This window comes from Vulpes lagopus, chromosome 15, assembly GCF_018345385.1.
Source record: "Vulpes lagopus strain Blue_001 chromosome 15, ASM1834538v1, whole genome shotgun sequence".
NCBI lineage: Eukaryota > Metazoa > Chordata > Mammalia > Carnivora > Canidae > Vulpes > Vulpes lagopus.
Window position 1 is genome coordinate 20,839,737 of NC_054838.1, and position 72,089 is coordinate 20,911,825.

Consider the following 72,089-nt stretch of genomic DNA (forward strand, 5'->3'; position numbering starts at 1 on the left):
TATACCTTGAAACTGTGAGGCTACTAGAGGAAAAAGCAGGGAAAAATCTCTCTGACATTGGTCTGGGCATGATTTTTTTGGACATGAGACCAAAAGCATAGACAACAAAAGTAAAACATGATGTGGGTTGGGGAAAAGTATTTGCAAACCATGCCTCTAATAAGAAGTTAATACCCAAAATAACATAAGAAAGAGGTTCAAACAACTTAAAAGCCAAAAACCAAAACCAAAAACAAAACAAAACAACCTTGTTTTTTTAATGAGCAAAGGACCTGAATAACTATTTCTCCAAAGCAGACATACAAAGGGCTAAAAGGCTTTTTTAAAAAAGGTGGCTAAGTGTGACAATAAGCACAGAACTAACCAACAGAAAAATTCAAATCAAAACCAAAGTGAGATATCACTTCACACATATTAGAATGACTATTATTAAAAAGACAAAAAAATAAATGTTGATGAAGATGTGGAGAAAAAAGACACTCGCACACTGTTGTGGGAAGATAAAGTGATATATTCACTATGAATAACACTATGGGAGGTTCCTCAAAAAATCACATAGAATTATTATATGATCCAGCAATCTCGCTTCTTGCTATATATCTGAAGGAAATGAAATCTGCATCTTGAAAAGATATCTGCATTCCCCTGTTCATTGCAGCATTATTCACAAGAGCCAAGACATGAAAATAACCCAGTTGTTCATCACCAGATGAATGGATAAACCAAATGTGGTGTACACACACACACACACACACACACACACACAATACACACACAGTGGTATATTATTCAGCTTTAAAAAAAAAGGAATTTCTGCCTTTTGTGACAACATGGATGGACTTAGAGGACATTATGCTAAGTGAAATAAGTCAGACGAAGACAAACACTGCATGCATGATCTCCCTTATCTGTGGCATCTATAACAGTCAAAGTCATAGAACTAGAGTAGAATTGTAGTTACCAGTGGCTAGGAGCTGAGGGAAATGAGGAGATGTTGGCCAAAGGATACAAAATTTTAGTTATGCAGTATAAATAAGTTTTGGAGAGGTAACACAGGGCATGATGACTATAGTTAATAATAGTAGGGGGGTCTGGGTGACTCAGTTGGTTAAGCATCAGACTTTTGGTTTCAGCCCAGACCATGATCTCAAGGTCCTGGGATTGAGGCCTCCACATTCATCCAGATAGTCTGCTTCAGATTTGTTCTCCCTCCCCCTCCCCCTTACCCTTCCACCTACTCATTTGCCTGTTCTTTCAGTTTTTCTTCTCTCTAAAATAAGTAAATAAAATCCTAAAAAATACTGTATTGTATACTTGAAATTTGCTAAGAGAATAAATCTTAAGTATTCTTACCACACACAAAAAGGAAATCTGTGAGGTGACAGGTATATTAATTAGCCTGATTGTGGTCATCATTTCACAATATATACATATATAAAAACATAATTTTGTATACCATAAATATATACAATTTTTGTTTGTCCACTATACCTCAATAAAGAGGAAAAAAATATCTAACTTGAACAACATATTTAAAAAACTGAAGAGAAAAAAAAAGAAAACAGAGTCTCAGTGACTTGTAGGACAAAATAAAAGGAATAATACACATTTAATTGGGATTCCAGAATTAAAAGAAAAAGAAAACAACATATATCTGAAAATGTTCAAAGAGATAATAGCCAAAAAAGTCCTAATTTTATGAAAGACATAATCCTAATTAGAGTAAATACAAAGAAAATCAGGTTCAAGTATTATAGTCAAAGTTTGAGAAAAATTTGACAGCAGCAAGAGGAAGCAGCACAATAAACAGAGTGGGATGATTGTTGGCCTCTATTTAGAGACATCAGAGACCAGAAGGCAGTGGAATGATATCTTTTAAAAATTGAAGGAAAAGGGACAACTGGGTGGCTCAGTAGTTGAGCATCTGCCTTTGGCTCAGGGCATGATCCTGGAGACCTGGGATCAAGTCCCACATCAGGCTCCTTGCATGGAGCCTGCTTCTCCTCTCTCTGCCTGTGTCTCTGCCTTTCTCTCTGTGTCTCTCATGAATAAATAAATAAAATCTTTAAAAAAAATTGAAGGAAAAAATGTATATATATGAGTCTGCAATTCTGTATGCAATGAAAATATTCTTAATAAGGCCAAAATGAAGACATTTTATCAGATAAACAAAAACTACAACTATTTTTGTAGCCCAAATGTTAGGAGATAAAAAATGGAAATGTTTTGTTTAAAAATTTAGTATATTATCCCTAATAAAAGTAGACAGCTATAAAGAGACTAAGATATTTCTGCAAAAGGAAATAAAGCTCTTAGTGAACAGGAAGACCTGGGGACATTGAGAACATCTGTGAGGGCCCAGGTGCCACTTGTAATGTATCATCACTTCATTGTAGTTTTGCTAGACTATATTAAACACCAAAAATGTATACATGTTACACATTAAATATAAATATTGTAAAATTGTATGAGCTTGTTGAAGATGACAACTTGGCATAATGGTATGTTTGATAGAAAGAAAAATAACATTTATCTGCTATGAGGATTTTTCTCTATACCTTGAAGACAATATGGGTTATTGCTTTCCAAAACTCTCAAAAACAACTGAAAATACTCAGAGACTAGGGATGTGCTGGGAGGGTCTTAGTAGGAAAGCACGACTCAGGAAAGAAATAAAACCACACTTACCACCTCAGACAGACTACAGGAGAGAGAGTCACCAGAACAGAGAGGTGGGGTGAGGAGGAAGGGAGGGTGCATAGTCCAAAGAGGCACAGTAGAGGGGGAGGGGCTTAGGCCTTTGAGATTAAAAACAAGTTTGGGGTTGAACAATTTAGAGAAATTAGGAGTCTCGATCAATTAGATTGAACACCAATAAAAAATAAATTTATTATTAAAAAAATTAGATTGTCTAGTATCCTCCTTGAGCAAAGAGGAAATTATTGGAATTCCAAACCCATGGGGGTGGTCTGCGTGTCAGTCTTCCAATAACAACACCTCAGTTCAGCATATTGAGAAATGTCTGATCACTGTCTGGTGATGGTTCTAGGTACCACTGCCTATACATTGTCCATGGGTGATCCTGAGGGTTGAAGGCTCTCTTGAGCCTACCCAGACTTCCCACTGTGGACACCCATCTCATTCATTAGTGTTCCAGCAAAGTCCTAAGGCCCCAGAAATACAAATGGTGTGATTGCCACTCAAAATTCAGACGTGGTGGGAAGGGCAAAGCCCTAGAATGATCACCTGAAGGCTGAGCGTGTCCAGGAGCTCCCGGATGATCTAAAGAGGTCTAAGCAATCAAGCATCAGAATAGCAGATTAAAAACAATAAACCAAAACAAAAGTAACAGTAAAACCTTTAAACATTCACTGCAGTAGCATAAGGAAGAGGCTAAAACAAGAGAAAATGCTATCAGATTTCATAAATAACAGAAGTAAAACCAGTGAATTACTGAAGTAGTTATCAGTAAAAGTTTATTGTGCACACATCAAAAGGATAACTTGCAAACCAGGGGGAGAACCCAAACCAAAACATGGTATGAGGCCTGCGAGTGTATAAAGCAGCTTGTGTTGTAGGAAAAGGTTTGACTGTTTATTCTTCACAGAGATTGGTTATGATTTTAGAATTTCCTGATAAATTACAGGGAATTGGTCAGTGGTTGCCTGATATCAACCTTGGGAAACCATTCAGGTTTTGCTTAGGATTTCCAAAGGCACAAGTTAGAAATGACCCAGGTTAAGGGAGCCAGGCAAAATAAACATAATTAAACTTTACACGACCAAGCTGGTTTTGTCTCCTTAGACAGAGGCTGAGTCTATAATTGATTTTAACAGTGCCAATGTCCTCACCCCTTTTTCCCCTCTGGAGGAGAGCACAAGCTGAGGGGCAGAGCGATCAGCACAGACACGGGGGTTGTCTCGCTGCTAAGGGAATCCTGAATAAAAGTCTCCTGCCATTTTATGAACCCCTGTGCCTAAGGGAGCTTGAAGAGGGAGGACTAGGAGTGAGATAGTGAGACTGGAGTCAATGGAATGCATGGGATGGCTCGGACACATGCAATAAAAGTGTCAACTTATGCAGGATCATGTGAGATCCTCTGATGGGACAAGAGGTTTGCTGTGAGGCAGAATGCTCCACCTGCCAAGAATGTACTCCACCCCTTGCCCTGGGGAATCTGTCCTTGAGCAGTGATGCAGAGTCTGATAGGTAAGATGGGACAAGTTTTTTATACTCTTTTAGCATCTTCTCACAGGGCAGTGTGTGTGTATAGGCCTGACATAAGGTGGAGTCTAGATTTTCAAAGGCCATCCTCACCTGAATTCAAGAAATTGGTCACATACTGTTTGCTCTGGAGTAGCGGACATTGTAGTCTCCACATTTAGTTGACAGTCATGGTCTATTCATCAATTGTTTCCTTGGCCAAGCATGGGGTCCTCTCTGCTGAGAATCCACATGGATCACAAAAACGTAATAGGAACAATGGACTTTTCTCCAAATTCCCCATCTTTATGGGGAGGCTTGTTTTATATGCTAGCCTAAGGTTCTGTAGAGGTCCAATCAAACAGTCAGGCCATTAGCTATAGCCTGTGAATCAAGTATGTTTACAATCTTCCACATGCCCCACCAAAATGTCCCTATAACGGTTTGGGGCAGAGGCTAGCAAAGGTGTGCACAGATGCTTTATCAATACGGAATACTTAATACAATATCAATACTGAAAACAATATCAATACTGAATACAATATGTTCAGCAGTGGGGGCCATCACAATAGAAGGCTGTAGGGGCCCAGAGACACTTGCCTGTTGTTAGGCTTGTACAAAGGCCTGGATGGTGCCAACGATTCTCTCCTTGACCGAACTCACTCAGGCTCCTCTGAACTCTCTCCTCAACTGGGTCCTGACTTTCAGACTTCTGACATTTCTCTCTGGTCCAGAATCCTGCTGAGTTTTCTGGAAATTCCTGCTGCTGATCTGAACACTCTTCAATACCTTATCACCCTGGCCTGCCCTTTGACCAAACTTCTGTCAGTCATTTTTAGCAATATTTACCTCTTTGGGATTTTCCTAGTAATGTTAGTAATTTTCCATCTACTAATGTCTGACCCTGCTCCTTGGCTACCAATTCCCACTTTTTCTTATTATATTCAGTGTATTTGATAAGGGCCGCAAGGCGGCTATATATTCATTACACAAAATTTGATCTGTTTTCAGAGTCCAGCCTTATAACCTCCAATTCTAGCCTTTATCATCTACACTAAAGGGTGGGGATATTTTCTTCATGTCATCTGCAATAGCATGCTGGCCATGAAGAAGCTCAACATAATATTGCCTATGGTCATGACTTACTTCCATCTCATTTAGGCTAGATGGATTGAGCATATAAAATTTCATTTAATGGCATCTAAGTTTTTCCCTAAGATGCACCAGCCTTCCCCTGCAGGTAGAATTTCCTGACTCTCTCTTCTTCCCCACATCCGTGGGAGCCAGGCTGCTGCCTTCTCTGGGGTGTGGTACAGAGGAGGACCACAGAAGCTGGAGTAGCACCCAGCTGGTACTAATCCTGCCTCCCTCGCTCATTAGCCTTTGGTCCATAGGAGAAAATTATAACACTTTATAAACTTTTTTTTTTTTTTAGTTTATAACCTCTTTTAACCTCCTGATATAAATTTCTCCCTCCTAGGATATTTGTGAAGACTAACCAGGATCATGTTAACATATATATACATGTATTTATACAAATGATTACATGTACATATTCCCATATGTATACATATATGTGTGTATTTGTGCATGTGTATAGATAGACATGTAAAGATATATACATAGATCCCATGCCAGACATTTTCATTTTCTTCCAGCATAGCCAAAATACTCCTCTTTATCTAAAGATCTGCAAATCTTGATTCAAATTTTGTATAGTGGCATAGCCTGCCCTAATTTATAATGCATGCTTCTCAAAGAACAAACCATATCTTCACTATCCTGAGTAGTTCTATCCTTTATTTCATATTCTTTAAGAAGAAGGAGAAAGATGGGAAGAAGGGGGAGAGGGAAGAGGAAGAAGGAAGAAAAGGAGAAGAGGGAGAAGAAGAAGGGGGAAAGAGAGAGGAAAGTGCAGAGGGTGGGCAAATGCAGTGACATACTCAGGTGTTTCACCACAAGATAAAGGACTGAGCAGCAGAAGGCTGTCTCTCATAAGTTCAGTTGAGCCTAGACCTGGCCTCTATAGGACACATCATGAAAATTCATAATGTCTGCAGTAGGGTTCTGGGATCTGAGAAATGAGACATGAGACTTCAACAGAGTCAATTATCATTTTATTAAAGCAAAACCAAACCAAACCAAACCAAGCCAAAATTGTACCTCATCGATACAGCTTATATTTTTTCATCAATAACAGATATTTATTCTTACATATAAAACTCTTAGATAAATGTTTCACACCTAATGAAATTTCGTTTCTCATTGTGACCCTAGGAATTGGGTACAATCTTTGACATCAATTTTTACTTTAGGAAAATGAGACCAAGAGGTTCTAAGTAACTTGTTCAGGTTTACACAGCTTGAAAGTAAAGAGACAGGATTTGACCTCAGAAACTCTGAGCACCAACAATCTATTCTTGGTAAATATTTTACTTATGCACTTCAGCTTTAACTCTATGATACATAAAAGGGTGCCGTTGGTAAAGCAACACACTCTGAAGGATTCAACACCTACTGACAGATTTCTATGTAAGGTCCTATGTCCCATGCACATGGAGAGAATTGATGTTTTCCTTTGTTAATTCTATTAAACAGCAGAGGGAATGAGGGAAAGAAATGTCAAAGGAGGTACAGCAATACTGCTCTGTAGAAGGGATTAGATGTGTTCCCTTTGCAAGTAAACATTCTTTCCTAATAATAAGCAAAACTAATAAGGAAAAAAGCATTCTCTGCTAATGAAAACAAAATATTAGGAAGAAAAAGGCTCAAGCTTTCACTGCATAATAGGGGCATGTAAAAGACTATTGACTTGACTTTTATTCCCCCCAAATTCATATGTCACAGTCTCAGCCCCTAATACTTCAGAATGTGACCTTTCAGAGATAGAGTTTTTACAGGGGCAATTAAAATAATGTGATTAGGGTGGTCCTTGCTCCAATCTGACTGCTGTCCTTAGAAAAACGTAGATTTAGACACAGAAATGCACAGTGGGAAGATGATATGAATAGACACAGAAAGAAGTCAACCATCTACAAGGCAAGGAATAGACAGAGCCCTCAGAAAAAAAAAAAAAAAAAAAACTCTCCTGACACCTTGGTCTTAGACTTCCAGGCTTCAGAACTGTGAGACAAGACATTTCTGTTATTTGAGCCACCCATTCTGTGGTACTTTGTTACAGCAGTCCTAGCAGACTGTTCCAAAAATATTCTAAAATGAAAGATGGAAAAAAGAAGGAAGAGGTGTTCATAATGGTGCAGATGAGCTCAGGTTTAGATAAGCCCCAAGACAAAGGGTGCTACACACAAGTGGATGAGGGGCTAAGAAGGTTCAGGAACTCGGTGGGCACAGGGTGATAGGGCATCGACAGTTCCAAGGATTGAAATACGGATAAGCAGTCTGAGAAAACTGACACTCAGAAAACTTGTAGATGAGTGACCCATGGTTTGTGACATTGAAAAATGAGACAATGCGTGCTTCATAGTCTAGGAAAACCCCAACACGACGGGGAGGAACAGGCATGAAAAGAGTCAAAACCTTGGAATCAGAAGTGGAAGACTCCTCAAAGACCTTATACTCAGATTCATTCTGTAGCCCAATAACCCAGTAACCAAGTTGAGGTTTGAATCTGGAGTAAACATCTAGATGATTTACTTTTGGATTGAAAACAAACCCAGAATCCCCTTTTCTCTTGAGGCTTCTTCCTTTACTGTACACCCCTAGGATCCAGGCAATCTTCCCAGACACATCTACTTCCCAGTAGTACTTCCCTGAGGAGAAATGTTGGCAGCCCAAAACATCAAAAGCAGAGAAATCACATGGAGGTATACTTTTAAGTGGGGAGTTGTGCACAACTGTCACTTGTCTTTTATCTGCAGAAATGGTAATGTTCGAAATAGCATTGACTGGCTTCAACATCACGTCCACTGTAAGAAAAAATGACAGGGTCAGGTGACAGACACAGAGTAGATGTGTCTTGAGACACTGTGAGGTGGAATATTGGGGAGTGACTGGGAGAAACTTATGTTGATGGATCAGAGATGAGTAGAACACTCAAGAACTGTTGTATGCATGTGTGTTTGAGAGGAACACTCAAGAACTGTTGTATGCATGTGTGTTTGAGAGGAACACATGTCGGTGCTAAGACCATGGGACCTGATAGTAACCACAATTTCTAAAAAGGAATCAGAACACAGTGATTAGAACAAACTGTAGCTCCTTCTTACCCCAGTAGCATTGGACATCTGTCAGCTCTGAAATGACAAAAGTTTCAATGATGTTGTTAGAAGCAAAGGAGTAAACACTGATACCTGTCTTTTCACTAGAATGGGGATAGGGAGGGCAGCTCTGTGAGGCTATGAACTCATGAACAAGATGATGAAGCAGACACCTTGACTGTTCCCCCTTAGGTCTGATCACACCTTCAGGAGTTCTACCTCTCCTTCTCAAGTCTACATCTTCTCTTTTATCTTCATCCAGAAACAACATCCTCTCCCCTATTTTGCCCTAATACCATAAGAATTCCACACCCAAAACCTTCCCCTTGACTCTTCTTACCTTTATACACTTGCAACATCCCACTCAGATCTGGAATTAGGAATGTACTCTTCAGTTTCTTGGAAACAATGTTTGGCTTTTTCAAGGTCCAGCTCTCACTCCTAGAGAAGACAAAAATTGATCACCTCACTTCTGACCTTGTGTCTCTACAAGACCACTGTTTCCCTCGCTTTTCACCCCACTGATACACTTAAATTCTCTCCACTGAAGAAGGGGGGAAAAGGGGAGAATCCTGGTGCTGCAAACAGAAGAAAAATGCTCATGCCTACTTTTCCATTTACCCTCCATGTGATCTTCGGAAGGTCTTCACTTCAAAGAGCTTCATATTCTTCCTTCTAAAATGGAATTTTTACCTCTTAAAAATAATAAAACTAGGTGAACTCATGGTGCCTTTAAAAGATATTTGATTCCTCTAAAAAAAAAGTATTTAAGGACAGCTGGGTAGCTTAGTTAGTTAAGCATCTATCTTCTGTTCAAGTCATGATCCCAGGGTTCTGGGATCAAACCCCAAGCCAAGATCCTTGCTCAGCAGGAAGCCTACTTCTCTCTCTGTCTTCTGCTCCCCCTGTTTGTGCTCTCTCTCTCTCTTTCTCACACACACACACACACACACACTGACAAATAAAATCTAAAAAAATTAAAATAAAATTAAAAAGCGTCTGATATATGAAGAAGTCATGGTCATCTTAGTGGTTCCACCACTAAAGATGGATTTCCCAAAAAAAAAAAAAAAAAAAAAAAAAGATGGATTTCCCAGGCACGTGGTCAGTAAAGATGCTCCAGACCCTGGTTACTGAGAGATTTAGGTTATCAAGTACATAGCTCCTGTATTAAAAGTTGAAGGATCTCCAAAGCCTGCTATCCCCAGACATATATCTAGATAATAATATTTAAGGTTACATTCCCTGGGGAAATATTACAAACATCTAGAAAAGGAGATATTATGACAATCAAAAGTTTCGTGTGTTTGGAAAGAACTAGATGCTGCCAGGTGGATAGACAACTTTAGACACAAGAAGACTATATTTTCTACGAGATGCTAAAATGTGTAAGCAAGAAGAGATTAATTATTGGCACCAGGATGAAAGCCACTATTCTTAAAGACTGGAGCTTTTTTTTTTTTTTTGGAAGTCCAAATAAAACCACTAGAAAGATCTTGTTTCTTCTAACATACAGAAGAAAAATAAGTGCAAGAGTGTTATCCTTGTGGAAAATTTGGAGGCCTGGCAGATGGAGGATGGGATCTTCTCTGAAATAAGATAGACACCTATGAAATATGAAAGCAAACTGAGGCAGACATTGAGGTTTGAGTGAAATTATGTTCTTATTGGTCCTAACTCTGTGACTTCCTATCACCAAATTCCATTGAAAACCTCAACTGTGATCAAAATTTTGAAATTATATAATTCCCAAATTCTCCAGCTCTGTGATTTTTTTTATCCTGATTGATCCCAAGATAACTTTGTCTTCACATAAAAAAAGGACCATACCTGGTCTCCCACACATACCTTTTCATGACATTAATCATATCCTGGGGAGAAGAAAGAAAACATGAGTCACATATAGCATTGCCATATTTAGAAAATAAAAATGTCTAGTTAAAATTTAATTCTAGATAAATAACAAATATGCTTTAATTTAAGCATGCCTCCTGCAATGTTTATGATACTTTTCTACTAAAAAATTATTTATTCTTTATCTGAAATTCAAATTTAATTATGCATCCTGTATTTTGTCTGGGAACCCCCCAAGGAGCTATAAGCCATCCTACCTTAAAAAGTTTTATTCACCTTAGACCCCTAACACCTCTTGGTATGAATGTGTTAGATGGTCAGAGTCTGATGATCAGAATATGAAGGACAAAATGTAGAGATAAGACTGAGATCAACCATCCCAAGCACTCATGTGAGGATATTAGAAAGATGCTTTCCAATACTGGGAGATGGGACATATTTAAAAAGAAGATAAGAGACTTGACATAAAAAAATTACATTCAGGAGAAGACCTCATTAATTCATTATGTTTCTATTTGTTCTAGAGACAAATAAAGATGAAACCCATATTTGCAGACATTATTCCAGGCTCTGGAGAGTCAAATATGAGTAATTAATAATAGTAGTTCTCAAAAAGTATACTTTCTTTTGCTGCAGGTACAAGTAAACAAGCACTTCAAACAAATGTTTCTCTGGCTTCCCTCTACTCATTCTACATACCTCCTCTACACTATCTATAGGTAATATCCCTAATTTTTAAGCATGAAATAAGCCTCAGAACCTGAGAAAGTCTAAAACATAACTTACTATTTCCCAAGTATTTACACTCCATTGTCCAAAATGATACCAATATCTGCTCAGTCACTGTCTTAGAGACTAGAAATCTTACTCTGAATTCCGATATTGTATTAAGCCAGTCCAGTCCATAGCCTCAAAATCTTTTAGCCAGCTTTTTATTCCCAGTATAGCCATTATTTGCCTTATTTTTTTTTTTTAACAGAAACCTACCAATATATTTGGTTTCCCTCTCTCCAGCCTAACCACTTTTATACCAACAAATACTTGCCCAGAAGTTGGCTCTACATACTCAGATAAAGTTTTATGCTCTGTATTAGGCTTTTTTGTTGTTAATGTATATGACAAAAACCCAACTAAAAATTGTTTAAATTTAAAAGAAAGAAGAGGGATCCCTGGGTGGCGCAGCGGTTTGGCGCCTGCCTTTGGCCCAGGGCGCGATCCTGGAGACCCGGGATCGAATCCCACATCAGGCTCCCGGTGCATGGAGCCTGCTTCTCCCTCCGCCTGTGTCTCTGCCTCTCTCTCTCTCTCTGTGACTATCATAAATAAATAAAAAAAAAAAATTAAAAAAAAAAAAAAAAAAAAAAAAAAAAAAAAAAAGAAAGAAGAATAAATTCAGGGGCAGGTGTAACTTTAGTCATAGCTAGGTTTTTAAGTGAAAAACTTGTCATCAGAATGTGTTCTCAAAATTCTATTTTCTTCCTGCAATATTGACTCTCTTTTCAGACTCTGTATGATATCAAATTGAATCTCCTGGTTTAAATGATAATCCCTGATATATTACTTGCTGAAAAAGAGAATTTCTCTTTTTAGTCATGATAGTAAAATTCTAAGGCATATAAAAAACTATTGACCTAAATTGGGTCAGATGCATATCTTAAAGTAATTATTGCATCATTGGTAAAATGTAGGAATTTGATATTCTGATTTACCTAGAATTGAGAAACATACATCCCTGCTGCTACTGATTTTATCAACCCTAACCAACTACAATGGGGTGAAGGTAAGGATTGCTTCAACAGATAATTCAAAAGGTTGCTACCAAAAAAAAAAAAAAAGTAATTGAATTGAGATCAAATGTCCCGTGCAACCCATCCCTTCACTCTGACTGCCATCCCCTCACCTTCCTTTTTTCACCAAATTATTCCCCCTCAAAAAAGGCTCAATATAATACAATGTTTACAATAATATTAAACATGGACGACTTACATCACACATAAATTATAATTTAAGATCATTTAAAGCTCTAAACTTAAGATCTGAAAGTGTAGGGACACCTGGATGGCTCAGCGGTTGAGCATCTGCCTTTGGCTCAGGTCGTGATCCTGGAGTCCTGGAATCGAGTCCCACATCGTGCTCCCTGCATGGAGCCGGCTTCTCCCTCTGCCTGTGTCTCTGCCTCTCTCTCTCTCTCTCTCTATCTCTCTCTGTCTCTGTCTCTCATGACTAAATAAATAAAATCTTTTTAAAAAAGATATGAAAGTATAAAACTGTTAGAAAATAAAGGTAAAAATCTTCACAATACTGGATTTGGTAATGATTTCTTTCATATGACACAAAAAAAAAAGCACAAGGAATAAAAGAAAAATAGCTAAGTTGGACCACATCAAAGTTAAAATCTTCTGTGCATCAAAGGACACCAGGAAGAGATTGAAGAGATAATGCATGAAAAGGGATAATATATTCACAAATCATATATTTGATAAGGTGTTAGTATAGAGAACATACAACAAACTCTTACAACTCAACAACAAAAAGCAAACAACCCAATTTGAAAAATAGGGAAATAATTTGAATAGATATTTCTCCAAAGAAGAAATGGCCAATAAACCACATGAAAAGATGCTCAGCATTACTGGTCTACACGTAAGAAATGCAAATCAAAATCACAGGTATTGCACAGTGTAGACTCACCAACAACAAGAAAATCAAATATAAACAGAGATTTGTGTTATTTGACTAAATTTAAGTGAAGATAACGAAAGCTTATTTAGAATTTCTCTCCATTTTTTTGCACTTCCTTTTATAAATTACTAATAATGGCAATTTCTCTTGCTGTTCATACTTTGAATTATCCTGATGACCCTTCAGATGTCAGAAAAGGGGTACTGAGAATCCTGAGAGTCTTTGAATGTCACCGTGAGGAAGAAAGTGTGGGGACCCAGCAGAGAAGGAAATTTTGTCTCTGTGCTTCCCCAGAATCTCATCATGTAGGAACTCCAACCCAAGCCTTACCTGCAGTGTGTCTACTGACGACCCCCATATCTGATGCTCAACGTCTGAGATGAGCTCTCTCAAGTATTGCTTCTGCTGAGCAAACTGGTCTCTGGCCACTATCAAGTTATCCAGCACATTCACTTCATCTTCCTCCAGCTTTTGCAGCACCCTCTTCTCCTCACTGTTCAGGATGGCTCTCATTTCATTAAACCCTTTCAGAATCCTTTCTCTCTCGCTCTGCATATGATTCTTTGGGTATGAGAAGAGAAAGAGGCAGTCAGTGTGTCTGGCCAAGGGCCGACATCATCTGGACCTGGGAAGCAAGACAAGAACTATTTTCCTCAGAGAATTCTCAAAGAGATAGGGAACAGGCAATGAGCAACTACCGAGAAAGCCATTTCCCCACTATTGTCTCTTGAGTTTCTCCCAAAGAAATAGATTAAAGTCTACTTTATCAAGACCCCCTCTGAGGCACAAAGTGATAGCTGGATGAAGTTTGGATTGCAGACATCTGTCCTGTATAATCATGCCACACCATATAGCAAGCCCATCTTCCCACACCTCCTACAAAGGGAACACTAAACTTTTCTCAATGTGTTTTCTGGAAGTATTAGTGGCACAAACTTGATGATGGATATGGGACATGGGATTCATGAGTCATTTTTATTGTTTCTTCCATGCCTTCACTTCCCAATATTTGGTTTCACTCATGATATGTCTACTCTCTAGCACCCAATCCCCAACAGTGAAGGAATGAAATGAAGACTAATTAAGAAGCCCTCAAATTCATTAATTCTGAAGTAACGAAGAGGAAGGGGCATCCTTGTGACTGGACCAAGGTGCTGCCCATTTTCTGTCTCAGAACTCCCTCAGGAAATATCTCTTCCTGCCTTCCAGGAAACTCTCTTCTGTCTGATGTCAGCTTCCAACTCCTCCACTTTTGGATACTCCTTCCTCAGCTTCTTCAGAGCTGCCTGGAGTTTCTCCTGTGAGAAAAGAGTCACCAGAATCAATCTATGAGCTTTCTTAGCACCTGGATAGAGGGAAGAAGTTAGACTCATCTCAGAAGAGACTAGGTTACAGAAATGAAATTGGCGATTAGAATCTAGGATATAGACAAAAATCTGAAGAGGTATTCTGTATCACTGGGTGACACAAGCTACCATCCCTTGGTCAAGAGTAACAGGATTATTATTTTTTTTTTCCTAGAAGAGCTGATACTGCACCAAGGAAGTTCCTTTCATCTCATTGACATATTCCTCACATTCAACCAACCGTGTACCCCCAGAAACCCTGTCTTCAAAGGGGCAATCAGAATTTATCTTGGGAAGCATTTCTCCACTCATCTAACTTCTCTTATTTCTGATCAAGTGAAAGAATGCACAAAAAATTGTTTAAATCCCAGAAGCTGAGCAAAGAGTATGGAAAGAGATTACAGAGCTCAATTCTATGATAACCAAGAGAAGAAAGTAATTTTAAAAGGTGAAGGATTCACTTGAGGTACCATTATGCCCCATTTACCTTCACCCTTGGGCCTACCTGATATTCCTTGATGACCTTCTCTATGAAGAATATTTGATGACCATGGTGCTCCGCAGACTGGGCACAGTGCTGGCAAATGGCCTTCCTATCCTCCTCACAGAAGATCAGGAGTTTTTCTCCATGGTGCTCACAGAGCTTTTGTTTCTGTGGGCTCATGTTCTCCCTGACTTTCTTCACTATGTTTGCCAGTGGCTTATTAGGTCGGAGATTCCAAAACTGGTATTTGCACTGGCACACTGGGCAGTTGCTTCCCTCTCCTTGATGGGTTCCTGACTTCTTGTTCTTTGCAGTGATGCAAGCTTGGCAGAAACTGTGGCCACAGTCCAGGCTCAGAGGCATTGTCAGAAGCTCCAGGCAAATGGGGCAGGTCACATCCTGCTGTATGTTTGCCTGTGCTGGAAAATCCATTGCAGTGTTCCCCTGGCTTCTTCCTGTCCTGACAACTGAGGCCTTTCTTGCTCACAGACTCCTGTAGGGGCAGGAATATTGGTAAGAAAGGCAAAAGTAGAAAGGATACTGATTATGTAGAGATTTAGAACAGGGAAAAATATTAATATACAATACAGAAAGGAAAACAGACAAGAGAAGTAAGTTAATAGCAGAATGAAAATGGCTCTTTGTAATATTTCAAACACTTGACTCTAAGTTTATATCGCATGAGAAACTTCACCGCATCAGGGCAAGCTTGCTAGTTTCTCTTCTTCTGCTGGTAGGACAAATTGAAGCCCTTCCCTGTCTTTACTCTCCTACCCCCAAATACATCCTCCATGTTAAATACACTAAACCCACTGTAACACCTGGTCTTTTGCACTGCTCTCCTCCTAAGCGGAGTGATCCTACCCCTAATATTCGCCTGACTCCCTTTTTAAAAAGTTTTATCAAGTTATATGTATATCAAATGCGCTCATTTTAAGAGTATAATACAATGATTCCAGTAAACTTAGGGAACTGTATTACCAACCCCAAGTCCAATTTTAGAACATTTCCATCACTTGAAAACAAACTGAATGTCATTAGCAGTCTCCCCCATTCTGAGCCTGTTTTTACAGATTTGTCTTTTCTGGTCAATTGATACATTGCTGTAAATTTGCTAAATTTCTTTTATTTACTATATAATATATAACATCTTTCTTTAAATGTCTTATTCTTCCTCCTAAAAAGTAATCTAAGGATAGATCAGGCATGGTTTCGTGCACTGACAGATCCTTGGTATCTAGAGAGGAACATCATACACAGGAACACAAAATGTGATGAATTTATAAAGTTAGAACTCCTCATCCTTCTGTAATTGACTAGATCTTTCTCATTAGCTTTTCATTTTTTCTTTCCATTTATTAGCAGTTCTCTAATAGCTGAAAAATTTACCTCCCAACACATCTGTCACACATGGAGTCTTCCCATGCCCTCAAATTCATTCCCCAAACAGGGAGATAGAAACAGCAAGGGCCACAATAGGCAGATAATTGTATCACTAACAATTTTATAACCAGTTGCAGTTTACAAATGACTTTGACCTATTTACCCCTTATATAAAAATCCTTGAGAAATAGGAGTATATCCTTTCCTCAGATGTATAAATAGAATCAAATGATGTACAGATCATTCTATTTACAGAGATCATTATTTTATAAAGGGTAGAGTTGGTGGACATACAATCCACAGGATCCTCTTTCAGAGTTATCTTTGCACTACAAAGATATTAACAAAGACAAACGGGGGTAAAGGTTGTAAGAACTAGATGGGTATTTATATTTTTAGGGAGGAAAAGAACAGATTCATATACTCAGGATCACACACATGACAGATCTCAAGAAACATAAATTCCATTGAGTCCTCTGTCAGTTGTGGGAGAGAAGACTCAATATAGAACAAAGACCATTGATAGAGAGATAAAGTCTGTCCTGTTTCAAACACATTGGGTGCTATTGCAGGTTGAATTATGTTCCACAAAACATATGTCAAAGTCCTAACCTCTAAAATGTGTAAATGTAACTTCACTTGGAAATTGTGTTTCCAATCCAATTCCATAATATGGATCAAGTTAAAATGAAGTCATTATGATGGGCCTTAATTCAATATGACTATGTCCTCATAAAATGAGGCAATTTGGAGACACAGATGGACATACACACATGGAGAAGGCCATGTGAAGACAAAAGCTGAGATCAGGGTGATGCATCTACAAACCAGGGAACACCAAAGATAGCCAGCAAGCTACCAGAAACTAGCAGAAACCCAGAACAGATCCTCCATCACCACCTGCAGAAAGACCAACCCTACCAACATTTTTGATCTTGTACTCTTAGGCTCCAGAATTGAGAGAAAATAAATTTCATTTAAGCCAACGATTTGTGATTTGTGTTTTTATGGCAGTCCCAGAAAACTAATATAAGTGCATCTGTTTCCTCTATTCATTTATTCTTTATTCTATCATTGAAGAAGTGTTTCACCATTGAAACTCCCTCCACCTAAACCAGACAGACAGACACAGAAACAAAATGTAGGCTCACTTTGGAGATGGTACAAATGTAGGACTTTCTATAGTAGGGTAAGGGCCTACTAGATCCTAAGTTTCCTTTTCTCACTATATCCTGATTGTCTGCACAGAGGCTTTCTGTGTCTGCACAGTTTAGACAAGAAAAATGAAAGTGTCTTCACAATAAGGAGAGAAAGTCCTATGAGGGGGTCCGATAATATCTATAATACTTTCCCTATTCCCTGGATTAGGAACCGTCAGTTGGAAAGTAAGGCTTGTTCTTGGCATCCAGAGACCTGGGAACTCAGAAGTGTTACAATTCCTCTGCATTTCTCTACATCCCTCTTCTACCACCCTTTAGAGTACAGGGTTTAATCTTCTCCCACATAAATGACCCTGCCTCCAAGAGCTCAAGCTCTGAAGTCCAGTTGTTTCAAAGCAGTCATTTTGTCACACAAGGCCATGTCCGTAAGTGACAGGAGGTTAATCCTTGTCTGTCTCTTCAAATTAGATCCCATCCAACTGAATCTCTTACCTGGATTCCAGGAATAGGTTCCCCACCAGTCTCCCTGATACTGTCATTCATCTCATACAATCTGCTCTCATCACTGTTCACACCACCAGCAAGAATGATTCTCCTTTTTTTTTTTTTTTTAGAATCAATCAGTCTTGCCATTTCTCTGCTCAAATACATATCATTCAGCTTGAGTCAGTCTTTATGGTGGTTGAGTTAGGTTCACATTATACATCCCCTCCTATTGCCTCATCCCCCTAGCCCAGCTCCAACTCCTCCCCGATTTAGGCTGGCTACCTTATTTGTTCCTTGATCACTCTGGGCAAAAATCCATCTTAAAGCCATCAATTCCATGAAAACTCAGCTCAAAATCACCTTCTCACACTGATACCTACCCTGAAATCTATTTTAAATTGCTAAAGCCCTTTAGCAGGGCACACCATAGACACCAGGCCCTTTGGCAGGCCTTTTTGTCTATTCGTGCTATTGTTTCTTTGTTTTCATCTTTTCTCATATTGAATTATCCTTTTGCTGTTTATTTACTTTCTCTCCACTCACCCAGAATATAATCTTTTATAGATGCTTAGTATTTATTGAATGTTCAGTGTTAATACAATTTTTTTCATCAGAGCTATATACTTTTGCTCTTGTGAATTTAACCTAAAATGTTTAAAAGTTTTTTTAATTCACTTTCTCCCATCCATTGGACCCTGTACTAGCCCCCTGAGTAAACAATTAATATTCACCAGATATAAACCTTGTCTAGATATAAGACACAGACCAATGACTTCTAAAAAGTAAGAGGAAATTACACATCAAAATATTACATAATATGGAGATCAAATTACAAGGTGTTCAGAGAGATTAAGATGGAGTTCTTTCTGAGAAATTACCAACTCCCTTCCTTAGCTCTGTGTAGGGAAAATGTAGTAAAGGGTTGAGCTAGAAAGCAATGAGAAGGTGTGTCTAAGATGATAGAGGACAAGTTCATTATTTTAATGTATATATATTTTTTATCAGAGCTTGATTTGCCAACATATAGTATAACACCCAGTGCTCATCCCATCAAGTGCCCCCCTCAGTGCCCAACACCTAGTCACCGCATCCCCTCGCCCACCTCCCCTTCCACTACCCCTTGTTCATTTCCCAGAGTTAGGAGTCTCTCATGTTTTGTCAACTTCTCTGTTTTTTCCCACTCATTTTCTCTCCTTTCCCCTATAATCCTTTTCACTATTTTTTATATTCCCTGTATGAGTGAAACCATACAATGATTGTCCTTCTTGTAAAGCAGGAGTGAACAACAGACCATTGTGTAGGTGCTGCTGAGATGGCAGTAAGCCATGCACACTCAGAAAAAAAAAAAAAAAAAAAGCAAATACCATGTGGTTGGAGCTCCAGAGAGACAAGTGACCATGGAGGAGCTGCAAAGATGGACAGCCGTCTAATCATCCAGCCTCTCTCATCAGGCTGGCCAAAAGTCTGGTAATTTATCAGAAAGGTCCTAGAAGCTTCCCAGAAGTTATCAGGACAAGAAGATTAAAAGGATGAATTTCAAGAGCTTCTTCTCCCAGGCACAGCCCTTAAGTTCCCTTTCCCTCTCACAAGTCCAGATAAGGACTCTTGTCTGTGCTGGCTTTCTGCAGGAGCTTGGGCTTTTATGAAGAGGGAAAACAGGGCTCCATTCCATGGGCTTTGCTGGAGGAAAAGAGGAAGAGATTTCCTGTTTCTGGGGGGGAAAGTTATTCTGGCTCACCTTGGCAAGGTAGAAAATTCAAAACTACAGGAAGAAAGAAAATGAGAGTAATTCAACTGGGAGAAATAATGATCCCTCCAAGAAACAAATAAGGCTTTTGATGTTGTTAAACCTCCCTTCTTTATCAGTCATGGTGCCCCCAGACTCAATGCACCTCTCTTTTGCAGAAAACCTACCAGCTGGCTCTTTGGTGAATTTAGAGCAGCTTCAGAACCACAAATTAAACTCATCCAAACACATTCAATATGTTCCTTCCAAACTTCCTGTCCTTTGCCCTCCCAAACTGCCCCACACACACCTTTAGGTTGAAGTAGAGAAGTCTTGATTCAGCGGAGATCAGATGCAGGTATAGGCAAGATTCACTCACCAAGCCAGAAAACTGCTCTCCACAAGAGAGTTTCCCTACAGGAACTGAGTGAGAAATGAAACTTAAAATCTGAGAAGGGGAAATGAAAGAAAGGAAGCAGAGAAGAAACTTACAAAACAATAACTGTGGGAGGGCACCATGGATGCCAGGGAAGGATATGTTCTAGAACCTGCACCAGCTAGGCACCCAATCACTGCATTCTTATTCCTACCCTGGCTTACTCCAGCGAGAATATTTGAGCAAGAAAAAAAAAAAAAAAGTGAAGTACAATGATATAGCCTGATTCAATCCTATAATTATTTGTAGAGCTTATCCTATATTCAAGGCCTAAGCAAGTCATGAAGGATAAAATAATGATCCGGAAAGATTAGATCTGAACTCTTGCAATGCAGACTGTGATGGGAAAGATAATCAGTTATAAATCTCTGTAAATACGAGCAGACATAATGACTGTCAGCAGCCGTTATTGTAAATAGTAAAAATAAAATTTAAAAGTTTCTTCAGTGTGAGCCTAGGGAGAAAAATTTTTCCAAAATGTCATTGAATCTTAGGAGTATACCGGGGAATTACCAGTTTCTGTTTCTTATGCAGGCAGGTCAGAAAAGGAAGGCTTCTAGAAATTAATCATAGTAGAACCAAATCAGTGCCTTGTTACCCAACAACCAGGAGGCAGGTGAGAACATGTAAGTTAATACATGATAGTATTCAAGCACAATCTTTTACTGAGTAACACACCTCCATAATTTTTCCACCTTTCCCCACTTCCTTTGGGAAAAATTTGTCCTTCTTTTACTATCAATCAAAAGCAGGAGTGAAACATCTTCTATTTCCTGCACACACTTTAGTGTTGTGTTATCTATCTTGTCCTTGCTCTGATTACATATTGTAGACAGGGCAACTTCATGGTGGTGGCAGCTCTACCAGAGATCTCTGACTGAGGGAATTGCAGAGCATGGCAAACTTCACACATGAACTGATGTGAGATCTGCAGGGCAACTGAGAAGTCGATGTTTGGTGAAGTAAAGCACAGATATTCTGGTATTGTTTGTAACCCACAGACAGTAAGGTAATTGTGGCTTATAAACTTCTCGAATCTCTTATATCTATGAGGCAGGAACCGAAAAATCATATAGGAGTATACTGAAGTAAGTTTTTCCTAACAATGAAGAAAGTTGTGATGCTTTTCACGTGCAATTATAATAATCTCCATTTTGTATAAATTGCATTCTGAGAGGGCAGCCGGGGTGGCCCAGCGGTTTAGCGCCGCCTTTGGCCCAGGGCCTGATCCTGGAGACCCGGGATTGAGTCCCATGTCAGGCTCCCTGCATGGAGCCTGCTTCTCCCTCTGCCTGTGTCTCTGTCTCTGTCTCTGTCTCTTTCTCTCTCTCTCTCATGAATAAATAAATAAAATCTTTAAAAAAAAAACAAATTGCATTCTGAGAGCTAGCATTTTTTATCACCTTTGCTATCATATAATACTATCATCAAGTACTCCTCCCCCTTGCAGCCCTGCACCAAACAACAGTAAGCTTTATGAAGGCCGAAAGGGAAATTTTCTATGTTGTTCCTTCTTGTTTCAGATATATTACAAAGTGTTGTGTACAGGGAATGATATTTAAATAGACACACATTTATATGGCTATAGATACCACTTAAATTGCATTGAACAAACTGATGATAATCATGGTTTGGTTCTACTGTTGCTTTTGCAGTCAACATAAGTGCTGAGGTGTGTGTGAATTTTGGCATAAACATTTATATCAACGCCTTTGAAGAATGTTACCCAACAATTTTTTCATGTCTTGTCTGTTTTGCTCCTAAAGTTTACTCAGATAATTCTCTCAGTGCCTGTTTTTTAATCGTTCTATACCAGCACATTCTAACCACCTTACTTCCTGTGGCTTGTGGTTTTCTCAGACTGAAAACAGTTAAAATTCACCCAAAGGAAAAAAAAAATTTCACCCAAAGTGGGAGATATTTCATGTAGATTCCTCCTCAATAGGAGATGTAGGAAGTGGAGGGAGACACAAAGCCCTAAGGAGGATTTTTTTATTCCCTGGTCTTTTGGAGCATAGTATACTGGCATTTGGATCACCGCAATATGGTTAGCTCCAGAGGTAGACTTTGGGAGGTAGGAGAAAGCATGGTTCATTCAGATTTCCTACCAGCCCATGTTTCCTGGTACCTGACAAGCTCTGATTTCTTCACTGATTTCTCCCACCTTAAAGCTGATGTTTCAGAGGAGGTTCCCAGGACATCAGTGCCATCCCCTTACCTTCCCACCTTCTTACACTCTCTTAGGTCTCTGATTCCCTCCCACATTTTCCAGATGAATTTTTTGTTATCTTTTCCTAGACAAGCTCAAAAACATCAGGTCATCTATGTAACTGTAATTTTCAAATTATAGATTGATCCAAGGCTTTACAGTCTAAAGCTGCCCTATCTCAACTAACTCAGAAATGCATGAGGGGTCCTGGGATTTGAGTTTTGGAAGAAAGGGAGTTCTTGAGGACTAAAGAGAAGGGATCCTGATTAAAAAGTCAGCTTTTACACCCTGTACTTCCAAACATCTCTCTCTTTACATTCCAAAAACTCTTGCCTCATACAAACTTCTCACAGAAAAGTCTGGAGAGAACCCTTAGGTGTCTGGGGCCCAGGATGTCAGGTCAGATGAGAGATTCAAAAGGAGTGAAAGGATGAATATGGGATTTGTGGGAAGCATGAGAAGGGAAGAAGTATTAGGAATTCATCTCCTACAGAACATGAAAGACTCCTAACTGGGAAACGAACTAGGGGTGGTGGAAGAGGAGGTGGGCAGGGGGTGGGGTGACTGGGTGGTGGGCACTGAGGTGGGCACTTGACGGGATAAGCACTGGGTGATATTCTGTATGTTGACAAATTAAACACCAATAAAAAATAAATTTATTTTTTTAAAAAAAGGAATTCATCTCCTTTGGTCCTATCAATTCACTTACCCTGCCCCTATTTAAGCCCCATAAATGCACACACACAGCCCAAGCCCTGTACTCCCCTCTAATTATCAACAATATTTACAGAGCAAAAATAGACTATCCCAAAGTCACATCTACTGTACATCTCTGCCTTTATCACCACACTCCATACCATCCCTATTCTCCTTTCTGACGCGTGATAATGAAAAATGGGACAACCACTTGGAAAAGCATCTGGCAGTTGTTATGATATAAAATATGCATTAACTCTAAAAACCATAAGCCAGTTTACAGTATTCACTCACAAAAGGGATGATCAGTTGGATTTTTGAAGCGTGGACAGGGAGATCTCATCAAGCCCTGCATGAGCAACCACTGAAGAAACAATTCTGGGAGAACCAGCTTTTCTTAATTACTGAGGACTGCCAGGGTCCTCTGTTCACTGGCAAGAATGAGACAAACCAGGAGAAACCAAGTTTGGCCTAGGACATTGTTGAGAAATCCCACAAAGTACTCTGGACTCTTCCATATTACCATGAATAATAATTGAATAAAGCCAGGAAAATAGATATTTCCAATGAAATAGAATTACTGGAGGATATTAACTTTTTATTAGTATATTCAGTTAAAGAGGCTATATAATTATAAAATAAGACTGAGCAACTCTGAAGGCGATAAGAAAAAACTCTTATAATGCTAAAATGTTTATTTTACAATCAGATAAAATAACTTAAAAATCTAAATATTTAAGCAAGTAATTCAATTAATTAAAACAATGCAAAGGCAACAATTTTGAAAGTAAACTAATATTTTTTTAATAATTTATTTCAAGGTCACAGGTAAAGGGAATCAGAAAAATAACAGATATTCTAAATCACTGCTTATGTGTTAAGAAATAGTAGCAATTATTTAAAATACTCTGTTATTTAATTTTCATCATAACTCATCAAGTAATTTTCATTACTTTTTTTAATAAATGAGAAAGTGCATCTCATAAAATATGGTTTATTTGTTAAGGGCCAGCATACGGCATAACAGAATTATAATAAAAGTCCACCTGTGATACAGAAAAAGAAATCTTGCATGTTATTACTTCTATGTGGGATCTACAACAGCTACAGGAAGTAGAAATTAGGATGGTGGTTGTCAGAGGCTGGAGGGAGGAGGAAATGGAGATACATACACACATACACACACACAAGGTAACCATGGAGAAGTGATGCATATGTTTATTAGCTTGATTGTGGTGATCATTTCACAAGGAACAGGTACTCAACCATTAAGTTGTACATCTTAAATATTTACAATTTTTACATGACAATGATATCTCAAGGCTGATAAGAAACTGAAAGCAGATTTGCCTGAGATGTGTGTGGGGGGAGGGGTGTTTATCAAAAGCAGAACTGGAATAGTCTTGTTGGTGGTGGCAAGGATCTGAAAAATGGGGGAAATTGATGAAAGTGTATAAGCATGTCTGTATTATCTCTTACAAATATAAGTGAAGCTACAGTTATCTTTTATTTTTAAAAGTAGTTGACGCTTTGAGAAATTCTTCTCTGAGGTACAAGTTTTTTTTTTTTTTTTTTTTTAATTTTATTTATTTATTTATGATAGTCACAGAGAGAGAGAGAGAGAGAGGCAGAGACATAGGCAGAGGGAGAAGCAGGCTCCATGCACCGGGAGCCCGACGTGGGATTCGATCCCGGGTCTCCAGGATCGCGCCCTGGGCCAAAGGCAGGCGCCAAACCGCTGCGCCACCCAGGGATCCCTCTTTTAGTTTTGTATCCTCAGCTGAGTTTTGCTTCCAGGTGGCAGATGGCCCAGACAGAAGCATGAATATTCAGAAACCTGTTGCTTTTTCCAGAGGACGAGTTGCAGGGCTCAAGAGAGACAAGTGAAGAGATGAGAGGTTGCAGAATTGGGCAGGGGCCCCCTCATCAAGTCTCCTTTACATTGATAAAGAAAGCACTAGGAATTTCTCTGGGGATTACAAATACACTATTATTTTCAAGAAGAATCAAATGGATGAGCTTCCCAAGATCTGCCTGGCTTTAAGATCATGGCATCTCCTTGTTTCCCTTTCTCTCCTGGAGCAGGGCAGACAGAGATATCATCTGCTGCCCCTGATTACAGAAGTGACCCAGAAGCTGGGCTGTCTAAGGGAGCATTGCCTCATATACTTTGGACACTTATAATTTCATAATTTTACAAACCTTCATTAGCATGATCCTACCAAGTTTTCTGCTACTTCTAGAAGACATTTTTACATTCCTCAAATTATTCATTGTAGCAATGGGGTGACAGGAAGGCAGAGGTCAAAGAGAAATTTTAGAAGATCAATTTCCTCCAGTCTCCATGGATGAGTGATGATATATAGGCATGTGTGTGTGATGAGTGATGAGATATAGGCACATTCACCTTGGAATCCCTTGTGTCATCAAAGGTCATCCAAAGATGAGGCAGGTGGGGATTCTGGAGACAGCCAGGAATGAGAGCAGATACTGTTTAACCAGATAGCCCACTTTTTTTCCCTAGCTCTGAACATAAACATGGGATCCCATCAAGCCCGAAATGAAGATACATTGCAGAGATAATTCCGCTCCAATCTCACTAAAGGAGGAGAGAAGGATTTTCCTCTTCCTTCCTGAGAACTTTCAAGTCACTGCAAAAGGACAGGTGACCAAGCAAGCAAAACCCTTAACTACAGCATTGTTAAGAAATCCCACGATTGTACTTCTCTTACTGTATTACTGTGAATAATAACTTTCTAAAGCTGAGCAAACAGCCCAAGTTGAAATTCAACTTCAATTAAATACCATACTGCAGAAAAATGAAAAAAAAAAATGTAAGACTAGGCAGTTATACAAAACATTTATTAGCTAAAATTTAAAGAAAATTATAATTGTTTAATCAAGTTATTTTATTTCTTTCTTTTTTTTTGACTTAATGTGTGGTTTTATTTCATATTACACACTTATTAACTAAGCAGTTAGTAATCAGATGCCAAAGTTATTTTATTTCTTAACACAAAATAAGGATACTAATGTTGAAAGTAAGCTAATGTGTATTCTTAAAATCATTTATTTTAGTCACACTGAGAGGGAGACAAAAAATGAATAGATACCTACCTACTGGATCCCTGTTTATGTGCTAGAAAACATTCTGTTGGTTAATTTTCACAATTCTACATCAGGTATATTTCTTTTCTTTCTTTCTTTCTTTCTTTCTTTCTTTCTTTCTTTCTTTCTTTCTTTCTTCTCTTTCTTTCTTTCTTTCTTTCTTTCTTTCTTTCTTTTCTTCCTTTCTTTCTTCTTTCTTCTTCTTTTCTCTTTTTTTCAAATAAGAAAACTTAATCCCATAGAATTTCATGAGACACTGACACAGCTTATATTTTTTAGGAGCAAATATTTATGAATAAATAGAGGCACTCAGGGGCACCTGGGTGCTCAGTTAGTTAATAACCTGACTCTTGATTTTAACTCAGGTCATGAACTCAGGTTGTAGAACTGGGCAAGCAGCCCAGTTTCAACCCTCCTTTATATAGTGAAGAGAGCAATGGGAATTTCGCCAGAGGATCAGAAACACTATATATTTGCAAGTACAAGAAGCAAACGGATCAGCCCTCCTAGATCCCTGTGGCTTTAAGATCGTAAAGTGATTGTGAAATTGAGCCCCATTTTGGTCTTGGTACTCCGCGGGAAGTCTACTTGGGAATTTCTCTCTCCCTTTCCTTCTGCCTCTATCCCTGCTCAAACTCTTTCTCTCTTTATCTCAAATAAATAGATCTTTTTTAAAAAATGAAAAAAAAATTGAAACACTTAGATGTTAATATTTAATAAATTTATTTTCTCACAATAATCCTAAGTATGGTGCACTTTTTACATCAAGATGATTTTAAGAAAATAAACACAGCATTTATGTACATTATTCAAGGTTACTTTACAGTGTCCAGACACTCTAGACACAAAACTCTTAATTACTATTTTTGATATATTGTCCTGAACGAAGGGTGTTCAAATGGAGAGAAGGAAGGCAGCAAAGAAAAGATGGTGAGAATGGTGCAGGTAAGCTCAGTGCATCAGCTGCACCCAAGGCAAGAGGCACTACAAAGAAATGAGTAGGGATGTAAGAAGGTTCAAGAGCTTGGCGAGCAGAGTCATGATGGGGTCATTCCATTGCATGGGGCTGAAATATGGAAAAGCTTCCTGAGAAAAGGAAAATGAAAAGAACGTATAGATGAGAAACTCATGGTTTGTGACATTGAAAAATAAGACAATGCCAGCCTCATAGTCTAGGAAAACCTATGGAGAATGACAGGCAGGGTCAGGATTAAGATGAGGAGATCAGAGAAGGAGGACTCCTCAAAAGCATTATAAAGTTGATTCATCACTATTTAATGCAGTGGTCATATTTGGTTGAAACCTAGAGTAACTATGTTGATGATTTTAATCATGTCTAACATGAAATTTCATAATGTATTCTGGGCATTTTCCATCTTATACCGCCAGGATCTACCTCCTAGTAATGTTTCCCCAATCCAATGACCAGGGAGCCAAGGACACCATAACTGCTATTATATGCATTATCTAGTTTCCAATGAAACACATATCTCATTTGTCTTCGATCTGTAGAAATAGCATATGTTGTTATTTTTGGCGTTACCTGGAGTCATATGAGCTGCAGAAAAATTAGGGCTGGGTGAGACATGTGACATAGCTTTATTTGTGACACTGTAAAAGGGACATTAGGAATAATTGGAGTGGGAACTGGGAAGAATTCTATTCTGTTCCTGGGGAGAGGTATAACACTGCAGAAGCAAAATATGTATGTATGTGTTGGAAGGGAAAACACAAGTGTGGGAACATGAGACCTACTAAGAATGAAAAATTCTGAAAGGTGATTAGAACAGTTTAGCTTAATTATACTGATTTCTCCTTCCCTCAGTAGTGCTACATGTGTCAGCTCTCAAATAAAAAATAAATAAAAAATAAAAATAAAAAAAAACAACACTCACACAGTCACCCACTTGCTCCAGGGCTCTTCACCTCTAATCTCTTGTATTATCCCTTTCAGATTAGAAACTCAGAACACTTTCTTTCATTCCTTGAGAAAAGTTTTGGTTTCTTCAGCTCAAGTTCTCACTCCTAAGCATGACAAAAATTGAACCTTACACTTTTGACTCTTTGTTCTTCCAAAATGACTGACTTCCTATTCACCCCATTGAAGAGCTTGAATCCTCCTCCCTGGAGATCCCGAGAAAAAAAAGAGAGCAGACTCCTGACCCTGAATCCAGAAGAAATGTGTTCATGTCCACCTTCCCAGTTAGCCTCTGTGTGACCTTAGAAATGTCTTAACCAAAAAAAAAGAAAAAAAGAAAAAAAATAAATGTCTTAACCTTTCAGAGACACATTTCTTTCTTCCAAAATTAAACCATGAACATCTCCCTCTCTATCTCCTAGAAATTATATGAAATAATGGATATAACAAAACAAAACTATAGTACCTTGAAAAAACTTAATGAGTGAAAAAGTCACTGCATGGATGTCGGTTCCCAGGGCGGATAATCAGAAAGTGAGGTTGCAGAACCTGACTTCTGGGTGTTTGAAACATATCAAGTGTGGGAATATTGTCTGGGAAGGACCAAGATCTTTAAAATCTGCTCCCTAGCAGGAAATCCCTCAGAATAACATCTGAGCTTTCAGGTTCTCTGGAAACATTTGCAGACACTTAGAACAGAAGACATGAACATCAAACTAAAGATGACCAGAATTTCATGTGTTAGGAAAAAGCTTGATACTGTCAGGTAGGTGTGCAAATTTAGATGCTACCTTTCCATTCCGGCTTTTCTAAAGTGTGTGACCAAGATGGACCACTGTGTGTACTAGGGTCAAAATATTCCATGAGATATGAGTCTGTTTTTGGAAATCTAAACAGAGCCACATAGAAGTATCTCTTAAATATAAAGGAGCTGTCTCCAATTCCTAAACCTGTGCTTGACAGGTTTAGAAGACATGACCTTCCCACAAAAAGCCAACACCTATGAAATGTGAGAGCCTGAGTTAGATACAGGCATGGAGGGTGAATAAAATTTATGATGTCACAGGTGTCTGCCACCCCTTAACCCCAGTACTGCTATTGACCCAAACTGTGTGACTTTCCACAGTTCTGTCCCACAGAATCTGGTCCATTCCCAATAGTTTCAGAACACTCAAACCATGATTTGTGAGCAGAAATTTAGCATAAAACTATACCCAAATTGTCCTACCCTGAGATGTTTTATTCCAATTGATCACCATAAAACTCTAATGACTTTAAACTTCTTTTCACTGCACAAAAGAATCATCTCTGATGCCCCACACGTACCTTTCTGTAATGTGGTTCACATCCTAGGAAGAAAAGGGAAGACAGGAGTCAAGAGGCTATAGACTCGGGTATCCCTGGGTGGCTCAGTGGTTTGGCACCTGCCTTTGGCCCAGGGCGCGATCCTGGAGTCCCCGGATCGAGTCCCGCGTCGGGCTCCCTGCATGGAGCCTGCTTCTCCCTCTGCCTGTGTCTCTGCCTCTCTCTCTCTCTCTCTCTCTCTCTCTCTCCCTGTCTATCATGAATAAATAAATCTTAAAAAAAAAAAAAGAGGCTATAGACTCTCCTCACTTACAAAGCTTCCCCACCAACTGCCGTAGTAGGAGTAAAGATGGTCCCAATGTGAGAGCAAATAAGTACAAATAAGACCAGGCTAACCATCCCGAAAACTCATGTGAGGTTGTCAGATTTCCTGGAAGGTAGAAACAGCTTTGAGCCTTGTAGAAGTAAAAGCATGAAGCTCCTACTATCTGGAGATGAGGCATATTTACGTGTTGGGAGCCGCGTGCCAGGAAGGGGTTAATGGATTGAGCAAGGGCTCTCTGTTGACTCTTCCAACCACTGCCAGCCGACCTGTCTCACCCTTATGGTTAAAGGCTTGTGGATCAAGGACACTTACCATTGCTATCTAAGGGCGCATACCTTGGCTATCTATTCTAGGGCGCATACTATCACTATATGTTGTAAAAATACATGTTTGAAGAACTAAGCTTAGGACATCCTGATTAATATACAACCCTGGTCTATAAAAGAGTGAGTAACACAAATAAAGTTGGCATTGTGGCTGAATCCGGCCATATGTCCCTCCCGCTCCCACTCTGCTTGTGTCTCTTTTCTCTTCCTCATTCCCTTACCCTCAGCCCTGGACGGTTGTCGCCCCCAGCGCGCACGCCATTTACGAGGAAAACGAGTATCATCATTTTTTCCTAAATGAATGAGATGGTTTGAATAATGCAAAAGTTCTTTCATTTATTCAATAGAAACAAAGTGATATACTATTATCTGCCAAACATCAGGAGAGGATTTGGAGAATCAAAGATGAGTAGATAATCATAATATCCCTCAAGAAATTTACATGGCTTTGCTGAGGATTCAAGAAAATATATTAAAGTAGTTTTTTTTCAAGTCTCTCCTCATTTTGCACACTATCTACAAGTGATCTAGTTCAGTCCCTTAATTTCAACACACATATGTGCATTTGATTTCCAACTCTTCATTTTAACTCAGTTTTGTCTCTTAAATGCAGGCTAATATATTCAGTAGTAGAGAAGCCATAGGCCCTAGTAAGTTAGGATGTCTAATATGTAACTTATCACTTACCAATCAAATCATTTTCTCTCTTATACTCCATTGTTCATAATGTTACCAATACCCACTCAGTCACTATCCCAAAACTATATTTTTTACCTGCACTTTAGTCTCTACCAAGCAATTTAGTCCAATTCATTTTTTGTTATTTTTATTTTTTTAAGTTTTTATTTAAAATTCTAGTTAGTTAACATACAGTATAATATTAGTACAGTTTAGTACACATTCTTAATAGTTCTTAACCATCTGATTTTCTTTATCATCACAGGTATTATTTTGTTATTTGAACAAATATCTACCAATACATTTGATTTCCTTTACGTCAGGCTTACTTCTTTCATGTCACCAAAAACTAGGCCGGCAGGTGGATCTCTAAGGGCAAAAAACAAAACAAAACAAAAAACAAAACAAAAAAAAACCTCACAAGGTCTTGCTGTCTGTATTAGGGCTTTCTGTTGTATATGACAAAAACCAAAACTAGATTAAGTAGAAAAAAGGGTTTAGGGACAGTTATAATTTTAATCAAAGGTTATTTTTGAACTTCAAACACTGCCATCAGGATCTGATCTATGTCCTTCTCCAAAATTCATTTATTTCCACTATATTCACTTTATTCTCAGTTCATGAAGGAAACATGAATCTCTTGATATAAACTCCAGAGGAAAAGAGAATTTCTCTTCCCAGTTAAAACAAAACAAAACAAACAAAACAAAACAGAAAGCAAAAACCAAAGCACTCTTATGCCTGCATGGCGTTGCTATGCATTGGATCAGGTGCCCATATTAAAAGTATTGCTGCATTGTAGCTGGAAGGAGATGAAGCAATGTGGGAAGAAAGTTTCTCTATCTTACTCTAGTTAACTTGGTATTAATCTAAAGTAGACCCTACTAGGGTAAGATGCCTACGGTCATCACTCAAACAACCACTAGGGGGAAAAAAACCCTAAAAAAAAGCAAAACAAACCAACGACAACATAAATAAATAAATAAATAAATAAATAAATAAATAAATAAATAAATAAATAAATAAATAAATATAAATAAATACAGAAATAGGAAAACTTAACACTTTATATTAGAGATATTTGTTTAGGTTGCTGCGCCGCCACCGCCCAAGCCATGGTCCGCGCTGCACTCGGGCTCGCCCCGCCCCGCCCCGCCCCGCCGCTCCCCTTCCCTCCCCTCCTCGCTGAGCCACTTTCCCCCGAGGGCCCGGACCGTCGCCTCCGTCCCGCAGCGGGAGCCGCTGGCCCCGGGCGGCCGCTTGCGCCTGGGCTTTCCGCCCGCGCTGACCTCGGAGCTCTCCCGAGGGCGACCCCGGCCCCGGGCACTGCCCGCCTCCTCCTCCCTCGCCTCCTGGACCCCGCAGCCCCGCGCCCCAGCACCTCGGTCCGAGGCGGCCTGGCCCCGGCGGGAGGCACCTCTCGGGCAGTGCGGGGGTGCGGGGGTGCGGGGGTGCGGGGGTGCGGGCCAGCCCGGGGCAGCTGCCCTGCCCTCCAGCAGCACCAGCAGCCCCGCCCTCCAGCCCCGCCCTCCAGCAGCCCCAGCAGCCCCGCCCTCCAGCCCCGCCCTCCAGCAGCCCCGGCAGCCCCGCCCTCCAGCAGCCCCAGCAGCCCCGCCCTCCAGCAGCCCCGGCAGCCCCGCCCTCCAGCAGCCCCGGCAGCCCCGCCCTCCAGCAGCCCCGGCAGCCCCGCCCTCCAGCAGCCCCGGCAGCCCCGCCCTCCAGCAGCCCCGGCAGCCCCGCCCTCCAGCCCCGCCCTCCAGCAGCCCCGGCAGCCCCGCCCTCCAGCCCCGCCCTCCAGCAGCCCCCGCAGCCCCGGCAGCTCCGGCCCCAGCGCGGCGCGGCGGGTCCCGAACCGGGCGTCCCCCTGGGCCCCGGGTCCCGCGGCCGCAGCCCAACCTGAGTAAACGAGCCCGTTCCCTGGCCAGCTGCCGCCCGGCGCCCCGCCAGCCCTCGTTCAAGAGGTTTTATTTATTTATTTTTATTTTTTTAATAATAAATTTATTTTTTATTGGTGTTCAATTCGCCAACATACAGAATAACACCCAGTGCTCATCCCATCAAGTGCCCCCCTCAGTGCCCGTCACCCAGTCACCCCCACCCCCCGCCCTCCTCCCCTTCCACCACCCCTAGTTCGTTTCCCAGAGTTAGGAGTCTTCATGTTGTCTCCCTTTCTGATATTTCCCACACATTTCTTCTCCCTTCCCCTCTATTCCCTTTGACTATGTTTTATATTCCCCAAATGAATAAGACCATATGTTTGTCCTTCTCCGACTGACTTACTTCACTCAGCATAATACCCTCCAGTTCCATCCACGTTGAAGCAAATGGTGGGTATTTGTCATTTCTAATGGCTGAGTAATATTCTGAATGGAACATCTTGATGATAAATCATGCTTCTAACCTACCATTCTTCCTGTGAACACAGTTGCTGTCACATCATATAATTCAGTTATTCTTCTGGTATCAATAACATATATATGATTCCCCTTTGATAAATTTTTATTGAAGTATAATTAGCATACCTCAAATTAGTTTAGGTGTACAATATAATGATTTAACATTTGTATACATTGTGAAATGTTCATTATAGTAAATCAAGTTACTATCTATCACCATACAAAGTCAAGAAAATCCCCACCCCCAAGAGAACTTTCAAGATTTACTTTTGGAGCAACTTCAAATTTGCAACACAATACTTTTTACATGAAGTCACCATGCTATACATTATATCCCCGTGACTTATTTTATAACTGGAAGGCTTTATTTCTTGACCCCCCTTCACACATTTTGCCTACCCCCAAACTCCTGCCTCTAGCAACCATCAATCTGATCTCTTTATCTATGAGTTTTGCGTTGTTTGCTTGTTTTATTTGTTAGTTTACATGTCTGAGTGAAATGATATGGTGTTTGCATTTCTCTCATTTATTTCACTTAGCATTACACCTTCAAGGTCCATCTATGTTGTTGAATGGCAAGATTTCATTCTTTTTATGGCTATTATTCCATTGTGTGTGTATATATATATATACACTACATCTTTATCCATTTATTCCATTGATAGACTCTTAGGTTGTTTCCACTTTTTGACAAATACTAATCAATCTTTCACTTCTGTCTTATTCCTATGGCTTTCTTGGATTGATTTTTTATCTGTCCCCATCAATACACTTCAACTGTGTCAACTCTTGCTTTACCCTAAGGTTTTCTCAAATGGGAAAGTATTAAAAATCCATGGGCCAAATAGAGATATTTCATTAGATTCCTTTCCAAGCAGAAGACATAATGAAGGCAGGGAAATACAGAGCTCTGAGAAAGATTTCTTTTTCCCTATAACTTAGAATGCAATGAGCTGGAATATGCAACATACCAATATACTCAGCTCTCGTGAGAAAGTATTTATGGTAAGAGAAGTGTAAATTCAGGTATTGTGCTTGCCTAAGTTTCTAGGTATCTTGACAAGACCTGCTTTCCCCACTGATTCTTCTTGGCTGCAAATCTAATGCTTCATAAGAGAGTCCCAAGATATTGATCATGGGTGTAGGGTCAGTTAAGAGATTCAGAGGAAGAGAGGTGAAACAATGGATTTTTGGATCTGTGGAGGGATTGGGAAAGGAAGTACCAGACAGAGAAGAAGTTTTTGGGTAAGAAAGTTCTTTTCTTCTGAGCACTACAATCAATATCATTGTACTGTGCCTGTCACACAGTTGGACTCTGAGCTCTCCAATCCTCTACAGTTTCAACCAAATACACTGAAAAATACATCTATGCTTAATATCTTTGCATTAACCACCTATTCCACACCATCACTGTTCCCTTCCTGAAATATGAAGGCGTGCAGAAATGGTATAACCACTTTGAACAAAATCTGGCAGTTTGTAAAACAAACAAACAAACAAACAAACAAACAAAACCACACACTAAAATTCAGAAATTGAACTTTCAGCTTAGAATATCCAGAGAAGCAAAACTGAGATTCTGTTTCCTCCATAAATAATGGAGGTATTTATTCTAACAAAAGAGTACTCATACCCTAACAGGTCAACACTATTAACTTTGAACATTTGTAAAAATTAAACAAAACAAACAAAAACATGAAGGCACTAGAGACTGACAAAACACTTAGAATCTACAGTGTAATATACAATTAAAAGAAGGGACTATACTATTGAAGGACTTTCCTGGTTTTATGGCTTTTTATTTGCTCAATTGGTAGTGAGCAGGACAGTTAAAACTCAGCAGCATACAGACTTATTAGCTTGAAAAGCAAGAGGAATGATTTGGGGCTATTACAACAGCCAGTAGAAGAATGCCTGTAAAAGAGAGATCCAGAGGAGGAAATCTCTAATTTTACATACAAATAGAGCAATTCTTTGAACAACATATGTTTGAAGTGGATACAGAGGAGTCCCAATAGACCTAAAAGAACTGATCGGAATTTCAGTTGCTGCAAAATGCAGGGGAGATTTTCGAATTTGAGATCAACCAAATTAATTGCCTGAAAAATAAATGTCCTTCAGAAAAATAAACAGAATCCAGAGTCTTTACATCTCATTCACAATTCCCCTTGGGGAATTTAAGGTACATGTTAAAATGGTTTAACCTACAGAGAAACTAAAATAGTCCATACTCAACAACAAGGTGATCAGTGGAGAACAACTTCAAGATAATGCAGATACTGCATTTAAAACAGGACTTACAACAAGGAAGATAAGAACTTCACCGTAACTATCATAACTAGGGTAAAGCCTATTAAAGAAAATATGCTTATAATAATCATCAAATAGGAAATTCCAAAAGACAAATAGAAATAGTTTTATTAATTGAAATACTAAAACTAAAAGCTTCAATCACTCAAAAAAGTAATCCTGGACTGGCTTAAGAGAAATTTAGAATCACAAAAGAAAGACTGAGTGAACTTAAAAGTAGATTAATGCAAATTATCCAATAGGACAATAATGAACAGAGCCTCAATAATCTATGAAAAAAAAAATCAAGGCTTAACATAGGCTTAACCCCACAGAATAATCAATAAAATACAATGATAACAGAACTATAAAGATAGCTGAATTAAATGAGGAACAAAAGGGTAAAAGTTGTATGTTCAGTATATGGAGAAAAGCATTGCACAATTCTATGGCATTCTAACATAAAAGAAGGAGAAAGTAAGGAAGAGGTGTTTAGAATGGTGAACATAAACTCAGGTGCAGATGAGCCCCAAGACAAGGGGTGCTACATATAAGTGGATGAGGAGTCAAGAAGGTTCAGGAGCGTGGTGGGCACAGGGTGATAGGCCCGGGGCAGTTCCAAGGATTGAAGTATGGATACACAGTGTGAGAAAAGCAACATTTAGAAAATTTGTAGATGAGTGACCCGTGGTTTGTGACATTAAGAAATGATACAATCCCTGCTTCATAGTCTAGGAAAACCCCAATACGATGGGGAGGAACAGCCATCGAAATAGTCAAGACCATGGGAAGAGATGTAGATGACTCCTCAAAGGCCTTATACTCAAATTTATTCTGTAACCCAATGACCCAGTAGCCACATTGAGGTCTGTATCTAGAGTAAACATTTTGATTATCTGTGCCTCGTCTAACACCAAGATTTATATTATGGAAACGTTTTCTAGAGTATACCCCCAAGATCCAGGCAGTCTTCTTGGACACGTCTATTTCCCAGTAGTGTTTCCCTGAGGAGAAATATTGGGAGCCCAAGATACCATAATTACTAAACTTAACAGGCCAAATTGGCACAGACATCACTTGTCTCTGGTCTTCTGAAAGGACAAGGCTTAGATTTAAGTTGCTTGGATTCAGTGTGATGTCCACTGCAGAAAAAAAAAAAAAGAAAGAAAGAAAAGTAAGATCAGGTGACAAGTATGGGGTTGGTTTATCTGCTGACATTATAAAGAGGGAACTTGGGAAATGATTTGGTAGAACTTTTATTGATGGATTGGGGAAAAGAGTAAGACACTGGAGAATTGTATTTCATACACACACACACACACACACACACACACACACACATATATATATATATATATACTAAAAAAAGATATATATATACATACAGAGAGAGAATATTATATATATTAACACATGGAGCTAAGATTATGAGATCTCACTGAAATTGCAAGTTTCTGAAAGGGGATTAGAGCACAGAGATTTGAAGAACCAGTAACTTCTTCTTACCCCAGTGGCACTGGACTTGTGTTAGCTCTGAAATGATAAGAGAGTCAGTGATGTTGACTAGAAGCAAATGACTAAGCACTAATGCCTATCTCTTCTCCATAGTAAGGCCAGCAGAGGGGAGCCCTGTGAGGCTATGAACTGGTGAATGAGAGGATGGACTAGGCATCTAGCCATTCCCCCGTAGATTTAACCACATCTCTCTCAGCAATATCCATCTTCTGTGAATACCCTCCTCCTTTCTATTCTCTCTTTGAAACTATACCAGCCCCCCACTTTAGTCACTGACACCACAGGAGTCCCACATTCACCCATCTTGTCCTGGCTCTCCTCACCTCTACACATGCGCAGTATTGTGCTCAGATCTGGAGCATGGAATATACTCTTCAGTCTTTTGGAAATAGTTTTTGGCTTCTTCAGTGTCCAGATCTCACTCCTAGGCATGACAAAAAATGTTGATCCTACTTCTCTTACCGTGTATCCTTCAATATGACTGGCTTCCTCTCTCTTTCCATGCCACTGATGCACTTGAACCCTCCTCCCTGAAAAGCTTGAGTTGGGGAGAAGGGAGAGTCCTAATGCTGAAGCCAGAAGAAATGTGCTCATGTCTACCTTCTCATCTACTATCTGTATAACCTTGGGAAGGTATTCATCTCAGTTTCTTCTTCTAAAAATGGAATAGTTAATCTTTTTCTTGATACCTCATGGACATAATAGAAAATTTGATGAAATAACATGTAGGAAAAGCCTTTGCTACCTCTAAAAAATGTATGCAGTCTGTGAGAAAGTTATCACGGTGGGTCTTTCATGGAGGCCATAGATGAGTCTTCCCAGGCAGAGAGACCAGCAGTGAGGCTGCAGATGCTAGCTATGATATGAAATCCACAGGTCTCTTTTTGAGAGCCTGTGAGCTTGTGCCCTCACCCAAAGCCTGAATCCCAGTGGTGTGTGACCATACAAATAACATTTGAGATTTCAGGAGCTCTGGAAAAAAAGTTAAAAACACTTGGTAAAGGAAAACTTATGACCACCAAACTACAAACTGTTGGTATTTCATGTGTTTGTGAGGAATTTAATGTTGTCAGGTAGGTTGCCAACTTAACCCACAAGAACTACTTTCCTATATAAGCTTCTAACAAGTGTGAATAGGAAGAGATTAATTATGGCACCACAGTCAATGTCACTAAGCCTGAGGCTCAGGGTTCTTGTTGTTGTTTTTGTTGTTGTTGTTGTTGTTGTTTTTAATCTAAAGAGAACCTTGTAGAATGACCCTTGTATATTCTCATGCAAGCAAAGTAAATATAAAGGAGCTGCTCCTACAACCTATTTTAGGGCTTGTTGAAGCCCTCCATGTGATAAGATAGGCATGGATGGAATACAGGAATGAGACAAGGACAAAGTAAAGTCGTAGAAGCCTGATCGTAAAATCCCTGATCCTTATTATCCTTACTGTCCCTAATTCTGTGAACTCTGACCACTAAATTCACCACCATAGAATGTGATCTATTCCCCCATACATATGGAGCACTTAAATCCTTGTCTATGACCAACAATTTAAAATAATACTACATCCAAATTTCCCTGATTTGGAAGACTTTTTATTCTGATTGACCATCAGAACACTCATATGGCTACAATCCTTTCTTAATAACACAAAAGCACCACCCCACGGTCACCCATACATACCATTTCATGATTCCACTCATGTCCTAGAAAGAAGAGAGAAAACAAGAGTCAAGGTGTATAAATATTAGAGCAGGATTAATGAAAGATAGAATAGAAGAACACTAGAGAAAATCAGAGAAATCAAATGTGAACTATTTGACAATATCAACAAAATTGACATACCATGAAGAACAGAGAAGACAAATTATTAAAATTGGGAATGAAAGGGAACACATTACTACTGAGTTTTACACAAACTAATAGAAATATAAAACTATGAACAAAAAAAAAAATAAAAAATAAAACTATGAACAATTGTATGCCAACAAATTAAATAATCCACGTGAAATGGACAAATTCCTAGAAAGACAAACTATCAGTGCTAATTTAAGAAGAAATAGAAAATCTGAATACTCCTAAAACATGTAGCTATTAGACTGGAAATAAAGAATTTCCTGTGAAGAAGGCAGACCCAGATGGCTTCACTGGTGAATTTTGCTAAAGATTTAAAGTGGAAATAATGGAAATACTTCACAAATTCTTCCAAAAAATAGAAAAGGAGGTTATAGTTCCCAACTCATTCTATGAAGCCAATACTACCCTGATGCAAAAACAATACAAAGACATCACAAGAAAAGTGAACTACAGGCCAGTATTTCTTATGAATATAGATGTAAACTTCTTTAACAATATACTAAAAAACTGAATCCAGCAAAATAGGAAAGATGATATATACACCATGGTCACGTGGGATATATCCCAGAAATGCAAGTTTGGTTTAACATAAATAAATCACTGGATTAATAGAATAAAAGTAAAAACAACGTGATGATTTTAATAAACACAGGGGAAAATTTTTGACAAAATTGTGTCCCAGGGATAAATCCTACTTGGTCATGGTGAATCATTTTCTTAATGTACTGTTGGATCCTATTGGCTAGTATCTTGTTGAGAATTTTTGCATCCATGTTCATCAGGATATTGGTCTGTAATTCTCCTTTTTGGTGGGGTCTTTGTCTGGTTTCGGAATTAAGGTGATGCTGGCCTCATAGAACGAGTTTGGAAGTACTCCATCTCTTTCTATCTTTCCAAACAGCTTTAGTAGAATAGGTATGGTTTCTTCTTTAAACGTTTGATAGAATTCCCCTGGGAAGCCATCTGGCCCTGGACTTTTGTGTCTTGGGAGGTTTTTGATGACTGCTTCAATTTCCTCCGTGGTTATTGGCCTGTTCAGGTTTTCTATTTCTTCCTGTTCCAGTTTTGGTAATAATGGCCCAATGTAAAAATACTATTATAAGAACATTAAGAACAGAAGTACCTCTTATTCCCAAGGTAAATAACCTAAAATCTCATCTAATTTTTCATCCATTTTTAAGTATGGAATTTCTTTGTTAGCTCAGACTTCTGAGTCAGTGTTGAAGGTAACAACAGCATGCAAACAACAATAATACCTCTAGCAAACAATAGGCATATGATAAAATGATCCATCCCTATCACTACAGTGAAGATCCAGATAATAGGAAAGTTGTTATAAGAACTTTCAAGGGACAAGGTTATGAAGGGACAGCATCACAATCAATAGTATATATCTTAACATGTTGGAAAGGAACACGCAAACTCCCTAATCTAGTATAAGAGTAAGTTCCTTGGTTGGCCCATTTGTCATTCTTTGAAGCTGTTATCTAAATGTAGGAAGTTAACCCCCCAAATTTATAATATTTATCTACTGAGGACTGTTTTTATTACAAGTAACCAGATACCAACTGAAGCTGGTATAAGTGGAACAGATGCCTGGAAAAGTGACATAAACACGAGTCTTCATGAAGGCAGTTGAAAGAGCTGTGAAGAGCTTGTGAATGAACTATAAACAAGAGAAAAGGAATAAATCTGCAAGATTTTTGTTTTTACTCATAATATAATTAAAATGCCAAAAAATTCACCTTCTATAGCTCACAATTTAGTAGGTTTTAGTTTATTTATGGGACGCCTGGGTGGCTCAGTGGTTAAGCGTCTGCCTTCGGCTCAGGGAGTGATCCTGGGATCCAGGATCAAGTCCTACATCGGGCTCCTTGCACAGTGCCTGCTTCTCCCTCTGCTGTGTTTCTGCCTCTGTGTGTGTGTGTGTGTGTGTGTGTGTGTGTGTGTGTGTGTCTCATGAATAAATAAATAAAATCTTTAAATATATTTAATTCCAGAATATTTTCATTATGGCAAAAAGAAACCTTACTGTTAATAGCAATCATTTCCTATTGCCTCCTCTCCAGAGACTCTGGAAACTACTAATCTAATCTGTGTTTATGGATTTATCAATTACAACCTTCATATAAGTGGAATCATACAATAAGGGCCTTTTGTGTCTGCCTTCTTTCACTTATGTTTCAAGGTTCATTCATGTTATAGCACCTATTAGTGTTAATTTCTTTTTAGAGCCAAACAATATTACATTGTTTGGGTATAACACATTTTATCTATTCATTCTTCAGTTAATTTTTCCACTTTTGAGTTCTTATGAACAATGCTACCATGAACTTCTGTATACAAGCTTAGGTGTGGACCTGTTTTAATTCCCAGGAATGGAACTGCTGAGCCATATGGTAACTTTAACTTTTGGAGGAACTGCCAAGCAGTTTTCCAAAATAGCTTCAACACTTTACAACTTCACTAGCAGTATATGAAAGTTCTAACTTCTACACCTCTTTGTCAACTCTTCGTATTGTCCATTTTTTGGTGGAATTATCATTGTGTTTTTTTTAAATTTTTATTTATTTATGATAGTCACACAGAGAGAGAGAGAGGCAGAGACACAGGCAGAGGGAGAAGCAGGCTCCATGCACCGGGAGCCCAACGTGGGATTCAATCCCGGGTCTCCAGGATCGCGCCCTGGGCCAAAGGCAGGCGCCAAACCGCTGCGCCACCCAGGGATCCCATCATTGTGGTTTTGATTTTACATTTCCCTGATGGCTAATAATATCAATCATGTTTTCATGAGCTTATTGGCTATTTATATATCTTCTCTGGAGAAATATCTATTCAAGTACTCTTTTTCTAAAAAAAAAAAAAAAAGATTTATTTATTTAAGACAGAGAGAGCAAGTGAGTGGGGGGGTTGGGGCAGAGGCAAGAAGACTCCACACTGAGCATGGAGCCTGATGCAAGGTTCCATATTATGACCCATGAAATCATGAACTGAGCTGAAATCATGAGTGGGTGCTTAACCAACTGAGCCCCTCAAGTCCTTTATCCATTTTTTAAACTGGATTTTCTCATTTTTGCTTTTTTTTTTTTTTAAGATTTGATTATTTGAGAAAGAGAGAGAGACAGAGCACAAGCTAGGAGTGAGGGAGGGGAGCAAAGGGAGAGGCCAACCCTGTGCTGAGTGCAGAGCAAGATGAGGCACTGGGTCCCAGGACCCTGAGATCATGACTTGAAGTGAAATTCAAGAGTCAGTTCATGTCTTTTGCCCATTTCAGGATTGTATTGTTTGTTTCTTTGGTGTTGAGTTTAATAAGTTCTTTATAGATCTTGGAAACTAGCCCTTTATCTGATACATCATTTGCAAATATCTTCTTCCATTCTGTAGGTTGTTTTTTAGTTTTGTTGACTGTATCCTTTGCTGTGCAGAAGCTTTTTATATTGATTAAGTACCAATTATTCATTTTTGCTTTTGTTTCTCTTGCCTTCATGGATTATCTTGCAAGAAGTTGCTGTGGCCAAGTTCAAAAAGGGTGTTGCCTGTGTTCTCCTCTAGGGTTTTGATGGAATCTTGTCTCACATTTAGCTCTTTCATCCATTTTGAGTTTATCTTTGTGTATGGTGTAAGAGAGTGGTCTAGTTTCATTCTTCTGCACAGAGGAAGACATAGACATGGCCAACAAGCACATGAGAAAATGCTCTGCATCACTGGCCATCAGGGAAATACAAATCAAAACCACAATGAGATACCACCTCACACCAGTGAGAATGGGGAAAATAAACAAAACAGGAAACAACAAATGTTGGAGAGGATATGAAGAAAGGGGAAGCCTCTTGCATTGTTGGTGGGAATGTGAACTGGTGCAGCCACTCTGGAAAACTGTGTGGAGGTTCCTCAAAGAGTTAAAAAGAGAACTGCCCTATAACCCAGCAATTGCACCGCTGGGGATTTACCCTAAAGATGCAGTGAAACACCAGGACACCTGCACCCCAATGTTCATAGCAGCAATGTTCACAGTAGCCAAACTGCGGAAGGAGCCTCAGTGTCCATCGAAAGATGAATGGATAAAGAAGATGTGGTTTATGTCTACAATGGAATATTACTCAGCCATCAGAAATGACAAATACCCACCATTTGCTTCGACGTGTATGGAACTGGAGGGTATTATGCTGAGTGGAGTAAGTCAATCACAGAAGGACAAACATTATATGGTCTCATTCATTTGGGGAATATAAAAAAATAGTGAAAGGCAGCCCCAGTGGCCTAGCAGTTTAGCGCCACCTTCAGCCCAGGGTGTGATCCTGGGTACCCGTGATCGAGTCCCACGGCGGGCTCCCTGCATGGAGCCTGCTTCTCCCTCTGCCTCTGCCTCTGTGTGTGTGTGTTTCTCATGAAAAAATAAATAAAATATTTTTAAAAAAATAAAAATAAAAAATAAAAAAAATAGTGAAAGGGAATAAAGGGGAAAGGAGAGAAAATGAGTGGGAAATATCAGTGAGGGAGATAGAACATGAGAGACTCTTAACACTGGGAAAAGAACAAGGGGTGGTAGAAAGGGAGGGGGGAAGGAGGTTGGGGGTGACTGAGGGGGGTGCTTGACGGGATGAGCACTGGGTGATATGCTACATGTTGAAAATTGAACTCCAATGAAAAAATAATTTAAAAAATAATAATAAAAATTTAAAAAAAGATAAATTCGAAAGTCAGATGCTTAACTGACTGAGCCACCCAGGCATCCTAGGTTGCCTTTTTTATTGTTGAGTTGTAAGAGGTTTTCTATATATCATGAATATTAAACCTTATCAAATGTATGATTTGAAAATATTTTCTCCCATTCTGTGAGATGTTGTTTTCACTTTCTACATGGTGTCCTTTGAAGCACAATTTTTAATTTTGATGAGCTCCAATTTACCTTATTTTTGGTTGCTAGTGTTCTTAAGCACCATATCTGTGAAGCTATTGCCTAATTCCAAGTCACAAAGATTTATACCTATGTTTTCTTCTAAGAGTCTTATAATTTTTGCACTTTCCTTACTTTTAGATTTTTTTTTTTATCTACTTTGGGTTAATTTTTGTATATGATGTGAAGCAGGGGTCTACCTTTATATTTTGGCTTGTGGATATTGTTTTCCCAGCCCAATTTGTTGAAAACATCTATTGTAAGTTTATTAAAGTTTGTCTGGTGACATAATCACTTAGAGATCCTGGTAAAAAATGCAAAGACTGGGTGGGACACCTGGGTGGCTCAGCAGTTGAGCATCTGCCTTCAGCTCAGGGTATGATCCCAGGTCTGGGGATGGAGTCCTGCATAGGGCTCCCTTCCGGGAGCCTACTCCTCCCTCTATATCTCTGCCTCTCTCTCTCTGTCTCTCACGAGTAAATAAATAAAATCTTTAAAAAAATGCAAAAGCTATTTTACTACAATGGATCTGAGGACCTAACGTTAAAATAGCACTCCAGGTGATTCTGATAGAAGAAAAACAAAAAAGAAGAAGAAGAGTTATTAACCTCTATCCCAAATTAATCTGAAAGCAAAAAAAAAAAAAAAAAAAGGGAACTAAAAAAAGAATAAAGAAAAAAGGACTAAAATGCAAGTATCAGAGAGAAAGGAAACAAGCCAATATGTGAAAATCAATTATCCTTCTGCTTGATAACAAGAATTTTAAAAAGTATTTTGGAAATACAGCAAAGAAAGGGAAGAAATAGACAGGAAATCAAGCAAAAAATATGAAAATTCTGGAATTCCCTTAATGACCATCATACCATCATTCCAGAAAATTCTGGAATTCCCTTAATGACCATCAGGATCATAGTCACACTAATAATGCTTCGAAAATATTATATAAATTTTAATGTTAGTTCAAATTGTTCTCTCAAGTCTCTATAGGTTTGCACCAACCTAATTCCCTGACACCAGCAACCTTTCTGACATACACATACACTCATATACACACTTGCACACAGAATCTTACCACTCAAGTATGACACTTCCTATCCATATATTTCCCATCCTCCTAAGAAAAGGCTCAATGTTCTTTCTCTTTATACTTAAAAAAAAAAATCTAAGAGGAGAAATTTATAATAATAAATACAGATTTTTAAATTAAAAAAAGGATTCATTTCTTAAACCTGAAAATGCATGTATTTTCCTGTGGCTAAAATAAATGAAAAAAGTTTGACAAATGTCCAACACTGGATCACAGATAATAGGGGTATAGAGAATATCTCTGGATCCCATGGATCTTCAAGTGTATTTCCTTACTTCATAAAATAATAAAGTAGGACACTCCCCTGCAATGCTTATATTAAACGGTCCGTGATATTTTGAATGGATGGCAAAGAGGGGCTTCACAAAGCGAAAGGAACCTTTTAGTGTCAACACTGAGATCAGAGCCCAAAGACACAGAAATGAAGGTAACATAAATTGTGTTTCAAGAATTCCAAATTGGGGGATTCTTCTTACCTGCAGCAGGTCCACTGTTGACCATTTACTGCGATGCTCCAGATCTGAGATGAGCTCTTTCACCAACTGGTTCTGCTGAGCCAGCTCAGCCTCACCCTCAGCCAAGTTATCCAGTATCCTCTTTTCCTCTTCTTCTAATTTTTGCAGAACTCTCTGCTCTTCACTGTCCAAAATGCTTCTAAGCTGATTGAATTCTGTTCTAATTCTTTGTCTCTCAGTCTGTATCTGGCACTGCAAGATTAGACAAACAAAAAAGATAAAGAATCTATCTGCCTGAAAGCCTACTGTGTAAGGGATTACGAGCCAGGAAAAGAAATATTTTTTCACTGAGTTCTAATCAAGAGGGAAATGGAGGCATGGGGTCAATTTTGGGGAAAGCTGGGTATTTTTCCTACTGTTTTCCCTTTAGTACATACCAAAAAGCAAGCCTCAGACTGTCTTTTTTTTAAATTATCTTTTTATTGGAGTTCAATTTGCCAACATATAGCATATCACCCAGTGCTCATCCCATCAAGTGCCCCCCTCAGTGCCAGGCACCCAGTCACCATACCAAAGCAAGCCTCAGACTGTCTTATCCAGGCCAACCCTGGGATGGAATGTAATACCTAAATGAGGTTTTAAGTTGTATGTGGCTGTATTGGACATTCACATCTCCCTGCATTACCACATTTCCAAGTTTAAACCTTAGGGAATCTAAATCTTGGTCCTTTGTCCAGAGTCCTTCACCAAAGGTATCAGAGCTTCATTGGAAAAGAGGAATGGAAGACAGAATTCTCTATCCTTCTTCACCAAAGAATCTGTCTTTATGCTCAATTCCAAATCCCTGTGTGTACTTGTAACATGTCCACTCTCCAACCCTCAATTGTAACTGGGACAGGACGAAGAATCAAATAGCTTCTGGATGCATTCGGTGCCAGGGAACAAAGAAGGGGCTTCCTTGTGATTTGGACTGAAGGTCCTGCCAAGATTCCTGTGTCAAAAACCCATTAGAAAGCATCTCTTCCTACCTTCCAGGAAGTCCTCTCTCCTCTGATATCAGTTTCCAACTTCTCAGCTTTCTGCTGCTCTTTCCTCAGCCTCTCCACAGCTGCCTGGAGATTCTCCTGTGAGAGAAAAGTCACATCAGACGACTCACATTAGGAGACATCATCAACCTATGAGCTTTCTCAGCAAAGAATGAATGGAGAAGAAATCATGCTGATCTCAGAAGAGACCAGTTAACAGAAACAGTGATTAGAATCTATGATATGAGAGAAAAGCTAAGGAGAATACATCATTTGTACCTGGGTGGTGGAAGTCACCATCCCTCACCAAGAGTAGCCTAATTCTCTCTTTTCATAGAAGATTGATCCTGCTGTAGCAAGAAAAATCCCATACTCTTACTGACACTCTTTCCACATTCAATCCACAAGGTTGGAACAGCAATGATCCTGCTGAGGGAACTATGAGAGCCAAGTTTGTGAAAGGAATCCCTGACCCATATAACAAAAGAGAAAAAAGGAAAACTTCTCACTCTTGGCCAAGAGTCTAGGCTCTAGATTCTATGCTCATTCTTTATTTTTTTTAAGATTTATTGATTTATGTTAGAGACAGAATATGTGTGTGTTTGTTAGAGTGGGGGTGGGGGAGGGGCAGAGGGAGAGAGAAAGGGGAAGAGACTCCTTGCTGAGAGCAGAGCCCCATGTGGGGCTAAATCTCATGACTCTGAGATCACAAATGAGCTGAAACCAAGAATCGGAGACTTAACTAATTGAGCCATCCAAGCCCCCCAAGGCTCACCGTTTATGTAAGTGTAAGGAATACGCAGAATTGTCCTTTAGGCATTGGAAGCTTAGCATAGTATAAGAGACATACATGGAATATTACAGGGCTCAGTATCATAGTGCCAAGGTGAGTAAAGAAGGATGGAAAGGTGAGATTTCCCACCAAGTACCATCTTCCCTCCTGTCTCCCTCCATCCTGGGCCTTACCTGATACTCCTTGACTACTTCCTCCACGAGGAATGTTTGGTGTCCCCGGTGCTCCTGAGACCGCTCACAAAGCCAACAAATGACCTTTCTATCCTCCTTACAGAAGAGCAGGAGCTTCTTTTCATGGCGCACACAGAGGTTTCTCTTCAGCAACTCTTCTGGGTTCAACTTAAACATTCTGATTCTCTCCACTATGTTGACCAGATGCTGATTATGCCATAGGTTACAGAGTGAGTATCTGACACCACACACAGGACAGCTGCTTTCCCCTCTGGGGCTGATCTCTGCCTCCTTATTATTCACAGCGATGCAGCCTTGATGGAAACTGTGACCACAGTCTAGACTCCGGGATTCTGTCAAAAGCTCCAGGCAGATGGGACAGGATACCTCATCCTGTATGTTCAAGATTTTTAAAGCCATAGTACGTCTTCCTTGGCTCTTCCTATAGTTGCTCCTGAGGCTCTTCTTGCTTAAAAGTTCCTGGATGGCTGGGCAGATTGAAAAGGGATAAGGTAAGATTGGCAGAAATGTAAAAGAATAATAATTGTGCAGATATTAAGGATTGGCCAAGACTGAAATGTTGAAGGACAAAAAGAAAGAGGGAAAAAAAAAAGAAGAAAGGGCAATGAAATTCAGTGGCCTGGTAAAGCTGCTAATGCCTCAGGCTTCTTCTCCAATTGTTCTTCTTTCAGCCTGGAAGGATCCTCCCCTTGATATTTGCACGACTTCCTCTTACACTTCACTCAACCCTTTCCTTAAATATTTTTTTCATCAGAAGGACCTAACATGATTACTTTATCTATAGCACAATTACTAATATACCATTTGTTGTACATTTGCCATTTTTTCTTATTATATTATACGATATATGACATCTTTTCCTTAAATATCCTCCCCCTAAAATATAATCCCTACATAGATCAGGTACTTTGTTTTTATTCACTGCTGTATCTCTAGTACCTAGAATGCACAGGAACACAACCTTTGATTAATTTATAAAGAACTTCCTCATTTCTCCTTAGGTAATGAAATTCTTTCTTTTAATCATCCTTTCATCTTTTTGTTCCATTAATTACCTGTTTTCAAATAGATAAACATTGGGACCACAGATATAATTTCAACATAAGAAATGCTTACCTCTAAATATGCCTGTCCCATATAGAACCCTTCCATTCTTTCATATTCACTTCCAGAGACACTCACAGAAATAGCAAAGGCCACAATAGGGAAGGAATTTTATCACTAAGAATTATAGAACCTATTTATTCTTCATATGAAAGTCCTTGAGAAATGAGTACTTTATTGAACTGTTTAAATTGAATGAAGTAGCTTATAAAAATTATTTCATTCACTAAGTTGAATTAGGGTGAATACAATGTCTTCAGGATCCTCATTCAGATGTCTGGTAGGTGTGATAAACACTACCACTCAGAGGTCCATGTTTTGGAAGAACTAATAATTTGCCAAATAGGAGAATTCACATGCATGAATGTCCTGCTGATGGAAAATACAACACGTACAGGTTTTAAAATGCCCATATGCCTGGTGTGCCGAGATTTGCTAAGCTTTTGGCATTAATGCGCCTGTAGAGACCAAAAGAGTGACACTTCCTAAATGATGTAAAAGAGAAAGTCTCTCTCCAAAAAGCAGGGATCAGTGATAGGAATTGTAGGACAGGCTGCTGGAGGGAATACAGAGAAGCAGATGAAGCTGAGAGAGAAGGTAAGAGAAAAGAGACAAGATTGGGAGTTGGGTTGGATATATAACAAAAAAAAAGTCATCATCAGGCTTACATCCTTTCTCCTTTCTCCCATAAAAAAAGGATACTGGCATTACCTTCTTCTAGTACTTTGATTTATTTTTATTATTTTTCATAAGTACAGACCTCTGCTTCCACAAGTGGGTTGTTACTCTTGTAATGAAATATTTGCTGGTAGGGTCTTGGAAGCTCCTCTCATGGCTCTTACAAGGTAATCAATCTATTGCCCCAAGACTTACCTAAGCTATGTTAGTTTCATACATACCACCTGGTCTTGTTCTCTAACAAGTAACCTCTTGAAGGGGATAAAGTACCTTCCATATCACTGTGTGGACCCTCATGACTGACATGAGACAGTCATGATGCTATGCTGTATCTCCTGTCCTGTATGCCCCAGATAAGCTACCTGAACCTGACTGGTTTACGTCCTGCTAAATCACATGAATGGGAATGGCAACCCAAACCTAAAACTATTGGTGGTAGTCAGTCAGAAGGCATCACAGAGTGGTAATGTGGTGACACTGCTGATTCTCAGAACCTGGGTTCATTATGGACAAGAAACTGTGAGGCAAAAAAAAAAAAAGGGAAGATCTCAGTAGATATTAATGTTATGATACCTGTTTTAAATAATTGAATTCTATCCCCCATATCGATATCACTTGTGTGAATGTGATATTTTTTGGGAATAAAGTCTTTGCCAATGTAATCAAGTTAAGATGAGGTAATACTGGAATAGGGTGGGCTCTAAATCCAGTGACAATGACAAGTGTCCTTTAAGAAGAAGAAAGGGAACATTGCATACAGGGAAGAAAGGCCATGTGACAATGGTGGCCGACACTGGAGCAATGCAACAGCAAGGCAAGGGACACCAAGGATCTCACGAAACCACTAACCAGAAGCTAGGAGAGAAACATGAAACAAGATTCTCCCTTATTACCTAGAGAAGAAACCGACTCTGCCAACATCTTGACTTTGGACTTGTTTCCTGAACTGTGGAAGAATAAATTCCTGTTTTAACCCATAATTTATTATAAAACCTTAGGAAGCTAACACAGTTGAAATAAAAGAAAGAACTCAGCTGTGTAACAAACTATAATCTTCCCTTTCCAAAAAAAAAAAAAAAATCTTCCCTTTCCCCTAAAAAGAGAAAAATAGGGGCATGATGGAAGCTGTATTAAGATAAAGTTAGGTCTAGAAATATGTCACTTCTCCAATCACCCATGAAGTGAACCTGGTGAAAATAAAGCTGAATGTGGGCTGGCCAATGTTATCTAGCCAATGGTACAGATACTGAAAGTTGTCCAAAGGCCATATGTTATTAGCTCCTAGTTACAATGACTTTGGTCAGATCAGGCTTTAATGACTGGCAAGACCAGGGGTTTACACAACATGATAATATCCACCTCTGCTTACAACTGAAGCTAAAAGCCAACCATAGGGATGGGGTTCTCTGTTATCCTTCATTCGATTCAGTATCCAACCAATGCTGAGTGAAGAAACCTCCCCTCTTGTAAGTAGGGCCAGCCCTAATCCAGAGGCAGCCCATCCAGGCGCCTTCCTGAAATTTTAGCAACTAAAAGCATTCTGTTTGTGATAAGAAAACCATTTCCCCCACACCCTGATTGGAATGTCCCTGAATAGGTTCATGTTGACCCTCTGTGAAATCAACCTGGACGCTATGCGACTCCCGCGGTTCTTTTGTCTTTAGGCGGTTTCTTTCCTTTTGCCTTTTAAAAAATACCTGTAATTGCTAATCGGGGCTCTTTTCCTCCTTGGAGGCGGAGAGCCCGTTTGCGCAAATGTTCAATAAACCCTCTTGCTAATTGCATCTGCCTGTCTGGGGTCTGAGTCTCTGGGGCATCCACCCGGACACGTTGGCACCCGTGAGCCAGGGTCCAACACTGAGAAACAACTAAAGTCTATAGGGGAGTGGACCATGAACTCTACCATGGGGTTATAAACCTCAGGTTCACAGTGGGGCTACAAGAAATCGATGTCAAATTAGCTGCCACCACACTGGCCACAGAAGGAAGATGGTATAAAGGAGCCAGTCCCCCACACATAGGTAGTGACCCCACCAAAGTCCAAGAGTGACCTGAGAGTCCAGCAGTGGTCAAGAAGATAGGAAGGGAATACAAGTAGTACCTGCCTGATGGAAGTCCCATGTCAGCTGGCTGTCACAAGTGTCAGATGATTATATCCTATACTTGAGTCTTCTCCTAACACCTGGACTCATGATAATGCAACTCTATGCCTCTCTGCAGGTCACATAGTAAAATAAGCATCTCCAGGAAGTGGTGTGCAGGAAAGGATGTTCTGTGAATTTTCAAACAGCATCCTAGCCACTTTTCTTGGTTTCATGGGCCAGAAACTTCCAGTGGGGGAAGTAGGACCTATTTTTGACATGAAGAGACCTGGGGAACTCAGAATACTCAGAAATATTGTGGTTTCCCTCCCCATAACTCTATATTGGGAGTTCCTGCTTCAGAAACTCCTTAGAATTCAGGACTAAATTTGCATTCCCCCTCTCAACCCCCCATACATGACCCTCTCTCCAAGAGCTCAAGCTGTCTGGCAAATATATTTTTAAAAAGTAATATTTTTAACAAGTCAATTAAAAAAAGTCATTCTGTAACACGACCACTTTTATTAAATTGTTCCTGATCTCATTAGTTCATCAGAGGATGCTAAAAATGTTTTCTTCAAACTAGTTCCAATCATTTCCACTACCATCATCCTGTCAGGAGCCATATGTCTTCCTGCATGGATTCTGGGAAACTATTCTCCCTGAAACTATCACTGCCCTTCCTCAGTTTGCCATCTCTGTTCTTACATCATTGAGTAGAGTGTTCCTCAAAGCAAGTACCAGTCATGTTACCCTTACTTGGCTCAAATACATGTCATCCAGCATGAGGCAGTCATCATCCCCACCTTCTAGTCAGGGCCACATTATATACCTCCTCCTCCTGCCTCTAACACCTGAGGCCACCCCCTTCTCTTCTCCCTGCTTATTCTGCCCCAGCCCACACTGACCTCCTTTCAATCTTGGTAGAAAACCCATACTAAAGCCTTTAAATCCCTCACATTCTTAAGATTCTACTCAAATATTTCCTCATAATGAGGCCTTTATGAAAACTACTTACAGTTACGAGGCCTTTATCAGGTCACTGCATTTGACACTTACAAACTGTTACCCCATAATATTAGTCACCTTCTTGTATACATATCCATTATCTGTTTGTGTACAATCTCTCCCCAACTAGACTATAAGATCTTATTATGTATTTAACATTTAGTGCATGTTGAATGCATATTCATTGCACTTTTTTTAAACCAGCAGCTTTAGTTCCTATGAATCAATTGTTCAAATAAAGAAAGAAATAATAAATCTGTTTTTTCCTGTGTGCTGGGCTTTTTTTTTGGGACTGTGGGGCACAATTAGTGTCTGAGCAGAAAGGTACCCTATCCAGGAGTAAACCATAGACTCCCGGGGAGACCGGAGAACAGGATGGAATGGGCATGTGTCAGAAGGTATATAATAAATCCATCACTGTGTATGGCCCCTTTTGAGCAATAATCAACCCCTGTTAATTAGTTCTGAATGAAGAAAAATAGTAAAGAATTGAGGTAACCATGCAAAGGTGTGTCTACAGAGGAAGAATGATGAAGAAAGAGCCCTAAGGCAGGTAAGGATGGGTCAGTGGGCTACTGGGAGCAAGAGTACTTGGGCCTATTCTGGAAAGTTGCAAGGATACTCCTGAGATTGGCACTCCCAAGAACACAGGGTGACAGGGGACCACAGAGACAGGTGGCAGGCACATCACTCCACAGACCAGCAGCTAAGGAGATGTCAGCAAGGCCATAGACAGCCCCTTGGTTGGTTTGCCAGAGAGGAATGAGAGAATCAGCTTCAATATTACCCCGGTCATGCCCTCCAAACTCCATTCTGTCTCATGCTCCACTCTAGGAGCTTGGGCTTTCAAACATTTGGAACACAAGGACCTCTTTTGCCAGCTTTTTTTCAAGCAGGTAGACGTGGGCAGAAGAGAAAATACTTTCTGTTCATCTTTGAGAAAGAGAGACAGAGAGCAAGAGAGGAAAAGGACCCAATTCTCTTCAGCCAGTTAGATAATTCGAACTAGAGAATAGAAAGGGGATGAGGATGGACACAGGTTGGAGAAAGAAGGGCCCCTCCAGGAAAGAAACAATGCCCTCCACCTCTTGGGCATTCCTTTCTCTCTAGGCCATCCTCTCCAGAGTCAAGGCCACCATCTGTCTGCTTTCAGAGCAGGAAGTTGGCAAGCTGACTTTGATTCCCGTCAGAGCAAGTCTGGGCCACACAATAAACTCACATAACTTGTACCTTGTACATAGTACCTTCTTTCTAGCTTCTCCTACCCTCTCCCTTTCCACACACAGACCCTCATTAACTTTCCAACGCACCTGTAGGCCCCAGCAGAGAAGTCTTGACTCCCGATTTAAGTGGTGAAGAACAGCCAGGGCAGGCGTCGTCAGCATTTCCTCACCAAACAGGTGCTGGGTCTGCGTAGCTCCTCCTGAGCTGCTGGCTTGAAAATGAAAGTGAAATCCTCAGAGCCGAAGGAAGATGACAGAGGAAGGAGCTTCTGGGCCCAACAGGAAGCAGTCCTGTAGAGCCACTGGAAGAAAAATGCTTTAACTCAGTGGTTCTCAAGTGGGGGAGGCCAGGGCTTGTCCCAAGGGACGTTTGGCAAAGTCTGAGGACAAATTTGGTGGTCATACCTGGGGGGTGCTACTGCCATCTAGTGGGTAGAAGCTAGGGGTACGGCTAACTGTTCTACAGTGCACAGGACGGCTCCCACAGCAAGGAATTATCCAGTCCAAAATGTAAATGGTGCTGGGAAAATTGGACAGCCACATGCAGAAGAATGAAACTAGACCACTCTCTTTCACCATACACAAAGATAAACTCAAAATGGACGAAAGATCTAAATGTGAGACAAGATTCCATCAAAATCCTAGAGGAGAACACAGGCAACACCCTTTTTGAACTCGGCCACAGCAACTTCTTGCAAGATACATCCACCAAGGCAAAAGAAACAAAAGCAAAAATGAACTGTTGGGACTTCATCAAGATCAGAAGCTTTTGCACAGCAAAGGATACAGTCAACAAAACTCAAAGACAACCTACAGAATGGGAGAAGATATTTGCAAATGACATATCAGATAAAGGGCTAGTTTCCAAAATCTATAAAGAACTTATTAAACTCAACACCAAAGAAGCAAACAATCCAATCATGAAATGGGCAAAAGACATGAAGAGAAATCTCACAGAGGAAGACAAGGACATGGCCAACGTGCACGTGAGAAAATTCTCTGCATCACTTGCCATCAGGGAAATACAAATCAAAACCACAATGAGATACCACCTCACACCAGTGAGAAAATTAGGGAAAATTAACAAGGCAGGAAACCACAAATGTTGGAGAGGATGTGGAGAAAGGGGAAGCCTCTTACACTGTTGGTGGGAATGTGAACTGGTGCAGCCACTCTGGAAAACTGTGTGGAGGTTCCTCAAAGGGTTAAAAATAGATCTGCCCTACGACCCAGCAATTGCACTGCTGTGGATTTACCCCAAAGATACAGATGCAATGAAACGCCGGGACACCTGCATCCCGATGTTTCTAGCAGCAATGTCCACAATAGCCAAACTGTGGAAGGAGCCTCGGTGTCCATCGAAAGATGAATGGATAAAGAAGATGTGGTTTATGTATACAATGGAATATTCCTCAGCCATTAGAAATGGCAAGTGCCCACCATTTGCTTCAACATGGATGGAACTGGAGGGTATCATGCTGAGTGAAGTAAGTCAGTTGGAGAAGGTCAAACATTATATGGTCTCATTCATTTGGGGAATATAAATAATAGTGAAAGGGAATAGAGGCGAAGGGAGAAGAAATGGGTAGGAAATATCAGAAAGGGAGACAGAACATGAGAGACTCCCAACTCTGGGAAACGAACTAGGGGTGGTGGAAGTGGAGGAGGTCGGGGGGTGGGGGTGACTGGGTGGCGGGCACTGAGGGGGGCACTTGACGGGATGAGCACTGGGTGTTATTCTGTATGTTGGCAAATTGAACACCAATAAAAAAATAAATTTATTTTTTAAAAAATAATAATAAAATAAAATAAAAACAAAAACAAAACAAAACAAACAAAAAAATATCCCGATTGCTGAGGTTGAGAGACTGTTCTTCTTTGGGGAAATGTCCACTGATGTCTTCAGCCCAATGTTTAGTTGGATTATTTGTTTTGAGGGGGTATTGGGTTTTGTAATTTCTTTATATATTCTGGATACCAGCTTTTTATTATCAAATATGGCATTTGCAAATATCCCTCCCTAGGTTGACTTTTAGTTTTGTAAATTGTTTCCTTCACTGTGCAAAAGCTTTGTGTGTGTGTGTGTGTGTGTGTGTGTGTGTGTGTGCAAAAGCTTTTTATTTTGATGTAGTCTCTCCAGGTGATTCTTATGTGAGTCTCAGGTTGAGAAACACCACCTTCAGTGGTGAATTGGGCCTTTGGGGGCCTTGGTCAGAAAGGACTGATTTGAAAATGAGACAACCTTGACACCATTTCTGATAGGAAGTCATCTTGAACAAGGGTGTCCCTGTCAGGAGTTACCACCTTTTCTGGGCTCAGGATGATCTCAGCATATATTGTGCCTCCATGAAGATAACATGAGAAGAATAAATTGATGGATTAATTTTCTGTGTTGTATTCCTCAAGGAAATCCTGGAACTGCTTTCCAAAGTGTAATTGTTCTTTCAGCCCTCTCTTATCATCTGACTCAGACCTGGTGCCCAAAGACCACCCCCAAGCAGAAAGACAAATAATTGTTTGAAATTTTAACAACTTTCCCATTAAAATAGCTGTATCTATTACACTTAGACATATGCTTTGACCACTTTTAAGGAGTCAATAAATTACCTATTTAGGCTTGCTTATCCTTAGTTCAATACTGATAATTAACATCATTCAGATAATTAGTCATTAGACAGATTTGTTATTTTAGGTGTCTGAATCATTAGTTTAGGTATGTAAATTACCTCAACACTATCAGTTCTGTGTGGGAAACATCCAATTTTCATCAATAATTTTATTCACTTGGGTTTTTTTCCCTCTATTTTCCTTATACCTGACTTGTCTATGAGTTCAATGGGCTTGCAACCATGCTTTGACTTTGCTATCGTTTTATTATTTTCTTAACAACCATCTACAACTTGTAATATATTAAAAGTAGAAAAATTTGACATTTTTGGAAACTCATCTTAGGGCATCAAGAGTTTGTCTGGCATGTCACTGTCAGCTGAGCTGTTTTTCCAGGAGACATGAATGGAAGGATAAGCAAGTTTGGAATATTCAGGAACCTGCAAAGAGCTCCATGGCACTGTACTTGGAGCTCTAGGTAAAGAGAGACCACAAAAGGTGAACAAGCATTGCATCATTAAGACTCATTTACACAGGCAGGGAGGGAGCTGGGAGTTATTTGGAAAAGAATGACAACTACTACACAGATACCAGTGCAGAAGTAAAGTGTTAACTTTCCCAGATATTGTCTTCAAGTTATTTGGTTGGGGGAGGGGGGACACCTCATAATCCCATCACCAAGGTATCCACACTCTCCCATGGCAGGGCCCAGCAGGACTCTCTGCTTTGCAATTTTTCACTTGCAGAAGTAACTTGGAAGCCTGGGTCTCCGCAAATATCAGTATGCATAAGGCCCTCTGCACATGGAGATAATTGTGTACATTATTTTATTTCATTATGGAGCTTTTCTGATTGTTTTTTGAATATTGGGCATTTTTAATTTTTTTTTGCAGAATTCTAAAGCTTACTAGCATAGAATTGTGTAATTCTGTTTACCATTTTTAATTATCTGTAATGATCTACTTTCATTCACAATTTCATTTGCCTTGTTCATTTGTGTAAAATGATCATCTAATTCTTCCTACTGAAATTTAGTGTATATATTTTATACACTAGTATATTCTTTCAACAAGCAAATTCCCTGTATGAGGGAAGATGGCAGTTTGGGGACAGAAGGAGGCTGGGATAGCATTCCAAAACCGAAATCCTTGGCCCAGCTTTACAGAAGACCATGTGCTGCTGTAGCCTACCTCCACTTGTGATACCTGCCAGTGATCCTTTGAGAGTAAATGACTCAGAAGGGAAGGAGCAGGAGGAAGGACACTGCTGTAGGGTGGACTAACACAGCACAGTGCAGACTCACAGACTCTCAGACTCCACACTCCATGGATACAGCTCCAGCCCATCAGCCAGGGGAGGAGACAGTTCAAATCTTTTGTACTCATCAGTACTGAGTGGCATGTTCCCTAAATGAAGAGGAAAATCTGAGGCCTCTGAACACATGTAGGGCCACAGACACCACCTGCAAAGCACGATCTGTTTGCTTTAGCTTTCCTGCGACACAGTAAGAATGTCCCACATTAAATATAAATATTCTAAAATTGTATGAGTGTGTTAAAGATGACTACTTGGCATAATAGCATGTCTGGAAGAAAGATAATTAACACTTACTTTTGGATTATGAGGTGTCCCCCCTACCCCAACCAAAAAACTTGAAGACAATAATGACCTTTGTTTTTAAGTCTCCAATATTCTCAAGAATAATTTAAAGCATTTAGGAGTACCTTAGTACGTTCCCCCATAGGATCTCAGCGGCACAGGAACACTGAGCAAAAAAAAAATTCCTCTCTTCCCACCCTAGGGAGACCAGATGAGACCTGCCCTGGGAAGGTGCACAGCCTGGGAGGGGCACTGCAGAGGGAAAAGGTTGAGGGTCCTGAGATCATCAAAACAAAACAGATCTAGGGTGAAGTTGGGATTTAGAGATTGCCCAGCATCATCCTCAGACAAAAGGGAAGATCATTAGAATCACACACAAATGAGTGCAGATCCTGTGTCTATTGCAGTGAGGATCTCAGGTTCCCAGGGTTGAGAAACTTCTGATTGCCATTTGGCGATGGCTGTAGTTCCTGCTGCTCATTCATTGTCCACGCACAGTCCTGCAGATTGAAGGCTCCTTATGCTCCTGAGCCACCCTCCCAACCCATCCCCAAACTTTCATGGTGGACTCTTTCTCTCTAATTATGACCCAGTGTAGTCCTAAGGCCCCAGAAATATAAGATGGCATTATGTCACATACGCTTTTGGAGATGATGGGAAGGAGAAAGTCCTAGAACTGATTCCCGGGTGGTGAGAATCCACACTTTGTGCCCACCGGATTTTTTATTTTGAATTCAGATCCTTTCTCTGTTCTTTTCCTGAAAGTGGAAAAATTGGAAGCTGATTGCAGGTTTTATGGTCTTGTCAGCAGAGGGTGCCATTTTTTAGTGCCAGGGGCTCTGTTGAAAAGTGTCTTCCTTAGCTAGCAGATGGTTTTGTTTGGGTCGCTATTTCAAGTCTTTTTTTTTTTTTTTTTTTTTCTAGAACTGTCTCATCTTGAGCTGAGGAATTGGGAATTTCAGAGAATGAAAGATCTGAATATCCCAAGAGTTATCTCAGGGATACTCGATAATACTTGCTAACTGAGTGTTATGCTCAACAACACTCAATAATTCAAAAGCCAGAGCCACGGGGTAGTAATAAACTGACTGGTAAGCAGGGGACTAAACAGATAGAAGGAAACTGATAGAGGCTGATTTCTGTTGGTTTCCATGGATGAGTGATGTAGTTAAAGGTGTGTGTGTACCCACAGAGACACTGGATGTGTCTGACTTTACATCGCCTCCCTCAAAGTCACCAGGAGCTGGGAGACTTGAAAAATTCCTGGCAAAGAAGGGACGAGCAGAAACTACTTGGCCAAACAGCTCATTAATTCTACTTGTTGTTGTGCCCAATATTACGAATCTGAGAAACCACCGAGGAGCCGACACCAATGCAAACACGAGGGTTTATTTACAAGCTCGAGCTTGGGTCCAAGTATACCCCACACAGCGGAGCAGGGACTTGGACCCCAAAGTGGGTTACAGCTGGGTTTTTTTATAGGCTGGTCTAGGGGATTTTCAGAAGGGGTAGAGGAATTTCTCAAGTTCTGTTTACATTCTGATATGGGGCTTAAGGACATTGAGCTCTGTTCTCATTCTAATATGGGACTTTCTACCACTGGCGTGGGCTCTGTTGTCTTTCTGATATGGGATTCCCTGCAGTTTTTCCGTAAAGTTCAGCTCTTATTCACAGGGGCCTAAGATGGCTGTACTTGTGCTAATGCTAAACTTGAGGTGGGATGGCCTTAATTTTTCCTGGCCTCCACACTTGTCTCAGTGCAGAATTTGGGAAGAGATAGTCAGCAGTGGAAATGACGAAAGACCTGGGGATCTTACCAAGTATGACGACACCATTGGACCTCTCTCGCTGGAGGTGCAGAAAGGCCTTACCTCATTCCTAATGGGAAAGGAATGGAGAAAAGCAACTCTGACCCACATATACCACTGTTGAGGGGGCCCAGCCCAGAACTCTGGAGCCTTCCTCTGTCACTTTCAGTCATAATGTGAACAAGCAAACTGAAAAACAGACACTTAGCTGGACAAAGAGAGAAAAGTTTCTAGTGAAAGAATTACTGAGTATTATAAAAGAATATCAGAGACTTGCAGTTTTAGTTCCAACATGTAAAAAGAACTTGAAAGTCAATACTTCCAACTTCACAGTAAGAAAAAAGCTGAACCGAATGATTAGAATCAAGAAGGAAAGAAACAAGTGTTGGAGAGGATGTGAAGAAAAAGGAACCCTCGTGCACAGTTGGTGGGAATGCAAACTGTTGCAGCCACTGTGGAAAACAGTATGGAAGTTCCTTAAAAAATTAAAAATAAAATTACCATAAGACCTAATAATTCACTACTGGGTATTTACCCAAAGAAAATGAAAACACTAATTCAAAAAGATATATGCACCCTTATGTTTACTGCAGCATTATACAATAGCCAAGATATCAAAGCAAACCTAAGTATTCATCAATAGGTAAACAGATGAGGACCTCATAAGAAAATGCCATGTGACAAAAATGGATGGATTTAGAGGGTATTATGCTAAGTGAGATAAGTCAGATTAGGGAAAACAAATACCATGATGTCATTCACATGTGGAATCTAAAACAAAACAAGTAAACAAACAAAAAGCAGAATCAGACTTTTATAGAGAACGAACTGATGGTTACCAGATAGAAAGGTGGGGGGATGGGAGGTTGGCAAAATGGGTGAATGGGAGTGGGAGATACAGCCCTCCAGTTATGGAATGAATAAGTCATGGGAATAAAAGGCACAGCATAAGAATATACAGTCAACGATATTGTAATAGTTGCACAGTGACATTTGTGGTGGCTACCCTTGTGGTGAGTGCAGCATAATGTATACACTTTTGCAACCACTATGTTGTACACCCGAAACTAATGTAATGTTGTGTATCGATTATACTCAAAAAAATAATGAAAGAAAAAGCTGAACAAACTGAACATCCATGACTTTTCTTGGATGCAACAACAGACACTTGAGGCCACAGGATAAACCACTACCCTGGTATCTAGAGACAGATGACAGGTAAGCGCAGAGAATAACAGCCTCCATCTGCTTACCTGGAGAAGTTAAAAGAATCATAAACTAATAGGTGCATTAAAATGGTAATTCTAATGAATTGCTGGAGGCCGGGTATGGATAGTTTGAGAGTGAGAAATTCCTGAGATAAACTGCCCTAGGGGACCACCACACAGCCCTGGAATTTATTTCCAAGAAAACCAAATCAGATCTGCTAGTGAAGAGCCAAGGGGAAAAAAAATCCTATCTTTTCTCTGGCAGAGGGAGGGTAAAAGAACCATCATAAAATATGTCCAATGACTTCCCCATAACAAAATGAAATCCAAGACAAAAAGGAATGAATATGGAAAAAAAAAGTATTTAAGAATTGTGTGACAATTTCTTTTTATGTAATATATGTATGATTGGAATACTAGCAAAAGAAAGAGAGAGTGGAGCAGGATCACAAGAAATATTTGATGTAAAAATGGCCAAGAATGTTCCAAAAAATAAAAATAAACATCAAATAGAGATCTAAGAAGCTCAGAGAACACAAAACAAGTCAATACTTTTTTTTAAATTCTACATCTAGAAAAAATAATATCAAATCATTTAACTATTATGTTCAGTTTGCTTAAAAAGGCAGTAAAGAATAAGGTAAGAATAAAGTTTTAGTTTTAGAATAAAGATTTTTTTACAATGAAGAATTCTTTTACAATCAGATGAAATTTTAAAATTATCTGATTTTAAAATCAACTTATTCTATTTCTTGAAATAAAACTAAGGTAACAATGTTTCAAGTAAAATTCTAAAACTGATTCATTCAAATCATAAAGAATGGAGACCAGGATAAAATCAATGGACAGTAGTTATAGATTTAGGTAAGTAGGTCACCAGGTATAAGCTATGTTTCACTCTGAAATGTGCCTTTATTCAGATCCATATGACAGTTAGACCTCACACAAACTACATAGCCAGGAACGACCTTACTGGAAGCCTAGATATGGGGTCAATTCAGAGATTCAAGAAGACATAAGATTAAAAATGAATGTGGGCTCTGTGGGCAGGCTGGAGAGGGAAGACACCTCAGGCTGTAGAACCTATGCACTGCTCTCTCTCCACTTGCCCCTTACACAAACCCATGCAAATACACAGGGCCACACACCCTCCAGATGCCAGAAGCTAGATTCTCTTCATTATATATATCTAAAACTCCATCTATTTTTTTCTCTCTCAAATTCCAACATCATTTTCTATACCAGCATCACTCCTTTTCTGCCCTATGGCTTCCTAATTATTCTCCTGGTTAACACATTCTACCCAACATACATTCTTCCCAGAATAACCAAAATTATCTTTTACAATGAAAATATGATCATGCCATTATTGAAAGTAAAACATTTCATTGAGTGTCCATTACTTTTAGGATTAAAACCTAATTTATTAACAATGTCAAACCAAATGCCATTTAACATATGAAAGTTTAAAAACACTATGGTACACCCTTTGTACATCCATTGTAGAATACTATGGAATTCCACACAATGATAAAATTATTGATATACACAACTATTTGGATGAATCCAAAGTGAATTATGTTGAGCGAAACAAACCCAGTCTCTATTTCGATGAAATTTCTGTTCATGTTTTCTGCCCATTTCATGATTGGATTTTTTGTTTCTTGGGTGTTGAATTTAATAAGTTCTTTATAGATCTTGGATACTAGCCCTTTATGTGATATGTCATTTACAAATATCATATGGTTTCACTCATACAGGGAATATAAGAAATAGTGAAAGGGATGATAAGGGAAAGGAGGGGAAATGAGTGGGAAAAATTAGAGAGGGAGACAAACCATGAGAGACTCCTAACTCTGGGAAATGAACAAAGGGTTGCGGAAGGGGAGCTGGGCAGGTGGTTGGGGTACCTGGGTGATGGGCACTGAGGAGGGCACTTGAGGGGATGAGCCTTGGGTGTTATACTATATGTTGACAAATTGAACTTCAAAAATAATAATAAAAAAAAGTCTCTAAAGGTTATATGCTGTGTGATTCTATTTACATAACATTCATGAAGTATCAAAATTATAGAGATAGAGAACCAATTAATGGTTGCCAGGGGCTAGATATGGAGAGAGAAGGGTGTGAGTGAAGCTATACAATGATACCATATGTAGTGATTGAACAATTCTGTATCTTAATTGTGGTGGAGTTTCTGTGAATCTATGAAGTCAATTACTTAGAATTATACATAAACACAAAGAATCACACACACACAAGGACACACACAAGTAGTGCATGTAAAATGGGTGGAACCTAGTAAGTTCTATGGTTTCGTACCAATGTCAACCTTACAATTTTGATAATTGTATTTTAGTTACACAGGATGTTACCACAGGGGAAAACTAGTGGAAAGATAAACATGACCTTCCAGTATGTAGTTATTTTGAACCTTCCTGTGAGTGTTTAATTATTTCAAAATTAAAAGATGTCTCACAAGTGTTAAATGTGAGAAAAGATATCTTAAGAAAAATTAAAGTAAAAAGTAATAATTATAATAGCAAATATATATAACACTATATCCTTAGTGAATGTGCCATTCTAAGCACATTACATATAATAAGTTATTTAATCCTTATAAGAATTATGTAATGTTTATATAATAATCCTAATTTAGAGATGAGAAAGTAAAAATAGAGAAATTATGTGACAAATACTCAAATCCTAGCTTAAGGTGAATTTTCTGATTAAGCAAGGGGAAAAGACATAAGCGACATACACATAGCTATTAATATAGTTAAACACATTAAATATCTAAATCAGATTATAAAATGGGAAAAATAAAAGACAAATATACTGGATAAATACTTAAATATGAGAGTGAAAATATATCATTGTGATACTTTTTTTTAAAATCATGAAAAGTGATAAGGACAACATAAAGTTTTTAAGAGTTAAATTGCCCAAAGGAAAGACAGTTAAAATCATCTGGGTGATTTAGTAGTCAAGAGAACAAACCTAACAAATAAAAAAGAAACAGATTTGTTTTTGCCTCTGATATTTTCCTTGGTAGAGTTTCCATTTCCTCATCTGTAAGAACTATTTTACAAAGTGCAAATGAAAGGGGTATGAGGTAATGTACATAAAAATTTTAACATGTAAATGGTAGTTATTACTTCATAAGATGATATATTGGTTATCTAATATATATTTAACCTCAAAACAATTAAAAATATAAGCAAAAACTGCAGTATAATATTTTTGTCCTTTTAAAGAAAAATATTCAACTCCATTGTTAGAGAGATAGATTATGCATCCTTTCTGAGTACATTTTTATAGGACTCATCAAAAAACATATATAAAATCTGCAATAGCATTTGTAGGTTTCCATCCTCAAAATAAAAACTGAAACACCAGAGTAAGATTTATGCAGAGAATCCTTGTATATATAGTTAAAAACAGAAAACTCCAAATATCCAGTAATATTTAAAATGTATGAAAAAATATATGCAACGAACAATGAATATAAGGCAAAATACTAAAATGTTACCAGTGGTTTTCTCCTAACTAGGGATTTTCTTTATACTTTTTTCTTTTCCATTTATCTTACGTTGAGTATTTGCATCTTACATTAAAAGGCAATATTTACAAATAATTTATCTAACCATATCTGGACTGTGTACTTAAGAGGCAAGTAGAATTGAGTCTTAAATTTGTAGAGATATACAGTCATAATGCCATGCAAAAAGGGCTTAAAAAATACTGTTTTGTTTAATATAGTAAAACCTTGCAGTAAAACACTATGTAGGGACAGTAATTGATTATATAAATGTATATGTATTAGAAACAATGTCAACAAGTACTGCTGGAAAAGTAGTTACAGACCATATACATAGTACCATCAAAAATTTATGTGTATCATATGATAATATTTTCCAGGTAGATAAAGGAGTAGATCAAACTATAGATAGAGATGGAGAAAAAATACAGACACAGATATAGATACAGATGCAGATGTAAATATATAAGTATATAGATATAGATATATAACTATAGGAGACAAAACTTTAACTATAAAATTGCTTGGGAGCTGTAAGTTTATGAGCTTATGAGTTCCATTTCATGTTTGTCTTTTTTCATAATTTCTAATATTTTCTACAGGAAACATAGCTTTTTAATAAAATACATATTTAACAAGAAACATGGACTAATGTTATCTTCCTCAGAGAGGAAAAATCAACTAAACAGCACATTGGGAAACAGCTGTGGTTGGAGAAAGTGGCAGAGCAGATAATATGAGAAGTGGATATGGAAGGAGGAATAGGAGTTTTTCACAAGCCCATGGGGGGTGTATCCCGAGGCAGAACAAGGACACGGAGAGTGTGGCATGATCTGGAAAAGGTGAGGCATTAAATATCCTGGTGAGTCTGATCCTCAGGTCGCTTAGAGGTGACATGGGCAGTGTTGCAGTGAAGGAGGTCAGGAGTCAGGTCATTAAAGGCCTTGAATGCCCCACTGAGGAGAAGATCACTGAAGAACATGGTCTGACATTGAGATTGGAAGAGCACCCTCCTCACCATCCCCCCAACACAGGAGGGACCAATTTCAATCCCCTCAGTCTCCTCAGGGGCTGTTCTGCTAAGTAAAAAATACATGGTTCATTTACATTCTCTTATTACAGACATGCATGTTGACAAGATATAAATTATAATGTAGAGATACCTGGGTGGCTCAGTGGTTGAACACCTGCCTTCTGTTCAGGGCATGATCCCGGAGTCCCAGGATCGAGTGCCACATTGGGCTCCCTGCATAGAGCCTGATTTTCCCTCTGCCTATGTCTCTGCCTCTCTCTCTCTCTCTGTGTGTGTCTCTCATGAATAAATAAGTAAAATCTTTTAAAAAATTATAATGTAATAGGACTAATAACTACAAAACATAGGAATCACTGATTCTAAGAACGTCGTTAGCCAGAATGAAAGGCATTAAGGAGACAACACAAGACATCTCAGAGCTTGAGAAACTCACTGAGGAATGGTGGAACAAAAATCCCAGGCCAGAGGATTGCTCTCACTTCATCTATTTATAAAGATCATGCTAGAGTCATTAAATATCTATGATCTCTGAAAATCAGTGCATCCTTTCCCAGGGTCTTTGTGGGAGCAGGCTTGCTCAGTCCAACAAGGCGTTATGCTCAGGTTGTTTTGACAATGAAGGAGTAATCCTGCAACCTCCCTGGTGAACTTGCTCCAGAGACAGAACTCACTGAGCTATCTCCAATTGACCACTCCAGAGGCCACTTCACAGATGGGTAGAGATTCCAAAACTCAAGTTTTAAACCAAAGTGATTTCTGCTTTGTGAACAACACATGAACCACCTGCACCCGGATTTGCTTGGTCTTGATCCCATAAATGATGGGATTGAGCATAGGTGGGGCAAGCATACAAACATTAGCCAACAAGATGTGTGTATGAGGTGGAATGTGGCGTCCAAACCGTTGAGTAAGGATTGTGAAGATTCCAGGCCCATAAAAAAGGATGATGACACAGATGTGGGAACCACAGGTGTTGAGGGCTTTGTGGTGAGCATCTTGAGAAGGGATGTGGAAGACAGCATGGAGAATCAGCACATAGGAAACAAAAATTAGCACAACATCTAAAACCACTGTTAACATTAGGATGGAAAATCCATACCAGATGTTCACTCTAATGTCATTACAAGCATATTTGGCCAAGCCAATGTGTTCACAAAAGGTGTGTGGAATGGTATTATTTTGGCAGAAAGTCAATCTTTTCAAAAGAAATATTATGGGGAAAAGTGTACAAAAACTTCTCAGAAAGACAGTCACACCGATTTTCCCAATCAGTGCTTGTGTAAGAATAGTGGTGTATCTCAGTGGGTAGCATATGGCAATGTAGCGGTCAAAGGCCATCACCAGCAATATCCCTGACTCAGACATGAAAGTGCAATGCATGATGAAGAACTGAGTGATGCAGCGATCCAAGGAGATCTCCCCAGCATGGAACCAGAAGATGGCCAAGGCCTGGGGTACTGTGCACGTGGAGAGGACAACGTCTGCTCCGGCCAGCATACAGAGGAAGAGGTACATGGGTTCATGGAGGCTGCGCTTTGTGAGGATAATGCAGATGAGCAAGCTGTTCCCAAGCAAGGCAATGACGTAGGAAATGAAGAAGGGGATGGAAATCCACATGTGCTGGTCTTCTAGCCCAGGGATACCCAACAACTGGAAGACCCTGTGACTAACAGCAGTGTGGTTAAAGACAGTCATGCCTGGAGCAGATGATCTGGGATCTCACTTTCTGTTTATAAAGATATGAACATGCATACTTTTTTTAAAAAAGATTTTATTTACTTGAGAGAGAGAGAGAGAGAGAGAGAGAAAGACCATGAGCAGAGGAAAGCAAATGGGGAAGGAAAAGCAAATCCTGCTGAGCAGAAAGCCGACATGCAGCTCAATTCCAGGACCCTGAGATCATGAACTGAGCCTAAGGCAGATACTCAACCAACTGAGCCACTCAGGCACCTGGAAAATGCATATTATTTTTAATATATTCTTAAGGGGAATTATTCTAATATCCTTTGTGAATATTAGAACTGTTGGCATATCTCATACTCTTCATCTTCTTAAACATACAAATAGAAAATATGCAAAAAAAAAGAAAATATGCAAAGATGAAGGATATGATGTGTGCCTCAATGAGTGACAACCAACTATACTCACCTCCAACAAATCAAAATCAGAGATATTATTCTATGTATCTCACTTTCAAATAGAGGATTATACATAAGTAGAAAAACTCATTATCATTACTAGGAAGAATGCAAAAGATACTTGAAATTGACTAATTTATCAGAAGAGAATCAGCATAAGAAAAGGTGAATATACTGCATAAACATGCACAGTACGTTTATGAAACATTTCTAGCCTTGGGTGACAGGTGCATAGGAAGTGCTTAAGAGGCCAGAAGGGGTGCACAGTCAGTGAAGGGCCTTGATCACAACTTCATACTTAGACCTCACCCATGTGGCAGCCATTATATGTCTTGAAGATTTATTGGAATAGTAATTGCCGAGAAATTGGATACTAAGAGGTAAGTTGTGTCCTAGGAATAGGATAGATCTGAATGTAATATGGTCACAGAAGAATTAAACTAGTATTTCCTAATCATCATTTTAGGTCAGGGACTGCAGTATGCACGTTGCATGTGGCGTTTTGTATACTCTCCCTGTAGGGAGCAGACATCCACTCTAGGAAGTAGATATGGCCTCTATTTCATGCCTAAAAAAGGACTTAAAATTTTTTAAAAAAGAATTTAAAAAAATAAATGACTGAAAGTTGAAAAAGAAAAACATTATCTCTAGGGGCGGGTGTGGAGCACTTGATATTTGGAAGACTCTCCTGATAGAAGTTAACACGTAATTTTACCATTTGCTTCCTAGCATTCACTAACTTTCCTTCATTCATTAGCTTAATTATTCAGCAAGCTAATTTGGAGCACAGGCTATTTTTCAGGCATCTGTCCTAACTGGGCTTATGGACTGAGAAAGTGGTGGGTATGGAAGCAGATGGGTTCAGTAAAATTTTCCAGGTATAATGGGCTCACAGGGTACCCCCTGAGAAGACAGCTATGTCTAATTCCATTTTCACCAGAATGAAGAAGAAATGAAGCCAATAATAAAATATCCTCTTCCCGGGGTTTCTGAAGATATTAAATGAAGAGGCATCTTAAAATATCTAGCTCAGGGGCTAAGATAAATCTTATACTTGATAACATTATTTCTTCCACTCCAGCTCCCTCTTTTGGTGCCTTGATTTTTCTTTCTGTGGAGGAAAATTGGCTTCGAGTTCTCACACCTGCAGAGATGCCCTGGGTCCTTCCCCAAAGTCCCCTCCAATATCCGGCTTGGGGGAGTTGACTAGTTTGCTGCCTTTCTCAGAGCTCCTTTCCTGATTTTTCAGGAGGGGTAAGTAAATGCATTTCCATAGTCTAAGTAACTGCATTTTCTGTTTTTCTCATCTCCAGTCTAATTATTTAGGCATCTACCATTTGATAGGATTGCTTTTCCTGGTTTGTCACCCCTCAGGAACTTCCATCTGGCCCATGCATCCCCAGCTCCCCTCCCAGACCTCACTTTCCACATCTGCTAGAACCAAACAGATTTGTGCCACTGGTCTTTACCACTCCTTGTCCACATGTATCAATAGCCCCTAAGGGTCCTGTCACCTCTGGCCTGTCAGGGACAGAACACCAGTCCAGTCCTTACCTCAATCTGGAAACTTCACCACTCCTAGATATCTAATTCACTCACCAGCCTTACGCTGAACATCCAGGAGCAGATGATATGAGATCCTTAATAAAATTCAGCTTGTAGGTTAGGAGTTGAGCTGTTTATACTCTTTTGTGGAACCCTGGAGGGAACATTTACTTACACTGGGGCTCCAGGGACAGAGCCAGTCTCCACCAGCCTCGCCTTATTCCCAAAAGGGCTGGGTCTCTAAAACCATTTACCATCTACCTCCCTTCCTTCTGACCCTCTTCTCGCTTGCTTTTCTCAAGATTCTCTGATAGGAAAGCTTTTTCCACCTAATCTAGCCTTGCTAGAGGCCTATTTAATGAATATTTAACTCATTTTCAGAGGGAACATAGGGACAGCTAGGTGGCTCAGTGGTTGAGCATCTCCCTTTGGCTCAGGTGGTGATCCCAGGGACCTAGGATCAAGTCTCATATTGGCTCGCCACAGGGAGCCTGCTTCTCCCTCTGCCTATGTCTCTGCCTTTCTCTGTGTGTCTCCCATGACTAAATAAAATCCTTAAGACAAAACAAAACAAAGGGAATATAAAAACTTATAAATAATATGTACTAATGATTTCTATTTATAGTTTTGTTCCTCATAAAAAGAATTAGGTATACTTATCCTCTGGATTTTAATAAGTCGTAAATTTTAGAATCATGAATAATGATGTTGTACTATTGCCTAAGAGTATATAACCATTCATATACTCTTAACACACTTAACAGTTAGTGGAAGAGGTGTGAGTCTTGATTACCTTAGACATTTTTTTTTTTTATTGTATGATTCCATTTATATGAAATGTCCAGAACAGGCAAGTCCAGAAAGCAGGTTAGTGGTTTCCAGGGATTGGGGGTGATGGGAGTGACTGTGTCATGGGCATAGGGTTTCCTTTTGATGAAAAAATTAAATAGTAGCGATGGTTGCACATATTGTAAATGTCACTGAATTTTAAAATGATGAATTTTTATTTGTGTTTTACCGCAATAAAACTTCAGAAGAATGATTATGAGGGAGGGACAGAGGGAGGCTAAGAGAAGTAGCAGGGATGGGGACCGAGCAGAAATGAGTTTCAGTGGGTTAAGTGGAAGCCGTGGTAAATCCAAGATCCTCCCACTGTTGATGAGCTCAGGTTGACATGCTGCCTCTTTTAGTCAAGGCATTTCCTGGTCATTTCTGGTTCTGGAGCCAACTCCCACTTGCTCATCCTACATACGGATGCAGTTGGCGGCTTTCCTCCCCTCTTCACTACCTGCTTTACATTTGGGGTTCCTTGTTGCCACAGGACTCTCTACAAAGCAGACACTGTACTCTCTTGCTTGCCTCAGAACAGTAGTTCTGTTACTTCTTATTTCAAGATGTTAGTACAGCTTTCACTTGCTTAAATTGTAAATACTCGTAGTGATGAGAGGACACTCATTCAGGGATTCCCTGACCTCTTCCAGGTAGTCTATTAGAAACAATACAGAATCCCACGGAGAAAAAGACAAAATCACAGCCAATCTCCAGAGAGGCTATTGCTTATACAGCATCACCACCTGGAGTCGAGCATTCATAAGCATAAACTCCTGTTGGTTTTTCAGGTTTTCATTCATAGATTTTGAGAAAATAAACCCCATCTTGACCTGTGTTCTGGCCTTGGTTTCTTGGGCCTGGATGGTGGTGCGGATGTGTTAGAGGACACTCCCAAGGGTTAAAGGCAGAATCCACGCAGGATGAAGAGCTTCCTTGTGTTCCTGAGACCTTAAAACGGGCTATTGAATGCTCCAGCCCCTCTCAGCTGTGCAGTGATTCACAGTGGGAATGGGTATTTCTGAGGAGTGCAGGGGCTGCAAGTTCTAGGCAGCCTTCCCCCAGTCACCGCAGGGATCCAATTGCTGTAACTCGGGGATTTCCTGCACTGCTGTGCTGATTTCCACCGACTTCCACCGACAGGGCTCCGCGGCTTTCCCCAACTCCTGACGTGGATACGGGAGTGGCCAGGAGTCCCTGCAAGGAGGAGTGGCTCTCAGGGCGGGGGGCACTCCAGGCGGGGGCCTGCAGCTACCTTAGACATTTATATTTCATTTCTCTGCTTCCTTTGCCTGCCTTTAAGATTTTTTACTTTACCTCTTTTTCTTTTTTACTTTCTTTTTTTTTTTCATCTTCCTTTTTTTCTTTTCTTCTCTCTTAATGAGAGACTCAGAGAGGCAGAGACATAGGCAGAGGGAGAAGCAGGCTCCCAATGCGGGACTGGATTCCAGAACCCCACGATCATGCCCTGAGCCGAAGGCAGTCACTCAACCAATGAGCCACCCAGGTGACCCTTTACCTCTTTAGTGTGATTGTGATGTACCCAGACGTAGCTTTATTTGCATCCTCTGTATAAAGTTCACTGAGCTTTTTAAATCTGTGAATTTATGACTTTCACCTAATTTGGAAAATGTCAGTAATTATTACTTCTAAACTTATTTCCTATCTCCAGTCTCTCATGTCATTTTGGGATCTCAACTGCATACTTTAGATCTTCTGACATTGTTCCACCAATAACTGAGGGTCTCTTCATTTTTTTTTCTTTTCCTCTCACATCTTAGTTAGAAAGTACTTTTGATAAATCTTAGGGATCATTATTAGAAATATGACTATCAGAGGTGCCTAGGTGGCTCAGTCAGTTAGAAGTCTGCCTTCAGCTCATGTCATGATTGCAGGGCCCTGGGTTCGAGCCCCACATCAGGCTCCCTGCTCAGTGCTTTTCCCTTTACCTCTGTACCTCCCACTGCTTGTGCTCTTTCTCTGCCAAATAAATAAATAAAATCTTAAAAAGAAGAAGAAATATAACTATGGTGGTCAAAGGAGAAATGTGGTTGTATGTTTGTTAGATACTAAAGGAGAAATGTGGTTGTACCTTTCCCCAATGCCACTAACAATGTATGAGAGTGTCTTTTTTCTCAAGATCTTGTCAGCAGAGTTTGTTATCAAGCTTTTGACTATTCGTCACTCTGCTAGTTTATCAAGTGTGGCTGGCCCCTCGGCAAAAACGGCTGCCGATAATTCTTTCCTCTACTGCACACACAAGCCAACTTCACCCATCATGAGGTGCAGTCTGTTCTCCAGCCCCTTGAATCTGGGATGGCCTTATAACTTGCTGTGACCAATAAAATAGGATTGAAATGATCTGGGAATTTCCAGGCATTTGGACCTTGCAACTTCTATTTTGCCCCCTTGGGGAAGCCAGCAGTCATTTAAAAAGCTCAGGCTAGACAAACGAATAAGAGACCAGGTGGAGAGAGATCACACTAAAGACAACAGAAGCATACCAGTGGACATAAAGGTGAGGACTTTTCTTGAGTTGCTTCTTCATAGCATAAACCTGAACTGTTCTTGGCATACTATAGGCACACAATATTTACTGAATGAAACATGATTTAATGAATAACCTTTATTTGAATGATAGAATATA

General features: G+C 39.6%; 3 protein-coding genes across 10 annotated transcripts; all 3 read right to left on the minus strand.

Moving 5' to 3' along the window:
• Nucleotides 1-6,303: 6,303 nt before the first annotated feature.
• TRIM22 (tripartite motif containing 22) lies at nt 6,304-29,387 on the minus strand. Of its 5 annotated transcripts, XM_041730637.1 has the most exons (9): nt 26,000-26,325; nt 19,852-19,964; nt 14,808-15,279; nt 14,159-14,254; nt 13,287-13,517; nt 10,269-10,291; nt 8,761-8,861; nt 8,430-8,456; nt 6,304-8,129 (listed from the first exon to the last, which is right to left on the minus strand). In XM_041730637.1, exons 3-9 carry the CDS (start codon nt 15,216-15,218, stop codon nt 7,534-7,536), a joined length of 1,485 nt encoding a protein of 494 aa, XP_041586571.1. In that variant the 5' UTR covers nt 15,219-15,279; nt 19,852-19,964; nt 26,000-26,325; the 3' UTR covers nt 6,304-7,533. The 5 variants fall into 5 exon arrangements, with proteins under 5 accessions (XP_041586571.1, XP_041586575.1, XP_041586576.1 ...); XM_041730641.1 differs by lacking the exons at nt 19,852-19,964; nt 26,000-26,325 and adding an exon at nt 29,235-29,387; XM_041730642.1 differs by lacking the exon at nt 8,430-8,456 and having other exon boundaries at nt 26,000-26,330.
• A 3,398-nt stretch (nt 29,388-32,785) lies between these two features.
• LOC121476454 (tripartite motif-containing protein 34-like) lies at nt 32,786-53,508 on the minus strand. 4 transcript variants are annotated; one of them, XM_041730490.1, is made up of 8 exons: nt 53,223-53,508; nt 47,021-47,508; nt 46,058-46,153; nt 45,051-45,281; nt 38,417-38,439; nt 37,066-37,166; nt 36,734-36,760; nt 32,786-36,369 (listed from the first exon to the last, which is right to left on the minus strand). In XM_041730490.1, exons 2-8 carry the CDS (start codon nt 47,438-47,440, stop codon nt 35,804-35,806), a joined length of 1,464 nt encoding a protein of 487 aa, XP_041586424.1. In that variant the 5' UTR covers nt 47,441-47,508; nt 53,223-53,508; the 3' UTR covers nt 32,786-35,803. The 4 variants fall into 4 exon arrangements, with proteins under 4 accessions (XP_041586424.1, XP_041586425.1, XP_041586426.1 ...); XM_041730491.1 differs by lacking the exon at nt 53,223-53,508 and adding an exon at nt 50,925-51,146; XM_041730492.1 differs by lacking the exon at nt 37,066-37,166 and having other exon boundaries at nt 36,268-36,369.
• Nucleotides 53,509-65,663: 12,155 nt separating this feature from the next.
• LOC121476117 (olfactory receptor 52B4-like) lies at nt 65,664-66,626 on the minus strand. The gene has a single exon (XM_041729860.1). It carries the CDS (start codon nt 66,624-66,626, stop codon nt 65,664-65,666), a length of 963 nt encoding a protein of 320 aa, XP_041585794.1.
• Between the last annotated feature and the right edge of the window lie 5,463 nt (nt 66,627-72,089).

Coding starts and splice junctions, on each gene's coding strand:
- TRIM22 (XM_041730641.1), bottom strand. CDS start 15,218: ATGGATTTTCCAGCACAGGCAAACATACAGCAGGATGTGACCTGCCCC. Junction 13,518..14,158: donor AGAAGAGAGTTTCCTGGAAG/GCAGGAAGAGAT, acceptor TCATACCCAAAG/AATCATATGCAGAGCGAGAG. Junction 10,292..13,286: donor CGTCAGTAGACACACTGCAG/GTAAGGCTTGGG, acceptor TCTTCTCCCCAG/GATATGATTAATGTCATGAA.
- LOC121476454 (XM_041730490.1), bottom strand. CDS start 47,440: ATGGCTTTAAAAATCTTGAACATACAGGATGAGGTATCCTGTCCCATC. Junction 45,282..46,057: donor GAGAGAGGACTTCCTGGAAG/GTAGGAAGAGAT, acceptor CTAATCTTGCAG/TGCCAGATACAGACTGAGAG. Junction 37,167..38,416: donor ATGAGTGGAATCATGAAATG/GTATGTATGGGT, acceptor TGTCATGCCTAG/GAGTGAGATCTGGACACTGA.
- LOC121476117 (XM_041729860.1), bottom strand. CDS start 66,626: ATGACTGTCTTTAACCACACTGCTGTTAGTCACAGGGTCTTCCAGTTG.